We start from the raw sequence: 56285 nt of genomic DNA on the forward strand, positions 1-56285 counted from the left end.
AAAACAGGAGTGACACTGAATTTGCTGAAACCTTGAGATTTCTCAGAGGAGCTGACAACACGACACTTGGACAAACCAAGTTTCTCTCCATCCCTCTGTGACAGGGCAGCAGTGGCCAACTACCGGCTACATCCCTAAATGGAAATAAAGGAAGATGTAAGAAGATGTGGGGAAAGAGGAGCAAACCTTAGTAGTTAGGACACCTGTCACAGGAGGTAAAAACCTATAGCACATACAACCTCCAGCTTTCCACATCTTGTTTCCAGTGCAAGCAGGTCCAGTGGGCACAAAGCAGTGCATCAAGCCAACTGCAGATGGAGTACGAAGTGATGCTTAAGAAAAGCTTGAAACCATCTGATCCAAAATATTTAAGTGCACTAGCAAAATGCTACACTTTCATAAACAGTTGCAGTACCAGAAACTAAGGCCTTTTACAGCTTTGACTACAGATGTTCAGATTCTGTTTATTAAACCTTTTACAAGACAAGACAAAACACAAGTAAGTGCCACAAAAACCAATGCTTTCATCATTCAAATCTTCCACAGCATAATGCAAATGCACTTTTAGAACAGCACAAATGAGACTGACACACAGAGATACAGGTGTATTTTTTCAAGAAACACAGGGCTTTTGTTGTTCGTCTTTTTAAAGAAACCTTTGTGACACAACAAATTATTTCTTGGCAGACTGTCAACATGATTTCTTTTTTCTTCTTTTTTCTCACTGATTTCATGACATACAGACCTCATAAAAATCATGTACTTGGCACTTTAGAATCAGGAATCAGTGGCCAGAAGTTTATAATAAATTTTGTCCTCCGTAAATTCCTCCACAAAAAGTCAGTATAGTGGCATAGAAAACAACAACAAAAAAAGCTCAAAATATCATATTGATTGTGTGTTGTGCACGCAAGTGTGTGAAAGAACAAAAACAGACAAGAGAAAAACATTCAGAAACTGCACCTACACTTCTCTGCTTCTGTCATTCAAATTGCACAAGACTTTCGAAATGATTTAGACAGAAAACTTCTAATGCATATCAAATGGGGAGAACCCCACCCAAACTAACACCACTCTCCACACGGTTGAAACCTTTTGCATCATTTAAACTAAAAATGGCCTTAAAGCAGGTCACATTCCAGTGTCAGATGTAAACGATACCATCATATGCTTGTATTTGAAAAAAACAGCATTGGAAACAAGTGGAATTTACCTTGCAAAACTTCAGTACTAGAAATACTTTGTACAAAACGATCCTCTCAATCCATTCTGAGTTAAAACATATCAAGTTTTAATTTTGAGGATCTTTCTTTTCATTGTCTTTAATTGGTTGAAAAGTTCAGCACGTGCAAAGTCACATGAGTGAGATTATCATGTGACCCGTTTTCATAACCTTTACTATAATAAATAAAGTTTCCTTCTGCCTAGAAGACAGAAGTCAAGGAATCAAAAGTAATTAGCAGCTTTCTCTGGCAATTTTTAACTCTTGATATGCATTATCTCTGAAGAAGGTTCACTGAGGAATCCAGGCACTCTGCCAGCCTTTGAGCTAATTTTCAAGCATCTTTCATCTGAACTCTATGCTTAGGTTGCAAAGGACTGATCAGATACTGTCCCATGTTACTGATGCATTAAAACAAGCAAGGCTGAAAATCTCATTGAAGGCCATACAGTATTTACGGTCATATAAAAAGAGAATGTACGGAACACAGTGTTCAAATTAATAAATAAAGTTAAAATTACAGGAAGCAAAGTGTTGCCACTAGCCCTTTCTAGAAGGAATATTGAAATAAAAGTCCATTTAACTTTCAGTCCATGAGGAAGTAGACAGGAGTTTCATCAGAAAGCTGTGCTTTTCAAAATCACTGGATTTTCTTCTTCATCACTTGAAACTCTTGTACTATTACACGCTGGCCTGTACTTTAGTCTGTGAAAACAGAAGAGGGGAAAAAGAAGAAAGCTAGTAGTATATGTATGGGAAAATATATCTTTGGTATCTTGAAAGCTACTTGACATTATAAGTATCCTAATTCTGATATCCTGTTGGCTTCGGCTAGACAATTTCCATTCTTATGCCAGGTATTTGCTTAAGTACCTTCCTAAATCAGTCACAGCAAAAGGACAAATACTCTCACAGCCCTTTTAGTTCAATAAAACTAAATCGAAGAGTTCAGCCTTTCACCAGTACTTACATGTCTTTAAGAATACACAAAGATAAACTATTTTTTAACAGCATCCAATATTGCAAAATCATCCAAAACATATAGAATAAAATTAAAATAAAAACCATTTAACTGACAAGCCATTTTTAACCAGCCATTTTAATGAAAATATTTTGATTAAAGCTCAAAGTATCACTACACTTTTAAAAGCATATGGCTATACATTCTTTATAAATGCTTTCCTTACATGTACCTTTATTCAGTCAGAGTAAAGCAGTAACTCTGGATTCTAAATATGTACCCATGAACTTGGAAAGAGTGACCAAGATCCCAACCAGGCTCTTACCTCTTCAGCAGAAAGATCAACTAAATTACTGAAGCCAAACCCTTTCCCTGAGTGTACCCATAAGCACACCCCAAAACATACATGTATATCATTTTACAGATAGAACAGGTTTGCTAAAGAAGATTAGAAAGCAACACTTACCCTTTCACTGTGAGCATCTGCTCGGTTGTGTCTGGGAGAGGCATACCATAGCTTTCTGGCAGAAATAAAGTGAGAATTCCTGATAGTACAGTCAGGCTCCCCATGAGGATGTAAGGCAGGAATCTATCATAGGCACCTAGGAGAACATAAGAAAAATGAACAACAACTTTGAGTTATCAGTAACATTTGTATCTATGAACTTGAGTACATGGCTTTCTCTCTGCAAAGTTTCAGATTGTGGTAAAAATAAGAAAAACTTGTGGGAACTTAAGAGACTAGGAAACAACAGCAATGAGAGCAATTTCAGTTGACCTATTGAATCAGTAAGATTGTGAGTCTTCAAAGTACCTCTTCGACAAGATTGAAACAATTTCAGTGTTATGACTATCCTGTTGCAAGGGATAACTTCTCTATGTTCAAAAATTCTATCTAGCCTGAACAACCCTTGTGATCTGGGGCTGAGCAAGAAAGAGCAGCAGCAGTCATCATTTGGTTACAGCTTGTTAGCATGTTACAGCTAGCACAAGGCACACACAAGATGTTGTCTGACCCTTCCTGTGTGCTATATAAAAACAAAGAAACACAAAGAATTACAACCCAAAAGGCAAGACTGGTACGACTGGAGAATGAAATGAGTGTCTGGGTGTGCACATCTATTTGCAGTTTCACAGGATGTCCCTGGATCAGAAGAAAAAGAGCAGCAAATCCCAATGACTCAAGGAGGTGGAACACTGACTGCCCTCAGCTCCAAAAGGCAAGAAGCCTACCCAGAACCTGCACATGGTGCCAGCCTAAGAGCAACACAGGAGCCATGGGGAGGACTGGCAGTTGGTGCCCTTCAACCTCCACGTCATCGCAGTAGATCCTGGCCCTGACCTCTGGACACAAGCAACACAGCGCTAGACTGCTCAACAGACACCTCTGATGGACTCTGGTGCTTGTGAGGATGACTGTGAGTGCTGGGCAGTGAAAACTATTTTACTTCAGTTTACTTACAACAAAATTACCTCCTCTCCTAAAAGCTCTTGCACTAATGTTTTCTACGTTGTGGCTACAGTGATGCAACAGCATTTCCTACACAGAAGGATGGTTTAGATGCAGTTATGTCAGCAGGTTTAAGTTTTGTAGGCAGTACTGAACCGACGCTTTCCAAATACCAGGCTCTGCCCAGAGTGTAGTAGTAGCCCCCAACTCACCAAGGTAAGCGAAGTAAGGCGAGAGGATGCTGCCTAGCCTGGAGGCCATGGAACTTGCTCCAACTCCCATGTTTCTCACTACCGTTGGGTAGAGTTCAGCCGTGTAAACGTAAACCATTGAAAAGGCAGATGTGATCCCAAATTTTCCTAGCATCACCAGGAGAATAGATAGGGCACGAATATCTGAAATAAAAATGCGGAAAGATCTTCAGTAAAGCTGTGGCAAACCACCATATCTTAATTTCACTTTGTTTGTAGAACTCCTGTCTAACTAATTACAGTATCTGGTGTCTTTTTTTTTTTCTTCCTGTACACATCTACGAGCATGAGCAACTTTTTACTGCTGGGACGCTACATACTTGCTAGTTCCCTTTTGTTTATTATTTGATTTGCAAACATGTTATGCACAAATCTCCCCACTGAACAAGTATCAACATTTGCTCACTTCAAGCCCTTTTCCTCATCATAAATGCTTCCACAATGGCTTTCCCAGAATACAACCTTTTCATAAGCCCTAAAGAAAAATGCATCACCACTGGCAGCTGTTTGGAAAATTAGTTCCATTTAGTCTAGCCCTAGTTTTGGTCTAGGACCTTGCCAGGGCACCTGAGATGTACACTAAGGTAAAACTGGATTGCAGTTCTGATCCCAAAAGATCACAAAGTAAACGTCCCACCTATAGAAAAATACATCTGAATTGACATGCTGTGTTATACCTGTTGCTCAGAGACATGGAAGAGGGGCAAAGATAGGAAAAAAATATCTACATTTAGTCCCCTCGAGATACTTTTCACCCACATTTGCCCAATGCATGGTACTGGACTTCACCTAGAAACATGTTTGATATCAACTAACGATTCCATACGTGCAGGCACCAGCTGAATGAAGAGAAGAACACAGCCTCCCAAGAACAACGCGGCAGCCATCGAATATCGTCGGGGGAAATTGCGAAGCAGCAGCCAGGAAATTATATAGGCTGGAACTTCAGTCACTGCTGAGAGGAAGCAGTTTACATAGATGTCTCCATGCAAGTTAGGTGTGTCAAGTGAAAGACCAAAATAGCCAACTGAGATTATCATCCTGAAAGAAGCAGAAGAACAGTATCAGACAGATTTGCTCTTCTTCCTGAGGTTCATAAAAACACGTTACCACGAACCTCTTTACGTCTCTGTTAAGCTGAGAAATTACAATTACACTATGTAAAGCAAGCTCAATATTTATGCTATTCTTTCAGCTTTGAAGCAAATGTCTAAAGTGCCGACTTCAGAAACAGCAAGGAAACAGTTACACGGTGCTGCTGCATTGTATTTGTTGAGCTTGTCTGGAATCCAAAGTTTTTTTTTAAAAAAGGACCCTACTCAGCATTAACATGGTCAGGCAAGCCTGGAGCTGTTGCTAGCCCTGCTGAGGCACAGGCCTATGAGCTCATCCATGTGGGATGCTCCTGCAGCTGCAGGGATCATCACTGCTCCTGCCTTTGCACTATCCTTTCCACTGGCATTCAGCCCTTGCAAAAAACCTCTCCGTTTGTCACCTTTAGATGTTGTCCCCACTACTCAAGCTGACTGCTTCTCATATATGCCCTCCACGCTACAGATTCTCCTGAGAGAAGTGTCTCATCCATAATGTAGGGATGCAGAAGTTTATAGCCTTAGCCTAAAAATCTGGAGTACTGCACTTAGCCTGCTTCTAAAGCCAAGGCTTTTCATTATGTTTAGAAAGAGTAATAATGAACTCTGGGCAGACAGAAACACTTTTGTGTCACTACCCTCCCTGCTCTGAGTACAGAGAGGAGTATGGTGTCCCGGCAGAGCCACGTTGGCTGCGGAGCATCCTGGTGACATTAGTGTGGCTCCGTGCCTCGGTCAGGACGCAGCGGCTGGGAACGTCACCGCCTCAACCGCGCTGCTGCCGGAGAGGAGCCACTTGGTCACAGCAAGCGACCACAGCTCCCATTTGGTCACAGCAAACACACAGCTGGGAGAGATGCTGGGAGATGCTGGGAGAAGGCTCCACTTCACCACCAAGTAACAAACCGTAAGCAAGGAAATAAATGGACCAGTAGGATTAAAACAAATCAGCGTGAAGCATTTGTCACTTCCACTCCTTCAGCATTTATATTATAAGGGAACCTAGAGATGTGAAGCAAAACACTGTATAGCACCAAGTAGATCACTGTCCCTGGCAGAAAGACTGAGTCTTTCTCTTTCTGACTTCACATGGAAAGAGCATTTATGGTCCAATTGCTTAAAATAAAATTGTCAAGTATATCTGCGAGGGCATGAAGTCACATGACTATGGGTAAACCCACATTTCGGTGTATGATCTCCCAGCTGAAGTCATTCATTTCAAAAGCAATTACTGCGCAGTGTTGTTGATGCTGCACAAACACCCACCTCTATGCTCATGCATGCAATAAACTAGCTGAGCGTTCTGCAGCTCCCTTTCAATAACAGTTTGTCATAGCTTATCATATTGTCAAACCTTCATACAGGATTTTTTTTTCTAGGAGAGCTTCTGAGGTATTTACACATTTCAAGGTTATGAGAAGCCAAATTTTCTCCTCCCTGACACAAAACTAGCAGAGAGATTAAAGGCCTGCTACTTACTTAAAATTAACAAGACTATTTCAAATGGCAACATGTGATGGTGCCATACTGCCATTTGTACCAACTCTGTTCTATAGAACTTCTTGTAGGAGACCCTCCAAATTCTAGCTCAGAATACACCTTCTGTGAGTCAAAAAACATTGCCATGGATCCGCATAAGATACTACATATTTTGGGAAATGATTTAAAAGGAGGTTAAACAACTGACATGCAAGGTAAAAATAGCAGAAAACTAGTCCACCCTCTCTGAATACTCTTCTGCAACATTTGCAAGAGCAGATAAGATTATGCAAGTCAGTCGCACATGTTTGGCTCTTCCTTCCTAGCACAAACTTCTTCTATTAGGCAGTAAAGAGTTACTCAGCATAAGGAATGCATTACACACTGCCATGTCACTGTGTTTTTTGAAGTGATTTGTCCCATCAGAAATGCTGTTCAAACAGGTTTCACAACTGGTGCATATATATACACCCATGTGTGTAAAATTGGCTGTGCCGATGAACTTTCTACTTCTTATAACCATGTTGGTTTTAAGAAATGCAGCAGTCTCAATTCCCTAGTCACTTCCAATTAAGGATGTGAGTCAGCATTTGGAGTTAGAGGAAGGGAACACAACAGTATATGCAAACTGCACTGACACCTCCTCAAAAAAATATATCTTTTTTTTTTTTTTTCCTGAGCTACACTCCTTTCAAGATCCCTTCTCAGTGTGTCAGGAGCACTGTGCTCTGCAATGGGCAAGAGAAGCTGGTTTAAATATCAGGGGAACAGACTAGTTAGTATGGAAGTCTAGGAAAACCTCAGACTGGAACTTGAAAAGCAGTTTTATCTCTTTAAGAGGCAATATGGAAGAGAGAGGGAAAAAATTCCCCCCAAGTTAGCCAGTACTGGGTTCAGACCCCTGAAGAGTAGTCCTCCATACGGGGACAAATCATTCCTCAGAGACTTCCTTCATGCACATGAGAATTCTCTGAGTCTGAATTTGGGGCAGATTCCTATACTTCAAAGTCATTTGACTTGATTCTTGCTTGGTTCAAGTTAGGCCAGACTGTTTCCGAAAGAAAAAACAGATGTGTTTCTAGAAAATGTTGCTGAAATAAAGAGCATAAGTAATGAAATGCATTCAGCTTCAGCCAGTAGCTCACCGTTTCATGAACTAGTTTTTGCCCGTACCTCTTTGGAATACCTTAGAAGTTCTGGCAAAAGTGCTCAAAGGGCAGTTTCTTACTGTTCTGCTGCCTGTGTGCTTACCTATTACTCCTAAATCATCTCTTTTCCTTACCAGAGAATCACTGACATAATTGTGACAGTTCGGATATTTTGGGTTTTCACTAGATCCAAAATGGTGTAAGCTTGTTGCTTCTGGGAATTCAAGTCTTGCATCTGGAAAGAAATATAAACAAACAAAAACAAACAAAACCACTAACTTCCTGCAAACAGAAAGACTGTGAAAACAACCTCCCCCCAGGCCCCCAAAAAACAATTTATCCATCACTATTTTGAAAGTATATAGTCCCTTTCGATATGCTGCAGTGCAGGAACATGCATCTCAGTTTTAACCAAGTTAATCAAGGTAGTATTAGCCATAAGATGCACCTATCTGTTAAATCAATTCTTTCCTGATTTAAAGTCTCTTAAAATCTGAGCTGAAATATGTATTAATTTTCTCCACCTGAGGCTCCATAAAGCAACTGCTTATTGTTACTTTTATATTTGAATAATAAGCCACAGTATTAATTTACAATTTAAATGTCACAACTGGCAGGTTCCTTAAGCCCAGTTTAGAGCACTGCACCTTGAGGATCATGCAGTTCAACAGCAGCCAGTCAAGAAGAGAGCAACAAGGATGATGAAACATTTGAAAAACATGATCTGTAAAAGAGTGAAAGAATGGGCTTTATTTAGCCTAAGGGCCAGAAGACTGAGGGAGACTTAGAAGTCAAAGACCAGCAAAGGGAAGAGAGCAATAAACTGTCCTCTATGTCCACTGCAGATAGGGCAGAGATTAAACGAGATTAAAGTGCAGCAGGAGAGATTTATTGAATGAATCTTCATGTTGGAACTAATAATGATGTATTTAAACTCTGGGACAAATTGCTTGATGAGCTGAAGACTCCCCATCATTATCTACACTGTTTATAAAAATCTCCTTCTATGAATCTAAGCAAAAAGGCACTCTCTTCCTCCTAAAACCTCCCAGCCTGTCAAAATAAAACAACTTCTATGAAAATAATGCAAACATACTCATGCATGAAGCATGCTAACAAATTTTGTGCTTGGTAAGATTATACAATAGCAAATTTTCTTGTTTTTTTTTTTTTTTTTTAATAAGAATGTTGACTTGAAAAAAAAAATTAGATTCCTAAGCAAAAAGTACAAGGGAGGGATTTTTTAAAACAGGCCAAAGGTAACATTTGTGAGAGCACAAGTTCCATTGAATAAAACTCTGAACTCTGACAAAGCAAAACTATGTCTGAAAGAAAACCACTTCCTAGACATGCCATAATTTGCTAGCACAAAAAATGGAGGTTTCAGGATTTAGCACTGGTTTCTCGCTTATCAAGTTCATGCTGATTTTTATAGCCTCACAATAAGAATGTTAACAAGCTCTTGGTCTTACAATTTTCCATACAGATACAGAATATCCTAACAGAAAAGAACCTATGTGAATCCGGGAGTCTATTAACAGTTAGAAATTTAACAAAGAAAGAAACATCCACCTTAGCAGCTCAAGATTATCAAATGAAAAGAGTAATAATACTGAAATATTTTTAATTTCAACACTTACCACATTGTTAGCTGTCTTGGCAACTCACAATATTTAAGCAAAGACTTCTTTTTCCACGACTAGAAGGATCATGCTTGCCTGACAAAATCTACTTTTTGTGCAAACACACACCAAAAAGGATGTGCACAAAGCTTTATTACTCCCATGGTTTTCCAATTCTGCATGAGTGGTGAATGTCATATATTAATTGGGTGTTTAAGGACAGAATGCCTTTTGCTGACACTATGTACTCCTTCATGTAAATTATTTTCAGATAAAAGTACATTATGACTGTATTTTCAAAGCAGTGCAATCACCAAATACTATAAACCTTTCAGAAGCCTTGCTGTCTGATCTAAATAGAACACACTGCACTCTGTTCTAGTTTAATTTACAATATTTTTTTTCTTAAAATGTGAGGCAAGGCTAGTGGAAAAAGTTAGATGTTTGCTAAGACACAACATATACATCAAGAGATAAAAGCAAGCATTAGTTTAACTTAATTCTCAAGAATCTCTTCATACTTAGTTATGTGCCTGTTTCTTCTGGCAAGCTAGTTCCTGGAGACTGACTTGTGACCCTTAACTCTTGTTCCTCAACTTAAAAATATATATTTTACCTCCTCAATATCTTAGCAATTCTATCCAAGATAATGTGAACACATGTGTCAGTACAGTTGATGTAATGCCCATAGTGAGGTGAAAATCATTTCTGATGCATATTGTGAAAATAGGAGGATAAAACAGTGACCTATGGTGATGTCCATGCACCTCAAGCTTCAGTGTATTTGGTTTCATGAGCCTTGGCTTTCTGCTGAGGACAACAGCTCTCCCTGTTGTAGAGCTGCCAGCCTGCGCGAAGCTGCCGTCAGCTCTACAGCTCCCAGCCCTTTCTCATAAATCACATGACCGTTCCTAAGGACTCTCCAGTTTTACCACTACCTGCTGCCAAGAAACCAACAAATGGGAAACAAAAAAAGAGAAAAACCAAACCACAAAATAAACGCAGGACGACAGTAGAATTTAAACAGTCACAGTTTATGAGAGAGAAGTGCCCTGCCTCTCAGCAGCTGGATAACCAGGCAGTATAATCATTAATAGGACAGGCCTGAGCAGGAAGTAATGGAAACGCTTGGAAGGGCAAAACATGATACTTATCATCCCCAAATGTAATCCCCTTCACATAGAGTAATTCACCACCTATTTACACTGTGCAGCATGTCTGCAGCCAGTCACTTGCTGGATCCTAAATGTTTTTAATCTCTGGGGTCTAGATATTCCAACTGCTGCTTTCCAGCCACATGGGATCTAGGAATGCTCTTCAGATGGAGGCTGTTTACTGCTCCATGCAGAATGCACATTCCAGCTGCATGAAACCTAGAGCCCAGCTGGAGCTTCTGAGAACCTCTCCGCAGTGTAAACACATTTTCTAGAAAGTCAAGAGAAGCTGTGTGCCTCCTGCTTTCCAGTGCAAGTCTTCAGAAAGCAAACAGAACAGGGTAAACAGACCACTGCTGCAGACTTTGCAGAGATTAGTTTGCCATAGTATTATCTTACTTAAAAAAGAAAGAAGAAAATAACCGTCAGGAGTTTAAGAATTTAAATAAATGCCTTTAATCCAGCGCATTTTCCTCCAAGTGTCAGGATGTTTATCTGTGTTTACGGAAGAAGACAGAGCTAAACTTCTGTTCTCCTACTACAGTGCTGGGAATGGGTGAATTTTCACGTCCACAGCATGAGGAGGAAGAGAGAAAGCATGTTCCAATTAAAATCCAGAGGAATGTCCATTATCAGAAGCTCTGGGTTTTCCCACCATTCTCAGCCTATTCCAGCCAGAACAGGATTTCTGTCCTCCATTCCACAAGCAAGTCTGCACAAACAGGATTGCTTGCACCTCAGCTGACTTCAGCTCAGGGTGAAGCTCTTTTCAGTCTCAATAGCAACACATTACAGTTTAATGGCTAACTGTTCTCCTCCATTTTCCTCATGATAGTAGAGAGAGGCCTTGTAAACAAAGTGAATGCACAGGCCACAGTGACATTAGCAGCAGATCAGTCTTCATATTAACAACTGGAAAATGTCAGCTATCAACCCAAATCAACCACAACTGGGTAACTGCGCCCAGACCAATTCTACAGATCTGCCTACAGAAGTTCCCATTCTTCTGGATTATGCAGACTATTTGTCTGCCAGGCTTTGTGAGGTCCCATCTGAATGGGCTTGGAGCTGCTTCTACGCTCCAAGGCCAGCAAATGCTCAGACAGTGGGGAAATGCCTAGGGGAAACAGTGGCATGTTGGAAGAAACTGATGGGGAAGAAAAGCTACCGCTAGCTGCATCATGTAAAGGGATTTGAGTTTTGACCTCTTTTTAATGCAGAGTAGAAATTGCACTAGAACACCATTATTTTCAGTGCCAGTGGTCACAATTAGTTCTGTGTTAGAATGAGCAAGCATAAAATCTGTTCAAAGCACAAATATTCCCTTCTGCATCTAATCACTGGGACACAGATTGTTCTGTTCAACAAGATCAGAGGCTGGAAGAAAACAAAGCGTAAGGGAGGCCAAGATCTTTTGCCTTCTCTGCTGGGTCCAAGGCACATGCTTTCTCAGAGCAACATGGCCAGGTCCCACGGCTGACAGGGATATTTGGCAGCTGTCTGGGCTTAGATTTACTGTACTCAGAGTCACTGGGATAAAAGACACTCTCTGCTAGTTTGCCACTGGCTTCATATAGCTATCTTTAGATCATAAAATGATAGCTAAATTATCAAAGAAATTCACTACCTTCCCTGCAGTTCAAAAGGAAAAGAGAGCTATAAACTGGATGGAAAAGATGTTTGCATTAGAACACTGAGTGGGATTGAAACAGCAAAGGCTTTACAAGTCTTAAAGAAGTGAGGGAATGGTATTCTGCTTCAAGGCTTTTCAGAAGCAGCATGGTGTTTTTACCCATGTGAGAAGAGCATAACATGCTGCAGTCCTAACAATTCATATGTCTGGAAATTAATCACTTCGCATAATTATACATAGGTCCAGCAAACAACTCTGCTGCTAAATGAATCTCACCTCAATAGGGTCAAGTATTACATCTGGGGCTGTAATGCCATTCATTTTTGCAGCCTTTCGGATGATGGCTTCTGCCTCTTGAAATCTTCCCTGAGAAATCAGCCATCGGGGAGATTCTGGAATGACCCTGCAAAAAGGTTCAGAATAAAGTGCCTGCATTTCCAGAGACAGCACTGCTGCACACACTAACACACACTGCCCCGAGCATGAAGGGCTGAAAATCTGCCATACCTTGCAGATATTATAGCAGTAATAACTGAAATCATAGTGTTATAAAAGCAGGTTAGTATACTGAAAAAGAACAGACTGAAATGTATTCATGGATTTAAGAAATACTAAGGAACTGAGCTATGATTCAGAGAAGAAAAAAAAAGTAATCAAAACTCCAAAACTTTCAAAGAATGGAGAAAAAGGATTAAAGGTATTCAGAAATACAAAAATATAAGCAGCGTTCTGTATATGAAGAGGCAAATGCTTAGAGTAACACACACAAAACTAGTAAGCATAAATACTTTCATGAAGTCAAGTTAGAAAGGGGAAATCACGTGAGTCATTCAACTTCCTAAGAGAAACTAGATGGAATACTTGCCAGCATAAGAGAAGAAATACCACCACCGTGTGGACTGTGTAAACTTCACATGCCACTTGGAAGTAAATTTCATTAACCATGGAATTAAAAATGGAAGTCTCACAGATACGCAAGTACTGGTTCCTCAGCTTGCTGTGCTCTGCATTTGTTGTATCTATATCTCACTCTTCACTGCACGGCTTGCAAAAATAGCTGGTTTTCATTCTGCCCTTAACTCGCATCTCCTTTTAAAGTTCACGGAACTCGTGCAGGAGCAAGTGAATTCTTTTGAAACGATAAGCAAGCGCTCATCTTGCAAAAAGCGAAGGATGGATTTGAGAGGGAAGCAGCTCTAAGACATTTCAGCCTTCACTGATCAGCCCCAGGTAACCTGATGCACAGGGGAGGCAGCAGGTCAGAATGTGGTGCTCTGTTCCTAACAGTCTTTAACTCAACATGGCTTGTTCAGTGTCTTGTTTGACTGGCAGCTGCAATGGTGACAATAATCCTGAGAAGAGAATCTTTTATCCATGAAGCAATATTTGTTATGGCTTTTTCTTTAGTTATACTTTTCTTTCTGGTTCTTATTCTATTTCATCGATTTTGACTTTTTTCCTTAACGAGCTAGCATACTGCTGTATTTTCAGGCTGTAAAAGTTGCAGGGGTGAAGGGCATTTTACTTTACAAAATCATCTTGAGTTCCAATTTGACTATAATGTATGGGAAAACTTCCATTTTTTAGTTTGTTTTTATCATCACCAAACAATGCATACCATTTGATGCAAGTTTCCTGCTAACTATATCTACATGAGTGATCACCTATTTAATTTTTCCTCGCAGGAAAAAAAAAAAAAGTCTTTAGATTACATATTTGGCAGAGAATTCAACTATTTTTGTTGGTTTGTTACATTCAGAAGCAGCAAAATTATGTTTAACAAAATACACAACCTGCCCCCCCAAAAAAACTAACCCTAAAAAAGAATTCTCAATTATTTCTAGCAAGCATTTACAGTGAGACAAAGAAGTGGGAGATGGACAGGTAATATGAGAAGGACACACACCAGCCCATAGAAAAATAGAGAGCTGATCATCAGAATCCTAGAGCATTTCCAGACAGCGCTGGTGACCACTATTAAATTCTCTCCAAGCACGTGGGCAAGAAAATATAGTAATGCAGAGTTGAGATGGCCATGTGGTATCTGGCAACCTTCTGGAACATCTGCTTCAGCCAAAGTCCAACCTCTGAAAACCAGGAAATCCACACAGTGTTGTGCAGTTATGCACTTCAGTGCTATCCTCGGAAGCTGGGAATTCAGTGCAACTGGAATGCAAGCAGTTAACGCTACAGAAGCAACCCTGGGTGGTGGAAGGGCTCTCTGGAGCAGCCACGGAGAGCTGCAGTGCTTCTCCTGGCAGCTTTTGAGCTAGAAAAGCAAGGTCCATGTGCGCCTTGGCACAGCACGCTTTGTTTTGGCAGCGTGGCCTGCAAGCCACCTTGGAGCAGAGGCTCAGGGTTACCTGGGCAGGGACCCTCCAGCAGCTGGGAGACAGCTAGGAGTGTGGGCTGTGGGTAAATGGAAATAGAGTGGCAAATAATGTCACATAGAAGAGCTTTTCCCAGGGAGGGGAATGTGGAGAGGAAGAGGCAGGCAGACCTGAATCCGTGTGAGATACTGTAAACAGGCCTCTGGCTACAAGACTTCTGTTCAGAGTAGTATAAAGGCAAAGTGAGCTTGTGAAATAGGAATATCAGAGCCTTACTCGAGTTCAGCAGAATTATTACATGAGTATAACTCCTTTGCTGCATTTCTGGGTTTTTGTATATTTAAGTGTAAAATATCATTACCACTTCCCTTCCGCACCCACTGCAAACAGCAAGTTTTCTTACTTAATTATTCCTCAGTACATACAATCTCTTAATTTTCTAGGGGCTGACAGAAAATGAAGAACAGCGTTTTCAGGCATGAGTTAGAGACCACTCGCACAGCTTTAGACGCAAGTCTAAAAGATCTTGGGAACTAGCAGGGATGCAATGCCCGTTCTTCCAGTTTTCCACTTATGGCTTTCACTGTTAAAGGCTGGTTGGCACAGAGTCTGGATCATAAAAATCTCTTGGCAAGACCTTCTAGAGGCCTTTAACTTGGTTGCACTCACCACCAGAGCGGAATGCAGAGCAGCCCAGGTAGAGTAAGAGCAAGAAGCAGCGTCCGCCAGTCTCGGAGGAAGTAAGCGGCCAGTGGCAGCAACATGTAGCCAAATGCATAAAATATGCAAACACCTAATGTGCAGAATATTATACGAATTGATTTGCCAAGAATTTCAGTGCCTGTTCAAAACAAGAGAGTCAAGATTAGTATTTTAACTTAATAGCAACCACGTAAGTTACCAAAAATAGCTTTAAAAATTGTCTTTGAAATATATTACATGGGGTAGTTATAGCAGAATGCACTCTCTGCCCTCTACTTTCAGAGGCACCACAGATCTACTTCGTGCAATGGTCCAGCATCGACCTAAGTAATTCTTGGTTGCAAAAGCAATTTATTGCCAACTTTTGTTGCTTTAGACATTTACTGTAATTATTAATTGAAAAGGATTTTCTTTGAAATCTCAGATTCTCAAGGGATTATACACTCCCTTCTACTGAAGCCTCTTAGGTAAACTGAAAGTACATAAAACAAGAATTATTTTGCCATTTAATTTTTACTACAGCCTGTTTTAAGGAGACTTTACAATGCTTACTTTTTTCTCTTATAATTTTGTAGATTAAATATGCATTCAGACCCCAAATGGAAAATACAACCTCCTTGAAATCAGGCCTTGCACATCTCTCCAACTAAAGATGGATTTTTTTTTCAAATATTTTTTGTTTTTTACCTTTTGGAACAGTAAGCCATAAAAGCAAGTCAGGGTGCATTTCTATGAACTGGAAATTTCCAAATAAAGCATGAATTATTCGTGCTTGCTGAGGACATACTCTTAGCAGTGCTGCTTGGCAAAACAAATCAACCCTGACCAGTACTGAAATGGAGCATGGAAGAAAAGATGAGCAGAGAAGATGTGCTCTGCCCACCAGGAGCTCATACCCAGAACAAATGCTGCCACGTAGTTCGAGATCTGTCCCATGCCAACCAGCACGAAGAGCACTGAAAACATCTCCCAGCTGGTAGAGAAGACCTGCACGAAGCTGAAGCTCGTCTGCATTCCCAGAGTTATGAACAGAACCTTCTTCCTGCCAAACCTTCCACAAACAGATTTAAAAACAAAAGAAAAAAATATGTGTAACATCACAAAAGCAATTTTGAGAACTGAAAAGACAAGATTGCTCATATGTATATTTAGGTAGATTAAAAACATCTGCAGAAAGCAGAGGTTAAGGAAATGTGAGACATGCACAATTGCTCTAAATACATTAAGAATTTCCCTGGCCAAGAGGAAATAACATTTCAAAGCTACAATTCAAGTGCAACTTAAACTTTAGGGACTGATGGAACACTATCCCCTCTTTACTGATAAGATGAAGATGGGAAAGTTAATCAATTAATTACAACCTAACAGCTGTATGGTGCTCTTTCTCTTCTAAGCTGTACCCTATCCACTGTAGAGATCAATGAATCAAAAAAAAAAAAAAAAAAAAAAAGGAGAGAGAGAAAAGACAAGGCTTTCTAAAGAGGTAAAACGGGATTACAAGAGGACAGATCAGTGAGTGATCCCATGCTGCAATCTCAGTCCTACTTGGTAAAAATGAACTAAATTTAAGGGATTTTAGCAGTTTCCTTGAGGGATTGAGGTATTAAGTGAAAAAAAATGCAAAACTCAACCCAACCCATGCTGGCTTCAGCTCTGACAGTCACTCCCTACGCTCTGGGTATCTGCATAACTATGTAGGCTCCTTGGCCTGCAAAAGGAAGGCTAGCGAATTCCCACAAATCCGTTTTCAACACTTGACTATGAAATCCAGAACTGTGCGCTATAATAGACAGATTAGAATGAATTAGGAACACACCAACAGCACAATACTTTGTCAACCACTGCTTACTTCTAAGGCGCTGCTTCCCTCACAGCTACCAGCAGCCACAGAAGTTGGGGCTACACAGAGGCTGAGGCAGCAGGAGATGATCTCCTTGACTGCAGAAACATAGCAAAAATTCCCACAAGTAAAGTGTTGTTCCTCGGGATTATGACTGGATAGCACTCATGCTTTCCAGCTCCTATAAACATTGGACTTGGACCCTGCATTTGACAATGAGGAAAAGAAGCTATGAGGATTTAGGAAGGGAGAATTATAAACTTGACTTCAAAAGAGAAAACAAGCCCCAGGGTGTCTCTGAACATAGTCCAAAGTAATTAAAAAGGAATGTCATGGGGCTGATTTTTCAGAAGGAACTTTGTATCTCACACCTGTTTTCCGGCATAACAAAAACAACAAAAAAAAGTTTGCTGCAGGGCTGATTTCTCTGGAAAGAACAAAACGAACAACAACAACAACAAAAAAAAAAACAGATAATATCCACTAACAATCTTCATAATGTTCTGTTCTGATTTAGGACATTTGCTCTGCAAGACCTGTATACATTTAGATTAGACATTCACAGAATAAAAACATCAGCACCCTCCTTGCTAGGAGCTGCAGAAAGCCACTTACAGCAAGGTCGAGATACCAGAACTGCTTACAAAACAGTTTTAAGCAAAGAGCCAGCAGCTTTGGTGTATATACTTTACTTGTCTGAGAGCTGTCCTGATACGAAGGATCCAAACAGGACACCCACGAAGAACAGGGAGGTACTGAAGGGTCCCTTCCAGTCGTCATCACACACAAGATTCCACTGCAAGGAGAGAGAAACTTTAGAGAGAGAAGATAAAAAATTGCCAATAAACAGGATTCCTCCCACCCACAGCGCCTTGGCTGAGCCCTGATAATGGAAGTATGCTAGGGTTCTTTGGGAAAATCTCAATTCTGGTCTTTGGAATACAGATTTAAACATACACCAAGCAAACCAAGATTTCCAGAACAAAATTAATCTCAGGAAAAAAAAAAAAAGGATTATTTATTACACACAGATTGCAATAACTCGCAATCTCTCACTTGCTTCTGAGCAGCTTGATATTTCTGAAGTAACATGCATGTTATTTGAAATCTGTATCAACAGCTATTATTGAAAGAGTCATAATTTTATTTCTGTTATCTGGAAAAAAAATGTTTAAATATTAAAAGAAAGCAAGAGGGACACTTTGTCCCTTACCTCCCTGTGGTGCTATGGCAGGAGAAGCTTCCCGAGCTCTCCCTGCCCCAGCAAACTAGTTGGCCTGCTCGAGGGGACGGCAGGAGGGGACGCAGCCCCACGGAGGCCAAACAAACTGGGAATTTAGCAACCAAATTCCACTTGTGATGCCAGGCCAAATCCTCCTGGCCTTATTTTTATTTATTCAAACAGCTCCCACAGGGCCCCTTCTGATGGTTTAGGGATGGAAACTTTTAGAGATTTGCATTAAAATGGTTGGAACAAAATTGAAATATTTATGTTGGCCATTACGTTTAATCCACTTCATCCCCCAAATTAAACAATTAGTGTTTTTTCGTCATAACTTTTTAAAATCTGCCCCAGAACAAATATCAGGGCTTTGACCAGCTCTGCAAGAAAGCCAGGCTGCTGCAAGCCTGAAAGCAGCCATCTACTCTGTTGCTGCTTTGTCAGCGGCTAATGCTGGCCCTTCCTTTGGCTTGCTGGACACTTTTTGAAACCCAACAGGAATTGTGCTTTTCCTTCTCTCCTCTTCTGTTTTTTTGTCATTTCCTCACCATTTACCCTTCATGGGCATCTCCCGGGCCTTGTGCTCCACCTCTGCCAGCAGGGCAGTTCTATGACAGATCTTCATTGAGCCTGAGGCAGCCGGGACACTTCAGCAAAGTCCACCTTGGAAGTACGCAGCAAATATTACCATCAAATTTAAACAGCCAAAGGTTTCAGTCATTACCAAATGACCGAACTGGATGACATTTATTGGGATAACTGATTTAGTCCCAGTAGAAATCTTGCATTAATAAAGACTCGCCTATTCTCAAAAGTCTGCTCTTTGCAGCAGCTACCAGAACTAGGCATCATTGTCAGTATTGGAATTAAAATGCAACTAGCCAAAGATTTAGCCAAGTCACAACCTCTCAGTTGTTGCCTCTGCTGTTGTGAATCAGCCACATCCGTTCATCGATCGGCCACTTTGTACTTTGACACGTGGGTTGCACAACACCTGGCTTTCCAAATACTGTGTGTTTATTCTCAGCAATAAACACCGTCTCGTGACCCCTGTGTCAGAGACGTTGCTTGGAAGAGCTCACAGGACTAGAACACACTGCATTGCCCTGTTGTCGTGTTGGCAGGGGGAGAGACACCAGCCTCTAAGTGCCATTCTGATCACAACTCCGTTGCTTCTGTCCACCCCAGTAACACAATCTTAGGAGCTGGTATGCTGAAAAGTAATTCGACCAGGCACAAAAGCAACAACTTCCATGATCTCGGTTATGAAATGGTAGTTATTTAACAACATAAGGAAAGCCTAAGCTCATAACACTCAACACACATACAGCAATAGGAACAAAAGGACTTTAAGGTCTATTCCTGCAGCAGACCAACGCCAAAGTCTTCAGCTTTTTCATGACCACCAGTGACTGGGCACCAGTCTTATCACTCCCCCACAGCACCCACCCCAGGCCCGTAAGCTGCCCAGGAAAGCGGCACTGCAGCACCATGCTGAAGCCCAGCACTGCTGCAAGGAGCAGGTATCCCCGGATGCCGCAGCGAGCAGGTCCTCCTGGTGCTGCTTGGTCCGGCCAGGACACAGCACCTCGATCCAGTGCCCAGCCCCAGCTGCACGAGTCATTTCTCAGTGCCCAGCCCCATGTGCACAGTCATTTCTTAGTGCCCCAAGGTGGTTATTTAGGTGCTTGGCTGCTGGCTTCACAGCCTTTGCCCCAGTGAGGGGGATAAGCTGAACCTCAGCGCGTTATCGTGGCCGCACGGGACACGAAAAGCACAATTCCGCTTTGTTTCCAACAGCAGCTCCCATCAAGTTCCCAAACACCGGCACCCAGGGCTGAACACAGCACAGGGCGTTCTCCCGGAGTCTTGTTTGGATTTTGCCGGAGGACGTTCCCTGCGGAAGTTCAGCCGTGGTTCCTTACTCAGCTTCCAGCTCCTCCAAGCGGGGTGTAGCTATTTCCTGAGCAGTTCAGCAGGTCAGGGCGATGCCTCTGCCAGCAGCAGCGATTGCTCGGGATGGCTCCGGAGTTGGGGACGGGAAAGGGAGGACGGGCAGGGGACAGAGGACACGGAACGACGAGGGCTGCTGTGATGCGATACACTCATCACCCATGCACGTTCCAAGTTCTGCCTCTTGCATTGCAAGTTAACTACCTGGAACTAAAATAAATCTAAAATCCCTTGCTATGTTCCAAAAAAATTTATAAAATAGAGGGAAAACACCCACCAAAATCCTACTAAACTGCTCCCACAGTTCCCTCCTCCCTGCCTTTTTATTAGCTTACAATTTTTAATCACACACACAAAACAGAAGTACCCAGAAGTATTATTGTACATTTAGCCAGAATGACACTGAGCTGCCTAAGTAAAAGTCTAACTGTCAGTCTAGCTAGACTGGTATTTCCTGCATTCTCTTGCCATGTGCCTTTCCAACACTAAACTGACTGTTCATGTAGCACCTTTATCCCAGAAGAAATCTGACCTGCAGATCTGAAATCTGCAAATCTCAATCAAACAGAACAGCGAGGTTCACGTGCCTCCGAGATGAACGACTTCAATTCTCTGCACTGTAGCACACTGTGCAATAATGTTTGAAGAGTAAAGATATTAAACTAAAATTACAAGAGAAGTTTAGGTGGACACAGTGCCCTATATCCAGCTGAAAAAACGGCCGGGCTACAAGTAAAAAGTTTAGTTCTAAGGTCTCTAGGAACTGCTGAAGCCCTGGAACCTCTCAGCCGCTCTATTCTGTGTGTATAAGCGCTGCATCCATTGCACTCTCAGAATATCAATTGCCTCCAAATTTATGAATTACCCTCATTACCCCCTGCAACGGTTTCAACCCAGGCCCCGAGCAGATCCCTCACCCTGCTTCACCTTTACTGCAGTTTGGTCAACTCTGATGAGATGGCGTAACCCTAGCTAGCAAAATCTACCTGCTAACAACAAGATTCTCATCATACCTCATTGTAAAATTGCCCCAGTATTTGTAATGCATTACAGCATCAGAACCGCAGTCCTAATTAAAGAGGAGCTCTTCAAAACGTCACGTTCTTGCAATACAGAAACACCTCGTCTATTTGGAAAGTTACAGAAGCAACTGCAAGGCCAGCAATATAATTTATGACCTTACATGAAACACGTTTCTCAGATTACAAAAAAACCTGTTCCGCTGCAGAAGCACTTCCCTAAGAGCACTACTAGAACTATAAACAAAAACAGACTAAAAACAAATACTGACAGAAATGTACTCAGTTACACTCATGCCGTACAAAGAAAATCCTTCTCAATTTTATGGTTACAGTATTTGGTGCTTCCCCAACCTTTTTCCTTTTTTAAAACATTTTCTGCTGTTGCAGAGGAGAACAAGCATGACTGAAAAAAAGGAAGTGGAATATTCCCACATGCTAATATTTTAACGTTATAATCAAGGAATTGGTAAGAATTTCAGAATCCAAACCAATATGCTACACTGTTTCCCACCACTTGCCTGTCTGTGAACAGAGGCAGGTTCTTCACAGGCTGTAGCTGGCAGTTTGGCTACTCAGAACCCACAAACTTTCATTTGGTTTCTGTTCTTGTTGACACATGTAAATATTCTGTGCTTAATATACTCACACGAGAGCTTTGAATATAGTAAATATGCTTTTCTCTGAGAATGCAATTGTATTATCCCAAAAACTCGCAAGTTCTAGATAATCTGTTATAGTATGGCAAGTTATCTAAAAAGGTAAACAGCTGTCTGCACTTACAAAATATGTACAGTACTTAATTTCTCCCCAGTGGTTGTTTTAACTTGTTATAGAGGAAATACTTACAGAGAGCACTGAAAAAGATGTTGAACATTTTGTATTTTTAAAGAAACTTTACTCTTCCACCATACAACATGGTTTTGGGGAAAAAAAAAACATGTCAGAAGACAGAGAAATATCAGAATATCAGAACATTTTTGTCTCTAAGTTGAAGGCAGTGTAATGTGAACACTTTCCTATCATTACATTTTCCACAGTGTGTCTAAATGAGCATTATTTCAATTTAACTCGTATCAGCTATAGACTTGAAAGATCTTGAGGTTCAATTTGCAAGGGAGTCCTGCACTATGCATTTAAATGACGTCCTGAAAACGTCAGCATTTTTTTATTGCATCTTTCAGTCATTCACGCTCACCTTATGAGCTGAAGAATGAATTTTCTTCCTTATTCTGACAAGAATAGTAACGTAAAGGTTTTGCAACTGCAACTCAGTTAAAAGTCATTCCATGGCTGTATCAGCTCCTGCAACTGAAAAGCTGTCGGTGTTACCTCTAGCCAGAAAGATAAGCACATATTTCCGTGCCAAGAAAGAAGGTGCATTGCTTTAAAAGAGGATGAAAATTAACACAAGTCCTGATGTGACTTCTGGCCGAGGCCACGCACACTAACATGAGTGCAGAGGTCGGTGTGAGCTGGACCTGCGTGACACAGCGTGGAGGAACCTCGCTGCTGGCTCCCCTTGAGATAAACCAGCGAAAACTAAGATGTGATTTTCTTGTTTGTTTGTTCTTGGAGCAATAAAGCAAAATGAAAAAAAAAAGGGAGAAAACACTTCCTGTTTTTCCAACAGAATGTGAATTAATTACACATGTCTTACAATGCTAATCTGGTTCATTCCACATGTTGCTACTCTAGTCTTAACCTGCCCTTTCCTGCAGGTCTGACATAATTTACTCTTCTTCAGGAACTGGGCTCTGACAGCACAGCGGGACCATTGAAGCCCTTGGCATAAAGGGATCGGAAAACTCGGGGACCCAAAATACACATGAGCTCTTTCTCTCCCTGCAGGGGATGTCCCTGCAGGATTTGGAGTTATCAGTATTGCGCCAGGCCTCAGGACAACTCTGCAATTCCAGTGTTACGCATTCGAGAAACAACACCAGGAATTTGTTAAGAACAGCACTACAGGCACGAGCACATTCAAGTCTGCAGTACAAGACTATGCTTATAATGAACGGGCTTCAAACTGATAAGCAATACAAAGCATTTTTTAAAAGTTGACGACAAATATTTATACAAAAACTCTATTTCTATTTATGTTTCATATAAAACTTACTCCCATACAGACTGAAGTGCTTTGATCACTGCATCATCTAAGAATATACACAAAAACAATAACCTTATTGTATCATTTTTCTAGACCATAATTGCCACTGTTTAACTTAAGGCTAAAATCCTATTCCCAGTTACTCTGTAGAGCTCCCAAATAGATACTAGGCTTTCACAGATGAATCAAGGAGAAAAATTTAGCCTTTTCCCTTAATATTGCAGTTTGCATTTCTTTTGGTACCACATATAAATTTCTATTGCTTCTGCATTCTTTCTTTATAGCATGTAGGGAGGAACAAGAATGCCACAGATGGTTTCTTTAGACAAAGTGAAGCCTCGCTTATTCCTCAAGATATAGTATTTGAGAAAGCCAAAGATGAAAAGGAATTTTGTCACACACAAACTGGTTATCTACTCCAGACTGCAAAACAGCAGCAGTCTCTCTTGTTCAGCCTGCAGAATTGAGAAAAGAAAGGCTATTTTCAACTGTGCATTCAATGCTTCAAGCTTCCTTTACCCCTGAAAAGCAGGAATGGATTTGGGACCCTTCTCTAGTCATGAGAGATTCAATCAAAACCCTTCCTTAGGAAAAAAAAAAAAAAAAAGAAAAAAAATCCCCCTTCCCCCTCCCAGTGCCAGCTCCCCAAATCTGGGACAAAGGTCCTCATGACTATTCAACAAGTTGGATATAGGCAACCCATGCAGGTTTAATGATTCATAAAAACAGCAGCACTGAGCCAGGAAATTAAACAAGTGCAGCGCTGAAAACCTGAAAGTGTGTGAAAGGCCACAGCTCTTGCAAAACTGGCACAGAAACATCCATATAAAAGGAGAAAATAAAAACGCCGCCTCAATGCACGCAGTCTTGGCAGCCCGATGCCACTTCCCACAGGCACGAGGCATCTGGCAAGCAGTGCAGAGAGCAGGGCGCTGGGAAAACGCTAGCAGGCCCCATTCCTCCCTGATTATAAAAATTCGGAGAGATGGTTGACAGTTCAGACATGTTAATTTGCACCCAGCTCCGGGAGACAAAGTACAGCCCGAGTCATGTCTGAGCCAGATCAACCATTTCACCACAGCAGGCGGAACAAAACCGGCACGTTCAGCCACACACTTCACCAGCTCTAGGCGATGCCAACTGCTTTTATACGGCATCAAACCTTGGCAACAGCAATTTCGATAATGATCGGGGTCTACAGAGCAGTTTTGTTGCTCAGGAACGCAGCATTTTTTAAGAAACAGACTAACAGCACCTGCAGACAGCAGCTGAAAATCTCTCGAGTCTCAGCCAGTGTCCAAGCTCAAAGGCAGCTGCCAACAACTAGTTTCACCAGATCCTGGTGGCTGGCGAGTCTCTTCCTGAGGAATATCTCCTTGCTCGGACTGGCTTACCTCCACCAGAGAGCATCCACCACGACCTGTTCTGCAAGGCAAGAGGCCTTTGGGAGGCAAACGGGGCTGTGGTTCTGCAAAACCCCTTCACAGAGAGGCAACTCATCGGTACAAACCGCTTAGAAGCCTTTGCAGGAACACAAACATTCCTCACAACCTGCTTGCTTGTGTCAACGTATAGGCCTGCACAGCTTCCCTTGCGGATGAGAAGCGGTCAGCACGGCTGATGACCAGGGCAATCCTGGACGCGACACCAAAACAGGGCGCGCTCCTTGCGCCATCCCACTGTGCCGCTCAGGATGACTCCGACCATGTTTTGTTTTCAAAGAAGGAAAATTAGCCCTTTTGATCCGCTGAGTTCAAAGAGGCCTCTTTGATCTCGGCAGCCGGCAGAACCCAGCGTTCCCAAGTCCACCCTGTGCTCCCACCAGGTCACCTGGGGGACATCGGATGAAACCCATTAAGCAGTTCACACACAAACACTATGCAATGATTGAGGAAAGCCCTTGCACTTGGAAATGACTTCTTTGCATGAAAATTAACAGGAGAGATTAATTACAATAGTCCTCAAAATAAATTTGGCGCGTCAGAGTTAAAAGCAAGACAACCCTAAGGCAAAGACTCCAGGCCACTGAAAACCAGCACCAGAAACCAGTGCTGTGACAGACACACAACTTTCCTTGGTGCTCCTGTAAAGACACATAACAGCAAAAGCCGCTCGTAACTCCTGTGTTCAAGACTCCTTTGGCTTCTTGCTATTGATCCCAAAAATGGGGGATCCCAAATACGGGTGAATTTCTGACAGGTTATAACAACAGGAAATATCTACAGGATACTTTTGCATTGTGATCATCCACAGCTCAATGAAGCTCTCACAGAGCCGCTGGGCAGGAGAAATGAGCTGTGGACACTGCTTCCTGCCACAGAAAGGACTTTTGAAGGCACTTTCCAAAACTCTACTCCTGCAGAAAATGCTTTTAAAGGTGCTTTGCAAGACCTAGCTCTGCAAAAAGGGCTTTTGAAGGCACCTTGCAGAACGTAGCACTGCAGAAAGAGCCTTTAAAGGCACATTTCAAAACTTTAACCTGCAGGAAGGACTTTTAAGGGCGCTTTGCAGAAACCGGCGCTGCACAAAGGGCTGCCGAAGGCGCTTTGCAGAACTCTCTACCTGCAAAAAGGGTTTTTGAGGGTTCCTTGCAAAACCGAGCGCTGCAGAAAGGGCTTTCCAAGCCGCTGTGCAAAATTTCGTGCCTGCAAAAAGGGCTTTTAAAGGCGCGTTGCAAAATTTTGTACCTGCAAAAAGGGCTGCCAAAGGCGCTTTGCAAACTTCGTACCCGCCAAAAGGGTTTTTAAGGGCGCTGCGCCGAGTCCCGCGGTGCAGCACGCGCTGCCGGGGCTCTCCGCGCCGCGCGGCGCCCACCCCCGAGCCCGGCCCCGCGCGGCCCGCACCTCGCTGACGATGGTGGAGCGGTAGAGCTCCCGGCTGTACTCCCAGCCGTCCAGGCAGCGCTCCTGCTCCAGCGCCGCCAGCTCCACGTCGGCGCCCGGCCGCAGCCCCAGCGCCGAGAAGTTGGCGAGCGCGGCCAGGCGGTAGCGGCGGCAGCGGCTCGGCGCCGCCAGCCCGCCGCGCTCCTCCAGCGGGATGCTCGCGTTGCGCCACTCGCTGCTCAGGTTGGCGTCGCGGGGCAGCGCGCACCAGTGCTCGGGGGTGCCGGCCAGGAAGACGATGGAGAGGCCGGTGAAGCCGTTGGGGATGATGCTGGCGCTGAGAAGGAAGAAGACGAGGCGCTGGAAGCGGCCCCACTCGCCCAGGAAGGCGGCCACCTCGTCGTAGTCGCGCATGGCTCCCGCGCGGCGGCTCCGGCGCCCGCCGCTACCTGCCGCCCCGTGTGGCGCGCCCGCGGAACGGCCGCCCCCAGGCCCGGCGCGGCGCGGCCCGGCCCGGCGCGGCGCGGGCCATGGGCCGGGCCTGGCGGAGCGGCCCGCGGAGGGAGGAGTTGCGGGGCGGCGGGCGCGGCGATGGCGGCGGCGGCGGCGCCGCAGGCGGCCCGGCCCGGCCCGGCCCGGCCTGGCCCGGTCCGGGGGCGGCGCGCGCTCCCAGCGTGCCCTGCGGTGACCGCCCGCCCGGCACGGCGCGGTGCCCGGCACGGTGAGGGGAGCCCGGGAGGCCGAGGGGAGCTCGAGGGACTGTGAGGGACTCAAGGAGGCTGAGGGGAGTAGGGGGCTTAGGGGGCCAAGAGGGAGTGAGGGGAGAGTGGGGTGCTGAGGGGAATGGGGGCTGTAGGGGATTGAGGACCGTATGGGGGGCTGAGGTGTCCCGAGGAGAGTGTGGGGGCCCTCGGCTGAGGGAAGAGCAGGGGGCTGGGGGCACGCGGTGTCCTCACCGCCCCTAGACACCGATGTTACGAGTCAGTCTCGAGGCTGTCGCCTCCCCGTGGGTGCTTGGGGAGGCCCGGAGCGACTCGCACCAAGGTCGCTCCGAGCAGCACAACCCCGCGGCGCTTCCCGTCCCCTTCCGTTGGGGCCAGGCCCACGGAATTGGTGCAGAAAATAGAAATGGGCCGCTCGGCCCTTGCTTGGGAGCTTCTGGCTCTTATTTGCATGCGAGGAGAGAGGGCAGGAAGGGCTGCGGTGCTGGGACACGGGAGAGGTTTGGCCTCTCCTCAGTGCCCATCAGGTAGGAGCACAAGATTTTTCACACTTACAAAGCACAGATTTTTTCTTTTCTACTTTTTTTTAACCTGCTACTAGAATGCTTGGTTTTAACTTTAACTTTGTCACAAACCAGCTTTGGAAAAAGTGATTTAAATCACTTTGTTGACTGCAATACCCTTGGTTGGCTGCCTGCTCTAAGCGCAACAGCCTAAGGGGTTCTGTGGGTAGCTGCACATGCATGAGCCAGGGGCCTTGATTCATTTTATTTATTTCTCAGCACGATCAAGGAAATGAGGTTTTCTTTAAGTCCAAGTGTAAACTACTCCTTTACCTTGTCCCATTCTGCGACAAAAACTTATTTCTAGAACAGGGAGTCCAGTGATTTACAGCAAGCTTTGCTGATGGATAATAATTAGGTAAATATTTTCTGTTTAATTGAAACATACTTAATTTCTGAATTACTTTTTTAAACTTCCTCGCACAAAGTGTTGAAGTTATGAGACTTTATTCCTCAGTTACAAACCACACAGCAAGTAGGTTATACAATGCCAGTGCACACTTATTACAACAACGACAAAAGTTAACAAGTGACAACTGCTCTGTTTTCCAGATATGTTTTAACAAAGTCAATAAGTCAACTTCAGATCTTATCCAGGGTAAAAGGTTACCCAGGTAGAGTCCAGGAAATGGGGCAGAAGTGAGGTATGAGGAATAGCACAGCTCCCACGGAGCAACCGGGGAACAGTCCAGCCCGTCCTTCTCCCCAGGAATCCCAGCTGCTCATGAACATAGGTCCTGTACTGAGCCCCACGGAGTATCTGACACGCAGACAACTGAAGATTGCAGTGAAGGCCTAGATACTTCACTAGCAATAAATTTATTTTTTTTAAGCTATTAAAGCAATACTGTTTTCTTGAGCTTTATAATGAAGAAAATAGTAACATGCCACAAACCGGCACTCCTACCACCCAGCTTCAGTCCCCTTCCACAATCTATGGCTCTCTGGGTTTCTTCGGGGATCACTTCACTCTTCAAGACTCTGAAAGACTTACTGGCAGAGGACAGAAATTTTTCTTGCAAATGCTTCATCAGCTGAAGCACTCTCCCTTCCCCTTTTTTAATAAGCTCAGACACAATTTAAAGTCCTCATAACAATATTAGCAATGTCACATTCTTCTGAGAACGGCATGCCACTCTTGTTAAACTTTTTTTTAAATTTGGTGTTAAAATGTTATAGTGTTTGGCACTGCCATAGATAATAGTATAAGGAAAAAAAAAGGCTAATTAAAACAAGGCATTAAAAAAAATCCGCAACCCTTCTTAGTTAAAAAAGGAATACTAGGTCTTAAAACACTACGAAGCTCAAGAATATAAAAATACTTGCCTTTTAGAAATGTGTCAGCCTATAATCACCTAAAAGAAGTATCAACTTAATATAAAAATCTTCATAAAAATATAGCCACCTATATTTAGCCAAGTCTTTAAAAGTCTTTGTTGAGAAATCTAGTTAAGTCTAAATAGTTATTGTAGAGATACCTTTATAATAAGTAAAAAAAAAAAAAAAATTAAATACTGTTGTCATTAGAGAAATTCCAGTTTGAGAAGAGATGAAACAGTGTTAGAGATCACAGGATAGTTGTTGCCTCATGCTATATTCCATTTATGGGAAAAACATGACTGCAGAAAATTAATATGAAAGGAAATGGTATTGTCATGTCCCAAACTGCAGCTTGAAATAACTGCACAGGTTACCTGTACTTAAATGTTACAAAGCTTTGTATTTGTGCTTGAACCTAACTTGTTTCTGTGCCAAGAGCCAGCAGCAGACAAACTGCCATGAATTATATTAGAGATGAAACATCTTCCTTCTGCTGGGCCACTACAGAAAGTGAATCATGGTTTGTTGTTGCTTAGAGGATAAAAAACAGTCTACCAGGTCTAAGAGACTTTATGTGACCAAAAAGAATCTGTGCAGCCAATAAATAAGGTAGTATTGTACTTTTTTCTCAGCCTGTGTAGTGCTTGAGAACAGTAGTAGCACAGCTCTAAACTATACTACATTTGATTTTTCATCTAATATTGCTTTACTTTTTAAAAAGCATCTATGACTTGTACAATTGAAAAAATGGTTTTGTTGGCATTTGTTTTGAAATGACTGTGTGGTCTTAAATGAGCCCTTTTGAGTTGGCAGTAGCTGCAGGTGAACAACTCCCATACAGAACAACAGATTTTTGAGCACCAAATCCCCTTTAAATCTGCAAATAGTGCAAAGATTTTTGTAGATGCTTTCAAAATTGGAATGAGTTTTCTCTGAACGTACAGCACAACATGGCATAGATCCAAAGAGAAATGAAACACTTTGGAAAAAATACTCTCAAAAAGATATTTTAAAAACTGTTTATGCTAATATACCTTGAAAATCTGGTAGATAAAACTGCATATTATGTTTGAATAGAATCGTTTCTTTGCTAAAGCCTGTGTTTCTTTTGAAAATGGAAATTACCTGACAGAAACTTTATTTCTTATTAAAGACTTCTTCCACCACAGAGATGCTGATCCATGACGCCTAGTGATTTCACTGGGTTCAGGCTTTGTGAAAAAGCATCACATTTTACAAAGATAAGGGGATCAGAACTGGATCCCAGGTGCTGGCAAAAGCATGGACCATCAAAATATACTCACTCCAGTGAGTTATTTAAAAATCAAAGTCTGTGTGTGCTTTGTTACAACTAAATTCTGGTTCCACTTAATAGGTACTGGGATTGGTACGGATTTCAAAGGAGGCTGGGATCTTTCCTTTAGAGATGCATGTTGAGATTTCCAAAGAAAGGTACCCGGCTGCTCTCTTCCAGTCAATATGCAGTGAGAGAAAATACTAGCAGGATGTTCCCTCTATTTTCTTTTTTTAACTTGGCCTTTCAGTTTTTCCATGAGCAGCTTTCACGGCGTACACGACTGAGTGGAGTCATTGCTGTATTATTCCCAATACTCATTTCTAGCCCGCTCTTCAAACACACTTGGCACATGCAGCTCCTGTTTCCAACAATGTCTGCTGAAAAACTCCACCTATCAGGACACCAAATCACAGACTAACAACCCTATGGGAGTAGACAGCATCTGTGCAGTAAACTACAGTAAAATACAGCAGCAAAAGGGGGTAATAGGTTTATAACTATGGCACAGTAGCACTGACTGTTGGTTTTTGTTTGTTTTCCTTGTTCTTTCAGCCCTTCTGAGTGGACAGCCTTCTTCACAATGGTGTTACCAGCATTTTAGGATTCTCCTTTGATTTCCTAACACCAGTGGGTTTTTGTGCATTTCTGAAACTGAGAGAGAGTGGAACATTTTACAGAATGACACCGAAGCACTTTTAAAAGAATCAGCAACAGCTAATACAGTATTTGGATAAAAAAAAGGCAGTGCTCTGTTAAGCATGCCCTCCCGCATGGACCAAGCTATGCAGCAAGCAGCACCTGGAGCTTGAATGCAAGTGACTGAATAACTGTTGTTTCGTTTATGCGAGAAACTAGTGAAGAGAATCTGGTTTGATTCTTCTCCTGCCGCAGTTTTTCGACTGTGCAGCTTAAAAGCCCCAGGTCAGACATAGGAGAAGGCCCTAACTGTGATGAGGAACAGTGTGCCCTTCTCCAGGCACCTCACCTGAGAATTCTTACTCTGCAAATGTAAATGACAGATCTTTAGACACACAAGGATTAGGTGTAGGCAACTCCAAGCTTTTTTCAAGTTATTATTGCTTATATTCTATTCTTCCTACAAATTCTCAGTAATCTGGATGGTAGCTTTGGAGTTGCACTTTGACCAATTCAACTTCTCTCTGCTTCTCCCAATTTTCCTTCCCACCATAGTGACTACAAACACCAGCCATCTCCCCTGCACCAGCACTTTAATGTGTACTCTAATGTAAGCCCATGGATTTCAGGTGGATCCCTTTGCCCAGGACTTACCATTTCACTCTCCGCATTTGCTCAAAGTTCTCCGGGAGAGGATTCCCAAAGCTTTCAGGGAGGAAGAGGGTAAGGATCCCTATCAGCACAGTCAAGCTTCCCATGAGGATGTAAGGCAGGAATCTGTCGTAGGCACCTGAGAGAACACAGGGCATGACAGCGCTAATTATACAATGAACTCATTGATAATAAATATAAATAAATATGAAGTAATTTATAATGCAGACATCACTGTAACACAGAATTAATTTGGACTAATGAATTGAAATCTTTATAAATATAACAGATTAACCCCAAACAGAGCTATATGAGGTATCATCTATGAAGCCAACCTTTTTTTTTTTTTCTAATTTAAAAATACAATATATGATCTGGAATGATCATATAGTTATGACCAGCTCTCATCAGTATCATGCATATACTGATATACATCCCATACTGACAACTACTGCTTGATTAGCATCAAATTGTTCCTCTGTACACGTTCAACAGGCATAGCTAACATTTTTGTAAGATTACAACCGTGCTAGCATCACTCATGGAGAAAATCAGTATTACAGTGCCACCTGGAACTAAATCTTCAGTCACAAGATAGAAAGCAAGAGACTAAAAATGTGAGAAAAAATACGTGTTCATAAGCAACCAGATCTCATCAGCTGTCCGGGATTCTGTATTCTGCTGCTCTTGTACAAGAGAAGGGAAGGGACTAATGGCAGTTTCACAGGCCAATTTCTGCTTAACAGGCCATTAACAGGGAAATTCTTAAATACGTTCCTTAGTGCAAGTGGAGAAAGCATCAGGCCTCCCGTGACAGACAGGAGGCTGTGACCTTGGTCTACTCAGAGTCTGATTTTGGACTAGAAAATAGTGGCCACTGCCAGAAGCCTGAAGTTAGTGCATGAGTGTTTGGGCTGGAAGCAAGATTTCCATGCCACAATAGCACAGAAATGAAAAGGAAAGGGATTAGCCAGCAATTTGTGCATTTAAGGTAGAGAAAGTACCAAATAGGGTTTGACAGCTTTATTTTTTAGCTGGGATAAAGTGATGTACTTAATGTATGAAATAAACCAGGATTAAAATCAAGACTCCTGGGAATTTCACACAGAGCCAAAATTTGTGATTTGATCTCCTTCTGTGTTCACGAGCTGGATGAACTGCAGAGTCCTAATTTAGCTATAGCAAATATCAGGAGCTCACGAGTTTCTCTAAAACCTCCTAAAGTTTAGGATCCTGTTTTGGCGAGTGAAACCAGACTCTTAGAGGCCAGCCCCAAGGAAATCTGGGAGTTAAAACCCAGTACAAACTTCTGTGCTCAGTAGGAAGCAAAGTAGGCATGTAATGTGTTAGTTGTAAAGGAGGGCTAACACAGACCCTGTGCTGGTAGAAGGAAACAGGATGTGTTTGAGGGACAGAAAGTAGCTCTGACAAGAAATGGAGCAGCCCAGGCTAGCATCCGACATGAATGGACACTTCCATTCTTAATCCCTTAATCCCTCTAACTTCTCATTTGCAACGTGGGTTTATTTCTGTGTATCCCGGAGGCATTCTGGCCTTTTTTTTTTTTTTTTTTTTTTCCTCCAATTTGTCCAGAGTGCAGAATGTGATGGTAGGGAATGGCAGGAAAAGCCTATGAGGAAATTAACAGTTTTGCTCAGTGAAAGCATGCAAGGCCCAAAGCAAAAAGGAAAAGCAAAGTGAGTACTGAAGAGCTGTTGTGTACCAGTGGACATGCTCCTCTACTAGAGGAAAGTGCATCAAAATGCATATGTTAAACATTTACACAGCAGCTTCAGTCCTGGCATTTTCTTAATGCTGAGTGCCTAACAACCCACAAAAATCATTTTACTAAACTCACAGCTCGACATGCTCTTGTGCTGCTTAACCTGTATGTTTTCCCCATCTTGCTTTACAGAGCGGAGATTCAGAGAATGTGTGACCCACTGCCTGGTCTGCAGGATCCAGCAAGGACAGGGTGCAACGCAGGGCCTTTACCAACGCTTACCAGCTGCAGGTACCCACTGCCAAGACGTGACCTGTTACCATTTCACCAGCTTTGCTTTGACCAGCATTGCCTGAGTGCCCTGAAAAGAGCCCGCCTCGTGCAGCGGAAGCAATGCAAGGCGTCTCACCCAGGTACACGAAGTAGGGAGCAACGATGCTGCCCACCCTGGAAGCGGTGGAGGTGGCGCCCACTGCCATGTTCCTGACCAGCGTTGGGTATAACTCGGCGCTGTACACATAGAGCATAGAAAACGCTGATGTGATTCCAAATTTTCCAAGCATCACCAGGAAAATAGACAGGACATGAGAACCTGAAGGGAAAAAGAAACAAAAAAAGTCAAGGTGAGTAAGCTGCACCCTGTGCTTGTTACTTCTGTTTGTTTTGCCTCTCTCAGACAATATCACCTCCCTGCCCCTTGCACAGCCCAGCTTTGTTGTTTCTTTATTTACTTAGTCATTTTTTACATTATAAAGTCTTAAATATACAGTATAGTGTAATAATCCCTAGATTACTTGGCTCCAAGTGTTAAGCACAGTTCAGAAGGAGCAGGCAGGTTATTTCCTAGACACCAGCTCTGTCACCATATAACGAACTGGAACGAGATTCTGTGTTTATTCAATAACAGAACACATGCTCACAGCCATCCTGCTCCAGCAAAATCCTGGGAGTATTTATGCACAGTGAAATTTGGAACACTTGCAGGGATTTTTAGTCGTTAGGCATAACCAGACAAATCACAGTACACTCTTGGCTCATTTTGCAAGCTGGTTCCCTTGGACTATAAAAAGCTCAGTAATAGGACACAATAAATGAGCTGTGACTCAGCATATATATATATATATATATATATATATATATATATATGTATGTATAATGTTATTTAAAAATACGTGGATTTGACCTCAGACTATTAAGTTTGATCATGATTTCCAATTATTTTATTGAACTATCAGATAAGTAAATAAAGTGTTATAAATATTTTACAGTATTAAGTCACGTATTGAATTCTGTACCTGCAGGAACCAGCTGAATGAAGAGGACAACACCTCCTCCTAAAAACAACGTGCCAGATATCGAATACCGCCGAGGCAGGTACCGGAGGAGAAGCCAGGCAATCACGTAAGCTGGGATTTCAATAACTGCCGAGAGGAAACAATTGACGTAGGCATTTCCGTGCCAGTTGGGAGTGCTGAGTGACAGGCCAAAGTAACCAATCGATGTTATCATCCTGAGAAAAGCAATAAGAATCAGTTATTTGAGGAATCCTGTTCTTCAAGTGTCTACAGTGTTACCTCAGATCTTAGGTAGGGTGTTGCCAAAGCCACATGATCACAGATCGTGTGGCTTAAAAATATCAGTGGTGACCCCATCTTTCTAATTCTTTCATCCTTTGCACTGGTCATATCCACAGCAGCTTGTAGAGACCTCTGGCTTCACTGATCTTCCTGAGTATATAATATTATGCGAAGGCCTTTGTGCAGCTCATACACAAAGGCTTTTTCACTGCAATGGATTCACTAACAGCACAATGAAGCAAATCTTGAAAATGTTCAATACCAACTACGTTCTTATTTACAGCAAATTCCAGTGAACAGATCTCCCACCCCTCTGCAGCTCCATTAAATCTCATTTTAATCTTCTTGAGAGAGCTGGACATTCAGGTTTCAAATCTCAAGGGTGCCTCACTATGGCATGCCAGCTGTCTAGCCAGTCCTCTCAGCTGAGGGAAATATGTACAGAAAAGGATCACAGCGTGTCCCTAGGTGTTACTCGTGTCATCACTCCATGCAGCTGCCCCTGGCAGGGTTGAGGCTCTCATTGAGCTGGGCACTCTACAAAACTGAGCAGAAACGTTGGCAATGGGTTCTAGTGCTTGTGGTGCTACCGATTTGCTGCCCATGTTTAAGGATATTTTTCTTCAAACAGACACAATGGTGGCAATTTCTTAAAAACCAAACCAAAAAAAAACCCCAAATTAAAGTTGTTTCTTACATTTTCCAAAATAATTAACATCCGAGTGAGGGCTAGTCTCTCCACATGCTTGTGGTTAATCTAGTGTGGCTGCAGGGACCACTGAAGGCCATGTATTAGTTAAGGACCATGTATAAGTAGGGTCCAAGGCTCTAAGATTCATTATCTAAAACTGACATGTGTCCTCAAATCAGAATTTGTTCTATTGCCTGGGTACTTTAGGAATACACATTTCCTTACCACAAAAGTAATGACATAATAGTAATAGTTGCAATGTTTCGGGTTCGAAATAGGTCCAGAAGGATAGCCTTCTGCTGCTGCTGAGGCTTCGAATCCTGCATCTGAAGGAAAAAGGAAAACAAAACCAAAAAATTCCCACACACCTAAGAGCAAAACAACCTTTGCACACCCACAAGTTTGGGCAACTAGGAAGTTATGACAATACTGGGGGATAACCAGGCAGCCCAAGGGCCAGGTCCGCGTCAGGGAGCGTCCTTAAGTAGGCAGCTTGTTTCTGCAGCCAGCTGCGCTCCAGAGTCACGTCCAGCTGTGCGTGTTAGCACCAAAACCAGGGCAGCTTGTTAGCCCTTCACAAAGGGGTATCCGCTGCTGTGTTACAGCTTCCTGCACAGCTGACACAGAGCTTCCCGTCGTAACGTTACTGCCGAGGGCATCTTGCTGTGCAGCATCTGCTCAACTCTTCTGTTCAAACTGAGCTGGAACTCAGTGCTGAGATCAGGTGTGTCACAAGATCCACCCGCCTGTCCTCGCTTTTCAGACAGAGGCCAGTTTGGGGTTTGTGGCAAGATCGTGCTCGGAGATCCCAGGGTGCTGCTCCTGCCTGCGCAGAGGCAGGTTGCACCAGGGAGGTGGTCACACCAGGGAGGACAAAGACGGGTTCCCAGTGCTAAAGCTTCGACTCCGAAGAGCAGCCGCAAGACAAGGGACACGGAGGCGGAGGGAGCCTCAATCCCAAGCCAGTTACTTCAGGAAAAGACCAACTCACAGCACTGAACTGCCTGCAAGAAGGTGAACTCTGAGCCTTCCTGGCTGCTCCTGCTTGGCCGGCCAGGACATTTTGCTTCCTATGAAAAGGTCTTGGTTTCCAAGGAACGCTTTCCTGGCAGTGTTTGAGAAATACTTCAATGGAGGTTGCAACATGCGAACGAAATCCCCAGGCTTTTGTGGACAGGCACTTGGGCGTGCAGGATTCCCACAAAGTGGAAGGATAGATGAGCTGCCAGTTGGTCTCAGAAATATGCAGCAATGATGAAAAGCAGATTCCACTGGAGACTCAAAAGTAATTTCCAGTGTGAAAGACATCCGAATGCTGTCTGTGAGGAAAAGGAAGTGCTTTTCCACAGCTTTTGCAAGATGAGCTTCCCATGACAAGAACATACACTTGAATTTCTGCTCAAACATACACGTGAAAAGAGACCTTAAGCACCCTAGCCAAAATGCAAGTGTGACATTGAAGAAATTGATGCTGCAACAAGAAATAGAGCAAGCAGCATTTCTCTCCTCTAGAGGAGTGTGTGGGGCTCCGTCTTTCTGTTGCATTAAGAGACTTAAAACGTAGGTTCTAACAGTAAAGCTGAAGCATAAGGTCTGACACAGCTACATGTGACTGTTATTAACACAGGGTTGGAAGCAAGGCTGAGGTTTTTTTGAGCAAGGAAAATTCCTCTGCTCTTTCAGGAGGAGAAAAAGCCACTAGAGGGAGAAAGGAGCCCAGGGATGAGCTGGTCTGGTTCCTGCGGCCGCGCTGCACCTGCTCTGCTGACACTGCTGAGTGCTGGGCTGGCCTTCCTTCGTGTTGCCCCCAAAGACAAAACACAAGAAACTAGCCTGCAGAAGAGCATCATATTATTCACTGCCTTCGCTATACTTTTAAGTGCCTTAGTTTGCAAGGTCTGAAGAATCCCTTTGATGCATCCCTGCAGCATGGGCACATGTGCATTCAGCACTGGACACGGGACCAGATCTCTCATGGAAGAGCTACTGTTAAGTTGCGAGCTGGTAATAGGGTACCAAACTGCCACGCAAATAAATCTGTCTTCTCCTTGGATCTTCCCCACTGCCTGAATGAGGACCCTTGGTCTGAAAACCACAACCAACCACAGCCGAAGAAAACAACTTTACTGTAGTAAACAAACAACTCTGCAAACCCTCTGGCTTCTCATTTCAAGCTCCCTAACCCTAACAAGGTATCACTTACCTTTGGTCCACGGTAAATGGCAGCCTTTCGTGTTGTAAACCATTTACTGTGCTGTTTCACAAGACATTAAATGGCCAAAGGGGAAAACTGCTGAAGAGGTAAAGTAGCAAGACATACGACATATACCTCCACGGGGTCGAAAAGCACATCTGGGGCTGGAATGCCATTTATTTTTGCAGCCTTTCTGATAATAACTTCTGCCTCTTTATATCTTCCCTGGGAGATTAGCCACCGAGGGGATTCAGGAATGATCCTGTAATAAGTGTCAGAATAAATGAGTCAACATTTTCACAAAAGTACAAGCATTATTAAAAACATGTTCATATTTTTTTCTGAGTTACCCTTTCATCTCACAGATTACTTGTAATAGAACACAGTCAACGCATAAGCATGTGGGTAATGCAATTCATTGATATGTCCCATTAGGATCAGTGGCCTCAATGGAAGAATTCAAATAATGGAACATGTTTATTTTCATGCTTAAGCAGTTATGTGCTTGGGCCCTTCTCTAAGTCGCTGTTTTTTAAGTGATACCTATTGCCCACCAAAAAGACAGAAGTTAATAGATGAACAGCAAAGATACAGGTAGCTTGACTAATACTAAAGAAAAATATTCTTACAAAAGTCCAGTATGGAAATGCTTTAAATGCAGAGAGGATATTTAAAGGCTGTGCTCAGTGTCACAGGAAGCTTGTGCACAAATCTCTCACTTTAACCACCGATCTGATGCGGGCTCTTGCAGGTAAAGGGCAGCAGCAGCAGAGTAGGTAGCATTTACAAATCAATTCCAGGCATGCACCGAGCGTTAACACCAAACACAGGACAGAAATTTGCACGTTTCTTTAACTGAATCTTTTGATCTCAACAGATGCTGGCTTGCTTTCATCAGTCAGCAGTAATTTTCCCTTTCTTTGGGAAAAAAAAGCAGGTCAGACACTCCTTTTCCAATGAATTCCCTGAAGGGCTGACCCCAAACGATGCCAAAGGTTTTGAGCATTAGATGATTTGTATGAGCTTGTTCCACTTGTAACATGAGTTTATGAGAGGACAGTGCTACCTGCACTGCTCTTCTTTGTGGATAAGCTGAAGAATACAAGACTGCAAAGACAATACTGGAAACACTTTGGAGTCTTTGGAATAGGAATGAATAAAAAAGCAACAGAGAAGAATGAGGTGTAAGTAACATTTTCAGGAAGTAGTGGGCTCCGATGCCTAAATTCCATCTAATAGCAACCTGTCTCAACACAGTTTTGCACCTAGATCCCCATTTACCCTCACATTAGCCCTGGATTCTAAGGTGCCATGCGTGGTAATTCGGTGCAGGCTTCACACTCTTAAAATTCCCACCAAATACCCTTCAGAGTGGGGCAAGAAGAGAAGAGAGCCCTGACAAACTGTACATGCCCCATGGGGCTTATTCTGCAGCAGCATCTAACAGGCTCACGTTCAAAGCCAGCTCTCCCCATCCCTGTTGCCTAATGAAACACAGCTGTTTGGTGCACAGTGAAATACACCTGTGTTGTAGAACTGTTTCAAGACAACAAGAAGAAATGAGTTCTTCAGTTAAGACCCATATGAAAGGAGGGACCTACCTCACATAACTTTTTGGAGTAAATTATACTTACATTTACAAGTATGAAGGATACCACCCCTTTCCTGCTGTAGTTTTTAAGTAACTATCCCCAGAAAAATAACAGATGATTAGGGCAGCCACAGAACAGGGATATCTCCCCTTCTGTAGTACTTCAGGCTGAGAACAGTAGTAAGTTTTCCTTAACTCTTTTTGCCACCACAGGCAAGTGAAGGAGCACTCCCAGTCCCACTCGAACATTAAGGCAGAGGTGGATGAACACAGTGGAAAGATGAAACGAAAATCAGGCAACCAAGAGGACAGCATGGTGTGGCTTACAGGAGCAGCCAACCTCCAGCTTAGCCAGAGTTACTGCCTTCCTCAAGCCCCAGGTAAGAGCTGCATGCAAAGAAAAACAGAGTATCTGTGCTGGGCAAGGCTGTCGCTGCCAGAGCCTGCTGCTGGTGTCCTTGGAAATGGACAACACAAGAACATAAAGCCAGAGGTGACATACAGAGCTCTGTGCCCCCTGTTCATGCTCTGTGAGCACTCTCATGACAAGATCTGCTAAGCAGGCATGCGTGGTGGAACTGCCCGGCTCTCCCTAGGTACCTGTCACTGCTGTAATGCAGGGCAGGCTCTGTCCTCTGCTTTCAAAGCTGCTGACGTGCCCTGTAAAACAGGGAAAAGAATCCCCAGGTGGATGCTGAAACCCATCTTCTCTTGCCCCCATCTCACCTGGCTGCAAGCACAGCTTGGGAGAACTTACCTTCCAGCTCATGCTACTCAAGCTTCTAGGTCTTCACATGAGTTTTGCCCCTTCCTTGCCTTGCAGAAATCAAGCAATACCTTTAGCCTCCCCAAGGCTGTGCACACTCCATCTGCTCTTTGCTGTGTGCCCACTTACCCAGGGTTGGCAGAAGAGAAGTGGGTGCACATTTGTAGTAGGTGGGGAAGAGTTGAAGGAAAAAAGAAGATGAGGAAGGAGGCGGCGGAAAGCTCAACAGCATAGCTGTACAATATATAATAATGTAGGTGGCTGTGCTAGACAACCTCCACAATCCTTTTCTAGTTTAGATTTAAAATACGGATGTGCTTAAGCCCCTAAGTTCCCATTCATCTCCAGCATCTGGGAAGCTGGGCCAATTCAGCAAGGCAGCACTCCCAACCGTCAAAGGCAGGGAAGCTGATATCTCCTCTTTATAGCACGAGAAAGTGGCTGAATCAATAGAGATGCATCAGAAGAGGGTTTGGGATTTTTTTTTTTTTTTTAAGATTTTTTTTTTCTTCCCAGGGACTGCCTTAGAAGAATGAACATTTTACTCTATCCACCCTGAAACGGGCCAAGAACTTAAAATTCAGCCTAAAAAAGAAAATAAAGAGGAGGAGGAGGAGAAGCAAAACATCCCAACTGCCTGCCAGGGCTGCCCTGGCTTCATTGACCCTCACCTACTCTAAAAGCTCTCCTTCATGCAGAACCTGACACAGTCAAGATGAAACCTCCTTATCTCTTGCGTTTTCCCACCTGGAAGACGTTGCTGCATCTGGGAGCTAAAGCTACCAGCTTTCAGGTGAGCCTGCTTGGTAAACAGCTCCCAGATGTATGATGTTCCTAATGATGACTCTTTCCCAACCATGCAATTTGGGGTCTCTGAATCATTCTGATAATGGTCAAATAGGTTGCAAGCAAATTGAAAGAAAAAAAAAAAAGAGTTGTTTTTAGTCACCAAGGTCCTCCTCCAAGGGTAAGGTATTACTAAGCAGTTAGAGAATTTTTAAGGAAAAGTGTAAAATGCCTGGAACTCACTCCAGAAGGCTGTACGATAGCATATTCTATGTCTAATACTAAACACCCCTCACCTATTGTATTAAATGTGTGTAACATGACACAAAACTTGCAGTGTTTCAGTGAGACTTTAGTACAACCAGCAGTTGAATCCACATGAAAAAAAAAAAAGTTTAAAGAGAAAAGGAGGCAAAAAAATTAAAATGAAGTACAGTACAAGTCATCCAGCAATAGTACATGGCAAACAAAAAGGTTTTCATAGTGTTCAAAGCTAGGAATTAAATACAAAATTCTCAAGCTGCAGTGGAAGTCTGGTAAAAAGTGGATTCAAGCGCATGGGCAGAGAGGTGCAGCAGACGGTTGGCTTGACTTAAAGCTGGCCAAAAGAAAAAGAAAACGCCTTCCAGTTCAAGGCCAACACAATGCCAGAAACTGAAGAGGAGGAAAAAGGCAAAAAAAAAAGGCCCCAAAGAAACCACCCCAGAGCAAGCTGATGTTCCAACCCTCTGCTTGTGCAGGGATTGAGATGGGGAAGGAGCCGCAGGCGGGACGCTGGGGAGCCCGGTCGCACTCACCACCACAGCGGGACGCAGAACACCCCCGGGACGGTGAGCGCCAGGAGCAGCAGCCGCCAGTCTCTGATGAAGTAAGCAAATAGTGGCAGCAACATGTAGCCAATTGCAAAAAATATGCAAACTCCTAATGTAGAGAATAGAATACGAACTGATTTGCCAAGAATTTCTGTTCCTGTTCAAAACAAGGGAATTTGGATTAGCATTTTAACTCTTTGCTTTTTTAATCATGACTATATAAGTTTACTGCATTCACAAAAACACGCGAGAACAATCTTAGAAAAGAGCAGTTTCTCTTATAATACTTAAAGGGGCACTGTCAAAGAGCTACAGTGCCAATTATAGGCTAATTATAGTCTAAAATACATTGAAGGAGTAAGAGCTCATCTTTAAGGTGATACTAATCTGGTAGGAGATCCCTCCAGATTTTTGCTGTACACCTTCCCTGGAAGCAGCCGTGCCACTGACTGAATCTAGAGACCAGCCGGCATCTGGTCTTTGCCAGTGACCCCAAAAGCCCTGTAGAGCCTGATGCAAAACCATTTTCAGCACTGAACACAGTTTCACTAGCAAAGTCTAGAGAATTTCTACATTATTGCCATCAACATTTGCTCCCGGATCCAACACAAGATTGGAGACCCCTAGTTAACTGAATGTTGCAAAGGGTGACAAACAGAGAAATGAAACAGTTGACAGTGTCCTTTTAATGAAATCGTGTTTGTTCATATCTCCCAGGAGTTTAAATACGTTTGGAACAGAAAACCAAAGCTAGCATGTGGAAATGCATAACAAAATATGAACTCTTCGTGGTTTGCTCCACGTATCTTGCAATTTAAGAGCTGGCCTATGGAGCTCTGTGTCCTATTTCCAGCGGTAGCCAATGCCAGATGCTTCTGCAGAGACATAAAACCTCTGGCACACGCAGCCTCGCACTCTGCAGCAGTACCCTGGGGACGGGCACCAAAGCTGCACTGCTGGTGTGTATTTGCAAGCTGCAGCAAGCCCCATACAGGTCTGCTTGCAGTGGAAGTGTCTGCGTTTTCCTCACCTGTGAGCTCAGGAGCTCGCAGAATGGCTGTGAATGTGACTGTGAATGTTGCTGGGACTGTAAATGTTGCTGTGTTTGCTACTGCAAAACTGCTGCAGGGACAAGTCCCAGGGGTGGCAGCTGAACCAAATAGCTCTGGATACCCTCTCCTTGTGGGAAAGACTGAGCAGGGGATATTTAAATTATCTTCACTGGCCTGATTTCCAAAATCCTGAGCTCTGGGATTGTACATTAATCCCAGCCGAACTCTTGGCTGATGAAAGTTATATTGTCTCTACTGCTTACTGTTGGGCAGATTAAACACATGCCTGGGGCCAAATCTTCTAGCTCCTATACATGAAAAATCTTGTCCCTTTTCTATATTTTTTCTAGGTATCTCAGTATGAATATTTTCAGGTTTTTAATTACACTGTATTTGGCATCCTTATTCTTCTGCCTAGTTCATTCCTGCTCTGCTGCTTCCCATTCTTTTTTTTTTTTTCTGCTCTAAACCATTAAAAGGAAGCAAACCACGCTGAATGCCTGTTCATGAGGAGAATATGCCTCTTCACAGAAAAATCTATCAGGATTTTCTCCAAAGCAGAGCAGTGTCAGATGTGCTGTGCTGCCTTTCCACATGCAGGCAGATCCTTTAGGTTCGGCAGCGTGCTGAGTGTTTAGCTCCCTCCTTCCCCAGATGGGAGATCACATCTGCTCACAGGCACAAGCCGCTGCTCTTGGAGGAAGGTGAGGACCCAGCTCACGAGCTGCAGCAACAACCCGCGTTCCCCAACAAGGAGCTACTGGGGACAGGAAAGAAGCCAGGAGTATCTGTGAAGTTCAGAGCAGGAGCAGCTCCTGTTTGCTCTGACCTGACATTGTCCAAGGGAGATAAGCACAGACACGGCTACGACCGCAGACTCCGCGGAGCCTTGGAACCAGCTCAGCAGCTCATGCCTGACTGCGCCCAACCGTCCTGACAGGGAGCCCGCCTGGGAGGGCGGCTGGACACAGGGGCTGGGAGGGAAGAATGTGAATTTACAGTCAAGGGGGAGCAGATTTCCCGGTTTGTTTTTGGGGCCAGAAGGCTGTCCTGTCAGAGCAGGCTGAAGGATGTGAAAAGTGAGGATTACCATCTTCTAATAACGCTTCTGGGTAAGTAACCAGGCAGGCTGCAACTGAGCATACACAGCCTTGTCCAGGGTGATATCCAGTACCTGGATACAAAACACATGGCAAGTCTTCAAAAGCACCTCATTTCTTTTCCAATAAAAACCCCAGGAAAATCCAAGCACAACCCAGTTCTACCTCACTTCTCACTGAGCTCAGCCAAAGGTCTACGGAAATTTCCTATCATTCAGAGCACTGCAAGTGCCATAACTCATACAAGGCAGCCTGGGATCAATTAAAAAGCAAATTACACTGAGCAAACCGGGGGGCCTCAGGGCATCTGGACAGGATGTTTTAGCTTTATGACACGTTAACCTCCCTGCAATGTTTATTATTACATAAAAAAAGAAAAAGAAAAAAAGCCCAAGGCCCCCCAAAAATCTATTGAATAGCGGCATGCATTGTTGGTTTAAGGACTCTGAGTAACTGAACAATTTCACAATAAGAAAACTAAAAATAAGACCTCTTAGGGATAAACGGGGGGAGATTAATTAAACTGTTGTCTTCTGCTGGTTGCTTTTGTGGAAGGGGGCTCTTAGGAGAGGTGTGATCCTTGAAACACAGACTTATGCACATCAGACATGATGTTCACATGTAGGGTCTGTGGCAACTGGAAGCCAATGGGAGATGCCAGGACTATACAAAGTGCCTGCACAAATATAACAGTGCTTTACAATCTCAGAACTGGAATGAAAAAGGTGCAAGCACAGGAAACTACCAAGGCCTGAAGGCAAGCAAAAAGAAAAAAAATAGTGAAAACTTTGAAAAGAAGCAGCTGAAAAAAAATCTCTACAGAGGCCCCAGGCTTCCCGGGCACATGGGTTAGGGTGGGAAGAATCATCCTGCAGAAGGAACTGTGTTCTCCTTGCTGACAGATGGGCGATGACTAACTTAAATGAGAGCACTAACTTGTAAATGACTTTGAATTAATCCTGTCCTGAGGAATAGCCCCAAGGCTTATGTTGGGGAAAAACATCAAAAACATCAAGCACTAAACTCATCTACCTCTCTGCTCACAAAGAGAATCACCATTTCTTGGAACAAGCCTCCAGGAGGGCAGAGGAGACAATATAACAGAGAAGGCATCAGCAAACTGGACCCAGTAATTAAAAAAAAAATCAACATTTCTGTAAGAGAAACAAGCCTATCTTACTAAAACAGCCAAGACCGCATGGTACATCCAGGACCCTGTTGGTGTCACGTCCAAAGCATCTTCGAGTCTGCCTGGCTTGGAGCCTGCAGCTCCCCATTAACTCTCATTTAAGCAGAAGAGCAAAATAAAGAGGAGCTGAGCCATGCTCTTCAACACTCACTGGAGAGGCTGCCTAAATCACAGGTGTCTTGAATATAGACTTTGGGATTCTTGCATAAATTACATTTAGAATTGTAATTAAAATTAATAATGACTTTTGTTTTTTTGGATCTCCATGGTTCTATAAAATGATATGAACTGCTGCATCAAATAGAGAAGGCAGATGAAACTGCTCTTCTCCTGTATAGAGATACAGATATAAATGTGGAGTGTGAATTTAGTCATTGTTTCCTTAACCATGTATTGAAATAAAAATGTTGGCCTGCCCAAGCATAGCAAAGTTTTTGCTAAATGTAATATCAGAGAAGATAAAATCTGTGTAAAATAAAATCTGTCTTTTTCATTCCAAACCATTTTCAGGGAATTCATACTTATTTTTAAAAACACGTCCTCTTGAAAAATTAAAACATGACAGACAAAATGCTCACAATACAATTAAGCACTTTCTCCTCTGTGGCAAAGACACCAATAAACCAAAGTACATTGAGCACTTGACTAGTCAGCATTTCCTTACAGTGATGCCAGCGATGGCTGCAATAGGGCTTAGAATGACCTCGCTCGAGGATCCAGGTATTGCACCGAGGAGAAAATTCAGAGCAAACTATGCTTATCCAAAGACAAATAATCAAATAACTCACAAAAGTCTAACTAAGCAAGGTGATTTCCCTTCATTTCACTGCAGTTTTGTTAACCCGTTATTACGAGTATACAAAGACTTGTAATAAAAATCTCTTTCTCAAAGCTATCTTTTTTGCATTTTGTTTTGAAGTTTGAACTCTCTAAATGAGTAAATGGAAAACAAAAAACAAAAACCACGAATATTCTTCCCCAAAACTCTGAATTAATTCATGCCTGGTGCAGGCTGTGCTGGCGGCTTCCACGACACCAGAATCAAGGATTAAGCCAGCTCACCACATGTGAAATTGTAGCTAAGGTTTTTTCTTTCTGTATTCAGTAACTTCATAACTTGCAAAGCCATTTAATAAGGTTTTAGCATTGTTTTCCAGTTTTTAATTATTTCCTTTACTATTGTTTTAAACTATTGAAAGTTTCAGTTTGTTACCATGTTAATTACTGAAACGAGGTGTTCAGTGGAAGCGAGCGGTTCAGTGGGGCTCCTTCTTCACTGAAGCCAGGCAGTTTGCAGCAGAACTGCCTGGTTAAGATGAAGTCTTAACGTGACTTCACATGGAGTCTTAGAGGAGGGTGGTGAGGCCAGGAGGAGCCTGAACCGCCTTTTTTATCTCAGACCTGTTTCTTCAGATAACAAACCTTGAACACTCCCCTAAACTTTTTCTATAGTTCTCTAAAGAGAAGGGAAAGAAATGTTTATGGAGCTGTTTCCTGTACTCATCTTCTTCTCTAAGCTTGTCATATGCAGAGGCTATACCCATTCAGAGAGATTCTTTAAAGTACCCAGGAGAAAAAAACATCCTGCTGCCCTAAATCAGCAGTTGTACTAGTGACAATTTACTGGTGTCTCTTTTTAAATGATGCAGGTTCAGAAGAAGAAACACAGCACTACACCCAGCAAACATTTGATATAATGTGGACCAATCCATACCCAGGATGAAGGCCACCACGTAGTTGGAGATCTGTCCCATCCCCACTATGACGAAGAGCACGGTGAACATCTCCCAGCTGGTAGAGAAGATCTGCAGGAAACTGAAGCCAGTCTGCACGGCCATCGTGGAAAAAAGGATGTTCTTCCTGCCGAACCTTTTGCAGAGACAAAGGAGAAGGTTATTGCACGTATGGAGCTGCCCTGGAGCAGAGAAATGGGGCACAAATACCCATCCTGGGCCTCCCAGCTTAGCATCATTCCCACAAGGGGCTAGCACTCGTGGCTGGAAGTCCTGTCAGTGGCCTGGTGGCAGCAGGCAGGGGATCCTGGCCCCTCTGTGTGCACCAGGCTTTTCCTGGGATGTTCCAGCAAGATTTAGGGATTATCCCGTCTCCTTGCGAACAGTAACACCAACCGACTTCTGTACCGGGGTCAGAAGGCCTCAGATTAAATTCGGATCACATGGAATTTAATACTGGCAGCTTTTGGATTAAAGCTCCCACCAGGCTACCAAAACCCTCTGCTGAACCTCTCGGGACGCTGATCCTCACGCAGCTCCCGGGGCTCTGGCTCAAGGGGGCAGTCGGGGCTGCGCTGGGACCCCGCTGAGCAACGGGGGCTCATGGGGATGCAGGGCTCATGACGGGCCCGTGTGCTGCGCCAGGCACTTGTAGAGCCGGGGCTTAAACACTGCCGAGATGACACGCCTGGTATATCTTATATATTGCAACTATTAGCATCCTTTTATTGCTAGTATCCTTTGTGGGTCGTGGTTCTTTCTTATTACTGGCTGTGCGCAGTTTATCTCCATCACTGTCCATTCTAGGTGCTTTCCTTCCACTTAAGGGAACAGGTTTTCTTCCTAATAATGAATTTTCAATTAACTTGCCACGAGGAATGACAGTGGCATGAGAAAGGGGGGAGAAGGGAAGACGCGTCGCCGCGAGCAGGAGCGCGTCCAGCCGCCGCGCAGGGACCTTCGCCGCGGAGCGCGTTACCTGTCTGAGAGCTGCCCCGAGACGAAGGAGCCCACGAGCACCCCCACGTAGAACAGGGACGTGGTGAGCGGCGCCTTCCAGTCGTCCTCGCACACCAGGTTCCACTGCAAGGCAACGGGAGCGCTGAGACCCTCTCCAGGGCGCCGGGACGCCGACCTGCTGCTGAGGCAGCCGCCTGGTAACTGCGCGTGTGCCAAACGCCCGGCTCCACGTCGTGTGCTCCCTTTTCCACACTTGTGTTTCTGCCCGTTTCCAGCTATGCAGGCGGCCTGGCCCCCGGCAAAGGAAATTTCCCATTTACCTGACCTCTGGCATGAAAACTGCTCTATTTCTGTGTGCTAAAACAAAAACAGGCACCAAATAACCCTCTCTGCTCATCCTAAAGTGTTTTCAAAGCCTTTTCCATGCCAACAACCTGCGGCGGAGATTCACTGCTCGTGACTCATCCCTGGTGCGGGAACTGGCTTTGAGGGCCATTTGGGCCCGGGCCAGCACGGAAACTTCCAGCTGGCCGGAGGCTCTGGCTCCGAGCGGGCTCCGCAGCGACTCCGGGCTCGAGCCCGCACAAGCTGCGTTGGATAATCCCAGATAATCCTGCCACAAGGCAGCGGAGCGGCCCGCAGATCAAAGTGCACCAGTTTTAATAATTAGCTTTGATACCAGGGTGCGGGGCCGGCTCTTCCACCCCGGGCCATGGTGCAGGGCTGTGCGGAGCCGTCGCCGCCGGCAGGAGCGGCCGACAAAAGCGCAGGGATTCGGGCCCAAATTTCCCCCCCGGGTTGTTCAGGCTTTCGGCTGCTCTTCAGCCGGGTTGCGGACAACAAAAATGAGCAACTCTCACATTAAAAAGAAGCCCGTCCTTTCAGGCTAGAACCTAATATAGTCTAAATAACAAAAACAGTCACGTTTCTGAATGCAGCCCCTGCCTGTTTCTAAAAACTGCACGAGGAATGCATAGTCTGTAAAAGCAAAAGACTTAGATTTGGTGCTTAAATCTGGTTAATAGCAGAAAAAAATATTGTTGACCATTTCTGTGAAGCATTTTCTAGTCGCTGCTGGAAGACAAGAAAAGCTTGAGGGATGTGGGCTGGCTGTTTATCGGTGTTTCTCTTCGCTGTATTTGATAAGGTGGAAGTGAGGGGGTGTGTAGGGAAGGCCCTGATACTTTCAAGGATGCTGGTCTTGAGAAAAAATGAAATCCCTTGTAGAAGGGTTACGTTTTCAAGGAAATGTATCTGTTTTGCATGTAAAAGAAAACGGAGATTCTCACTGCTGCTCTGAGCACCCAAGGTCTCGTCCCAGCCCACCAGGAACCCGCTGAGGACCAGGGGCCCCCGGACCTGGTGATGGGCACCAGGGAGCAACCACCACCATGGATACCCCTCATCACCAGCTACCACCGCTGTGCGGAACAGCCGCCGCGAGCTACAGCCGCTGCGAGGAGCCGGTACCGCCTTTCCTGCCCGAGGGATGCGCCGCGGAACAGAGCGTCCCCTCTTCTCCCACAGATCGCTGGGGGACATGAGGAGCTTCCTCACTGGAAACACGTTTTTACGTGAAATAATTTGGGGTTTTTTGCGCTCTTTCAGCACACGATTCATGTAGCATGTGAAAATCCACACTTTTTTCCCTTGGAATACCAGCTAAACTCCTACCAGGGCCCAGGAAGGCCCGTGGGCAGAGGCTGGTTGCATCTTGGCGCCACGCGCAGCGCCTGTGCCTGCGGGAGCAGCGTCCAGCGCTCCCGGCACCGCGCTGCTCAATGCGGGAAGGACGGATACGTGACGAGCTGGCAACATTTGCGGATGAAGCCGAGTGTTATTCCCGATATTAAATCCAAGGTGGAAGCAGCAAGGGGAGATGAGCACGGGAAGCGCTGGGCAGAGGCCCCTTCTCGGCGCACAGGGCGTCAGGGCTCCCTCCTCCCGGCTCCGGGAGCCCGGGGGAACCGCGTCAGCGCCCGCCGCCTCTCGGAGCCGCTTCACGAGCACCAGGATCACGTCCTGGTGCCCAAAGGACCACGGGGCTGCACACGCCGAGCCGCGAAGCCATCCCCGGCCGGGCCCCGGGCAGCGGCACTCGAGCCGCGTGGCGGGTGTCGAGGCTCGAGGCGACGCAGGACACAGACACCCCGGAGCGGGACGGCTGGGACGACCGGGAGTCCGCGCCGAGAGCCGGCACGTTCGGAGCGGCCGCTCCTCGCGCGCAGCCTGCAGGCACCCAGCCTGAAACCCTAACGTTTTTACAGAGCCTGCGCTGCAATCAAGGCACTTTCACCTCAAAAGAGAACCAGCTAATTACTGTTTACTCACGAGTGCAGTTGCTTCCTGTGTTTTATGGGTGCCAAATGCCTCCCACCTCGCTATTCAAGGCTTCCTTTTCTGACACCGTCCTGCATAGGCCACAAAAATTAAACTTCGCCGTGAGCGTGGGAAGGATGGGCAGTGCAACAAAGACAGTCTGGTACTGCAGGACTGAAATAGCAGCACTGCAGGAATTCAAACCGAGGATTTTCCCCCTAAATTAACTGCAGCTACAACTTCCAAGCTATCTTTACTTGAATAATTATTCATTAACCTGCAAATAACTAATTCTGCAAAGCCCCTGGCGCAGCATAGTGGGGAGCAAAGTTCACTTAAGTGTCAAACCAAGTGCTTTCATTTCCAGAGAGACAGCCTGTGGGGGAAGAATACACCATTTAATCACTTTATTATCATAAATACCTCAAATCTCTTCCCACAAAGCACCTAGCTGCTGCGGGCTTGCGGAACAGCAAATTCTGCCTGGCGCTGTCACCAAAGACCATTACAGACTTGCAAGATTTCTGAAAGAATACCGAAGAAAAACAAGAGAATGGCCCTGCTCACTGCTAGAAGCGATGTGCATGTGATTTATTGATCCAGAATCGCTCACTAATCATCGTGTCTGCCAGCCGGGCCACGTCGGAGAAGGAAACCCTGATGCTGCCGCGTGCCCAGGACGGAGCCCCAGGTCTGGGGAACCGGAGCCCGGAGGGACTCGGCAGCCAAGAGCTCGAGGGGGCTCAGAGCCCCCGGCTGCACCCGCCGTGAGCGGCGCCAGCGGCACCAGCCCCGGCCCCGGGAAGGCTTCGCTGAGCTGCTCGTTGGCATGTTCTGGCTCGCTGCTAATGCAGGGAAAAATGTTGGCCGCGATAGTAACGATCAGAAGTTGAGCGGAGCCGCCTCTTCTCGTGTCTCATCAACACCCGTTTTCCTTCTTTGAAAACCGAATGCAATTTTTTTTCCAAATGTCCTAACCGAAACAAATATCCATCTGGTTTCCAGATGGAAGCCCGGCAGTTGTTCCCATCCTCTTTGCTCACAGTCGCTCCCGGGGGCACCGCAGTGAGGGCAGATCCGTGTCCCAGGATAGAGCCCAGGCCGTGTCCCGTCCGGAGCCGGCAGCTCCCGCTCGGCATCCGCCGGGACAGGGAGCTGCAGCTCCCGTTGCCCAGGGGCAGGAGCCTCCCCGTCCTGCCTCCTCCCTGCCCGCCGGGCAGCGCCCGAGCGCTCCCAGCGCAGACGGGCCCGGACGGTCCCGTCTCCTTCCCGCAGCGGCGCCCGGTGCCCCAGGACGCGGCCGGGATCCGCAGGGCTCCTGGCCACGGAGCCGGGCGCGGGGCCTGCTGGCACCGCGGAGTCCCCTCCCCGTGGCCCCTCCGGCTTCTCTCCCGCTTTCCCAATCCCCGCGTTTTTCCAATGAGCCCTTGGAGCACGGTGCCGGGAGCAGCACCCGCTCCCAGCGCTGCGGCCGTCGCGGGGCCCTGCGCGGGGTCGCTCCCCGCGCACGCGGGCTCGGGGCAGGTCACCCGCTGACGACCGCTCTCTGCGCATCCCCAGGGCTGGGAAACGCGCGGGATGCTCCTCCCCGCGTCCCTCCTGCGAGCGGCTTCCCCGGGAGGCTGGGGGCTCGCACCCGCCGTGCGCCTCGCACGCCTTGTGCAGCTCGTGCACCCCACACACCTCGTGCACCGTGCACAGGTTGCACACCTCGTGCACCTTGCACTCCTTGCACGCCTCACATCCCTCGTGCACTGCACACGCTGCGCACCTTGCACGTCTCGCCCCTCGCTCCCCTGCGCCCCGCACCTCGCTGACGATGGTGGAGCGGTAGAGCTCCCGGCTGTACTCCCAGCCGTCCAGGCAGCGCTCCTGCTCCAGCGCCGCCAGCTCCACGTCGGCGCCCGGCCGCAGCCCCAGCGCCGAGAAGTTGGCGAGCGCGGCCAGGCGGTAGCGGCGGCAGCGGCTCGGCGCCGCCAGCCCGCCGCGCTCCTCCAGCGGGATGCTCGCGTTGCGCCACTCGCTGCTCAGGTTGGCGTCGCGGGGCAGCGCGCACCAGTGCTCGGGGGTGCCGGCCAGGAACACGGCCGACATCCCGTTGAAGCCGTTGGGGATGATGCTGGCGCTGAGCAGGAAGAAGACGAGGCGCTGGAAGCGGCCCCACTCGCCCAGGAAGGCGGTGGCCGCCTCGTAGTCGCGCATGGCTCCCGCCGGCTCCGGCGCGGCTGCTGCGCGGCCCCTGCGCGGCGCCCGCTCCGCTCCGCCCCAGTCCGGCCCCCGGGGGCGGAGCGGCCGCGGCGGCGGCTACGGGCGCTGCCGCCCCAAGAACGGGGTCCCCGCGCCGCCCCGCAGAGCGGCCCCGCTCCCCGCCGAGCAGCCGCCGCGGGGCAGCCCCTGCAGCTGGGCGGGATGCGGGGGCCGGGCGCGCGCGGCTGCTCGAGGCCTCCGGCGCCGCAGCACAAACGGGGACACCCCGAAGCAGCCCCTGCTGCGGAGCGAGCGCCGCGCCGGGAGCGCGAGGACAGAGCCGGGATGCGGCCCGGGCTCCCGCTCCGCGGCCGCCTGGTTCCCTCTCGCGGCCGAGGCCGGTGGCGCCCGCAGCCTCCGCGGGCCTCTCGGCCCCCTGCACGGGCGATGCCTTTGCCCCGAACGAGCAATTTGGGCGGCTGCGCAAGCGGCTCCCACCGGGATAACGGAGATGGAGCCTGGGAGCACAGGGATGTTCCTAGCGGCGGGGAGGGGCCGTCCCCAAGGCGGGCGGAGGTGGCAGCTCCTGCCCAGGCGGGACCCGGCGCCGGGGGCCCAGGCGGCTCCCCGGTAGGGCCGGCAACGCAGCGGTACCGGCACCGCCGCCCCCCGGCATCGCTCCGAGAAGGCGCCGGGCCCGTTAACTCCCTGCAGCGCGGGGGCAGCTGCCGTTATCAGTGATGGGGCTCATTGCGCACACAGGCGCTGCTCGCGCGCACGTGATGGCGGAGGCAGCCGCGCTCACTGCGGGGGAAGGGGGGGCGCGAGGAAGGGGGTCACGGCCGTCCCGCGCGCGCCGAGGGGCTCCCCGGGCTCGCAGGGACCCGGCTGCACCGCGAGGCCCCTGGGCACCCCCGGCCGCCCCGCAGAGCGCGGGGCAGCGGCAGGGCCGGGCCGCGGCGGGGCCCCTTCCCCGCTCGCGGCGCCCCCGGGCCGCGAACCCGGCGCCACTCGCGGCCGCCCCGCTCCGCCGGCCCCGCAGCAGCGCGAGCAGCCGCAGGGGGCGGATCTGCCCTCCGGAGCGCGTGGGTATTCCCCGCTCCGGCCCTAGAGGGAGCAGGAGGGCGGGCAGAGCCCGGCGGGGCTGCCTGCGCCCCGCGGACCCCGCTGCGGCACCGGAGCAGCTCGGGGGCTCCCGCGCCCGCCCCGCGGGATCAGGTGCGCGCGGGAAAGGCTCCTTTCCCCTCAGGGAACCCCCTGCAGCCCCGCGGCCTCCAGAGCCTCTTTCCCAGAGGGAGTCCCCATAGGGATCTCCAGGCCTGAGGCCTTCGCAGCAGCTGCTGTCCTGCACAGGCCTGGCCCTTGTCAATGTTTCAGGCCCATAAGGCCAAGAGCCTCCACATGTTAATGTTGCTCAACAACACCCTTTCATTTAAATGTCTATGGGAGACCTTTAATTTCCACTACCTTCGCTTCTCCCAGGGAGCCGCAGACCAAATACCAGGGAAGAGTTGAAAACAGGCGCCGGGCAATGCAGCCACACACGCAAACGGTGCCGGAGCGCGGGACACCCCTTCTCCCCGCCGGGGCTGTGGCCGAGCCGGCGCGGCCGCCCGTTACTCACGTGCTGCAAAGGGCCCCGCGCGCGATGCGGCGGCTCCCGCCTCCTCTCCGAGCGAGCGGACGCGCAGGGCGCGTTGGCAGACATGTTGCAGGGGCTGGAGGCCTTCTGGAAGCACAAGAGAGTCAGCAAGATCACGGTTGCATGAAGAATTAGAAAAAATAACATGCCTACAAAGTCCTCGGCTGGTTTAAGAACAGCCCAGCAGGACAGTTGACCCCCTGCATCAGAAACACCAAGAAAAAAACACCAAGAAAAGCCAAACTCATTGATATGAGACATAAAACCAACAACACAACTTTATTTTGTATTTCATACAAACTGCATCCTCCAGCCATTTTACAGCGTTGGCAGCAGAGCTGACGGGTTCCCCTGCGCCACCAGCCCAGGGCCCTGCTCCGACTCATGCGTTACCAGACCAATAACACCAATGACAGGGGAAAAATCCGGAAAATCTCATTTGTGGGAACTGAGTTTCAACTAGAAGGAAGGTGCAGCGGGATCCCGGCTGCCCGGGCGCTGTTACCGCTGCAGCAGCAGAGGGGGCCACCAGGGACACCCGGGGGAGCAGCCTGCCCCGTTCCTGCCACCCGGCTCTTCCTGCAGGAAACTGAGAAAAGACCCAAGAGGCCCCGTTTCTGGGGAGCTCTCTCCTGCTCGGCTAGGACTCAGGAATTCAGTCCTGGTTTAGAGCTGGGTTTGGGCCATGGCAGCAAGGCTTCCTGGGCTTTTCCAGGTGACATCCAAGACCCCTTCCTGTCAGGTACCAATGCTCACTCTTGCCATACCTGTATTTGGCCATGGAGAAAAATGAGCTGTAGCTGGAAAGCGTTTTGACTTAAGGGCTAAAAAGCATCGCTGGGAAGCAGAAGGCTGCGATGCATCTGCTGGTCTCAGAAGGGGATGAGGAAAGGGCCGCGCTCACAGAACGTCCTGCAAGCGACAAGGCTGGGTCCAGGGACACGCGAGATGAGGCCAGAAGGTCAGGACGAGCGTTGGGGACAGCTGCCAACTGCTGCTCCCGAGCAGAGGGCCGCAGACAAGGGGCAGCAGCCCGTCATACCTCATCACTGTTCCTCTCCTCAGCCTCTACAGCTGCCCACACTTCCATTCAGATGGCCCAATCCCCTGAGCAAGGCTTTGTGAACACAAGGAAAACCAGGCTCAGCTGCGCAGTCAAGTTTTTCCATGTGTTTCTTGAACTTCAGTGACTAGAAATCCTGGTGGCAGGAAGCTAGATGTGGATGTGGTGCTCTAGCAGGAGCGTGCGTTCGGTAGCAGCACCTGCTCAGAGCCCTGCACGGCTTCCTCAGTCCATGGTGTGAGCAGGGACCTCCAACACCCAAATCCTCCCACCCTCGCGGTGCAGAAATCGCCCATGCCAAAACCCAGCTCGGAGGGATCTCCCTTCCCTCCCGCCCTGCGCGCCTCGGACCCCGTTTGCTCTTAACGAGGGTCTTGCCGAGCGCGAGGGCCTCACTGCGAGGCCAAGAGCAGAGCCAGAACCCTGGGATGGGCAGCCAAAGCGCTGCCGTTCGGCACGATGCGGAGGCGCCGCTTTTCCTTTCCAGGCCGCTTGGACGATTCCTTAGTGCTAAAGCAGGTTTCAGCCTCGCTCGGAGGAGCCTCGAGGCACCGTGTGCCCCTCGGAGGAGCCTCGTGCTGCCATTTCGAGCACCACCTACTTCACCGGGGTCAGGTGATTGTCGGGGCACAAACGGGAGGTTTTGCTACAGCAATATTCTGGGGAGGATTTAAACAGGACAAATAGTAACAGACAAATCACTTCTCTAAGGGAGAAGGGCATCCAAGGTTCTGATTTCTGAAGCACTGTTAATAAAGGGGCTCCCAGGGGGTCTTCGTGCTGCCCGGGCTTCGGCCAGCAGCTCGGGGAGCAGGTGGGAAAAGGCAGCTCTGGGGAGGACCGGAGCAGCCCGGGCCGAGGGCTTCATCCCCGCTGCAATCCCGAGATCCACACAGACACCTGCTCCACACACGGAGCCAGAAACGTTGCTCCACAGAACAGCAACATCCCGGGAGCCACACACCTCACCCCATCCAACAAACATACAACAAACCTTGACGCAGCTCAGCCTTGGGACACATCTGCATCCACCAGGTCCGGACTCAGAGCCTTACAGACGGATTTACCAGGTTAAAAAAAAGCCTCCTAAGCGTCGGGAGGGATTTTGTTACCCTCTGCGCAGCTCCGTCAGTGCCACACGGCAGGGCCACCCCCGCTCTGGGGGAGCTAGAATTAAACGACTGAATTTGAGGTTGCCGAGGGTCAGCGGACAAAGCAAAGACACTTGCTGCAAGGGATCGAAGTGGTCAGAAACTCAGAGGGGAAGAGCACAGGCTCCACGCTGCTCTGGAGTCCTTGACACGTACTGCTAGGGAGAACAACTCAGAGGAAAAATAAGGAAAAAACCTTGTTGCCTGCACAGTATCAAGCTTTCTTGGTGCACTCAACATCATTAGCCTCAAACTGCAGTGCCACTGAACCAGGGAATTTCACTGAAATTGCTCTCTAAAAGGCCCCTTCTGCTAACTACAGTTTCCCCCGGTTGGGTCTAACTCTGATTTAGCCCCAGAGCCCCCAAACACGACACTGTTGCAGGGACTAAGGTTCCTTGTGCTGTTAATTTTTAATCACTATGGAAGCCACAGAGCAAGGCCTTGCTGGAAGGTCGGAAACTACTGATAGGGAAGTAGTTGCTTCTGTTAAAGTGCCTTATTTTCTTTGAGCTTTTAAAACATCTTCCTTACATTTTAAAATGAAGGGT

At 46.2% G+C, this 56285-nt stretch overlaps 2 protein-coding genes and 1 long non-coding RNA gene across 4 annotated transcripts; 1 reads left to right on the top strand and 2 right to left on the bottom strand.

Annotated features, from left to right (window-relative positions):
* Positions 1 to 1517: 1517 nt before the first annotated feature.
* LOC104565731 (organic cation/carnitine transporter 2) lies at positions 1518 to 26470 on the bottom strand. Of its 2 annotated transcripts, XM_088536967.1 has the most exons (10): positions 26031 to 26461; positions 17576 to 17679; positions 15940 to 16094; positions 15011 to 15182; positions 12288 to 12414; positions 7737 to 7837; positions 4711 to 4925; positions 3846 to 4028; positions 2650 to 2785; positions 1518 to 1927 (listed from the first exon to the last, which is right to left on the bottom strand). In XM_088536967.1, exons 1-10 carry the CDS (start codon positions 26421 to 26423, stop codon positions 1840 to 1842), a joined length of 1674 nt encoding a protein of 557 aa, XP_088393093.1. In that variant the 5' UTR covers positions 26424 to 26461; the 3' UTR covers positions 1518 to 1839. The 2 variants fall into 2 exon arrangements, 1 of the variants encoding a protein (XP_088393093.1); XR_015914034.1 differs by lacking the exon at positions 1518 to 1927 and having other exon boundaries at positions 2700 to 2785; positions 4674 to 4925; positions 26031 to 26470.
* Positions 26471 to 30339: 3869 nt separating this feature from the next.
* SLC22A4 (solute carrier family 22 member 4) lies at positions 30340 to 51893 on the bottom strand. The gene is made up of 10 exons (XM_010212653.2): positions 51501 to 51893; positions 47392 to 47495; positions 46394 to 46548; positions 41324 to 41495; positions 37519 to 37645; positions 35415 to 35515; positions 34217 to 34431; positions 33331 to 33513; positions 31202 to 31337; positions 30340 to 30562 (listed from the first exon to the last, which is right to left on the bottom strand). The coding sequence occupies exons 1-10, from the start codon at positions 51891 to 51893 to the stop codon at positions 30487 to 30489; spliced, it is 1662 nt and encodes a 553-aa protein (XP_010210955.2). The 3' UTR covers positions 30340 to 30486.
* LOC148591770 (uncharacterized) lies at positions 37271 to 39260 on the top strand. The gene is made up of 2 exons (XR_015914031.1): positions 37271 to 37490; positions 39188 to 39260. It is a non-coding gene; the product is annotated as an uncharacterized LOC148591770 (long non-coding RNA).
* Positions 51894 to 56285: the final 4392 nt, after the last annotated feature.

Source organism: Tinamus guttatus, unplaced genomic scaffold (genome assembly GCF_059628265.1).
Source record: "Tinamus guttatus ecotype Peru unplaced genomic scaffold, ASM5962826v1 Tinamus_guttatus_pri_ptg000710l, whole genome shotgun sequence".
Taxonomy (NCBI): Eukaryota; Metazoa; Chordata; class Aves; order Tinamiformes; family Tinamidae; genus Tinamus; species Tinamus guttatus.

Bases quoted from the DNA above. Each gene is read 5' to 3' on its own strand.
- LOC104565731 (XM_088536967.1), bottom strand. From the start codon at position 26,423: ATGCGCGACTACGACGAGGTGGCCGCCTTCCTGGGCGAGTGGGGCCGC. The intron at 15,183-15,939 runs GTATGAGCTCCT...TGTTTTGAACAG, and splicing joins CGTGGCAGCATTTGTTCTGG to GCACTGAAATTCTTGGCAAA. The intron at 2,786-3,845 runs GTGAGTTGGGGG...ATGTTCTCCTAG, and splicing joins GCCTTACTTCGCTTACCTTG to GTGCCTATGATAGATTCCTG.
- SLC22A4 (XM_010212653.2), bottom strand. From the start codon at position 51,893: ATGCGCGACTACGAGGCGGCCACCGCCTTCCTGGGCGAGTGGGGCCGC. The intron at 33,514-34,216 runs GTACAGAATTCA...TTTTCCCTTCAG, and splicing joins CATTCAGCTGGTTCCTGCAG to GTTCTCATGTCCTGTCTATT. The intron at 31,338-33,330 runs GTGAGACGCCTT...GTGTTCTCTCAG, and splicing joins TCCCTACTTCGTGTACCTGG to GTGCCTACGACAGATTCCTG.